This window comes from Lepisosteus platostomus, chromosome 7, assembly GCF_059453375.1.
Source record: "Lepisosteus platostomus isolate fLepPlt1 chromosome 7, fLepPlt1.hap1, whole genome shotgun sequence".
Classification (NCBI taxonomy): Eukaryota; Metazoa; Chordata; class Actinopteri; order Semionotiformes; family Lepisosteidae; genus Lepisosteus; species Lepisosteus platostomus.
The window spans coordinates 36,783,177-36,835,380 of NC_142617.1; the positions used below are offsets into that span (position 1 = coordinate 36,783,177).

General features: G+C 39.5%; 2 protein-coding genes across 10 annotated transcripts; one reads left to right on the forward strand and one right to left on the reverse strand.

Moving 5' to 3' along the window:
- Positions 1-6,349: 6,349 nt before the first annotated feature.
- On the reverse strand, positions 6,350-14,307 carry yod1 (YOD1 deubiquitinase). Of its 4 annotated transcripts, none has more exons than XM_088640102.1 (3): positions 14,210-14,307; positions 12,522-12,746; positions 6,350-10,933 (listed from the first exon to the last, which is right to left on the reverse strand). In XM_088640102.1, exons 2-3 carry the CDS (start codon positions 12,727-12,729, stop codon positions 10,221-10,223), a joined length of 921 nt encoding a protein of 306 aa, XP_088496228.1. In that variant the 5' UTR covers positions 12,730-12,746; positions 14,210-14,307; the 3' UTR covers positions 6,350-10,220. The 4 variants fall into 4 exon arrangements, with proteins under 4 accessions (XP_088496228.1, XP_088496229.1, XP_088496232.1 ...); XM_088640103.1 differs by lacking the exon at positions 14,210-14,307 and adding an exon at positions 14,131-14,207; XM_088640106.1 differs by lacking the exon at positions 14,210-14,307 and adding an exon at positions 14,149-14,184.
- An 892-nt stretch (positions 14,308-15,199) lies between these two features.
- Positions 15,200-51,071, forward strand: pfkfb2b (6-phosphofructo-2-kinase/fructose-2,6-biphosphatase 2b). 6 transcript variants are annotated; one of them, XM_088640108.1, is made up of 18 exons: positions 20,910-21,161; positions 21,399-21,484; positions 22,002-22,204; positions 25,876-26,001; positions 26,181-26,277; positions 27,292-27,358; positions 27,668-27,742; positions 28,156-28,212; positions 28,578-28,702; positions 31,560-31,767; positions 32,560-32,706; positions 33,774-33,878; positions 34,757-34,886; positions 37,597-37,659; positions 40,164-40,228; positions 43,024-43,215; positions 44,190-44,212; positions 45,037-47,971. In XM_088640108.1, the coding sequence occupies exons 3-18, from the start codon at positions 22,117-22,119 to the stop codon at positions 45,092-45,094; spliced, it is 1,626 nt and encodes a 541-aa protein (XP_088496234.1). In that variant the 5' UTR covers positions 20,910-21,161; positions 21,399-21,484; positions 22,002-22,116; the 3' UTR covers positions 45,095-47,971. The 6 variants fall into 6 exon arrangements, with proteins under 6 accessions (XP_088496237.1, XP_088496234.1, XP_088496233.1 ...); XM_088640107.1 differs by lacking the exon at positions 21,399-21,484; XM_088640111.1 differs by lacking the exons at positions 20,910-21,161; positions 21,399-21,484; positions 22,002-22,204 and adding an exon at positions 15,200-15,300.
- The last annotated feature ends 1,133 nt before the right edge of the window (positions 51,072-52,204 follow it).

A 52,204-nucleotide genomic window follows, 5' to 3' on the forward strand; every position in this document is an offset into this window, starting at 1 on the left:
CTATTGTAATTACGAGTATTATTATTATTGTTGTTGTTGTTTTTGATTATGATGTTTGACGTTGTTATTAAACAACTGTACTATTGTAATAGTACAGTTGTAGAAAACTGTTGTACTGTTGTAGAAAAGGTCAAGCACATGACGTAATATTGAGACAGCACTAACTATTTATCAGGCGAAGAAGTTGATGGCACTGCGGTATAGTTCTTGCAGTGCTATAACTGTAAATGAGATTAGTCCCTGGTGAATTAGTTTCGTATCGTTACAGGTTCCACGGCGTCGATTCTAGTGCTTTGTATAAAAGAAGGAGGTGTCTCACAGCAACAAGGTAACGATACTGTACTGCATGTATCCTCTCACATATTACAGCAATCCATACCTGTCAACAGGAAACTGTAGATGCATATGATCAATATGGGAATATTCGACACCTTGCTAAACTGGTCTTATCAAAGTACCAATAAAGCACTTCAACGGCTTCCCTGGAACACATTCTTCCTCAAAAACAGAGAGATTCAGAACGTACACCACGTGTATATAACACTAAAGGTTTGGTGAGATTTGCAATGCAGTGCAAGTTTGACGGAAATTCAAGGCGAGAAACGGCTGTCTGTGCTTGCTGTTTTACAGCCCTATGGCACTACACTTAGACACCGTTAACAAGGGAGCAATGCATCATGTCCTATCTCTGTAGTCTATACAGTGTATATATATAGTATAGTATATAATCTTACTGGGTGTTAAGTGGCAAAATAAAAGCAGAAGTAGTATTCTTGTCTGCTCTGTGATAGAGAGAAAGCACTGGTCTTGCGATTCACTTACTCATGAGGCTTTGTGTTATGTTGTTACTGTCCTTCTTATTAAAAATTGTAATTCAATTATAGGGTTATGGTGCAGTGGTTAGCGTTGCTGCCTCGAAGCACTGTGGCCTTAGGCTCAGTTCCAGGTGTGTATATGTGTGGAGTTTGTATGTTTTCCAACTTCCCATGGGTTTCCCATGGGTGCTCTCTCATTTAGTCCCACAGTCTATAAACATACTAGTAGGTTAACTGGCTTCTGGGAAACTTGCCCCTGGTGTAAGTGTGTGCTTGTCTTTGTCAGTGTGTGCCTTGAGATAGACTGGCATTCCATCCAGGGTGTATCCCACCTTTTTCCCATTGCTTGCCAGGATAAGCCCTGGCTCCCACCCAAATGTACTGGCAAATGGGGGGTTACAAAACTGGTGAAAATCAGGATTTGACTGAGCGGTTTAGTCAATAAGTGAAATAATTATTCATAACCCCCAACATGTAAGTGATTTCTTCAGAATACACCTGGCCAGTTGATATAATTAGAGGCACGTGAATTCTTTATTCATTGGCACCGCTTTGGTGACAGGAGTAATAATCTAGTCATGCTTGGTTAAAAAAAATATTTATGATGATGACAAGACAAACTACACTACCCACAACAAAGCATACAAATCACAAGTTACTCTATGTACATATTTACAAACAAGGCATTTCAGAGCCCTAACATTCTGGTCATCCAGAAAACCCCAAACTGCTACTAAGCATTACAGAAAAGAGAAGGAACAAGAAGCAAGGAACAAGGAGAGGAGAGACAGGAGCCCAGAGGAGTTGGGACTTGAAGCTTGCACCAGGCAAAAGTCCCTACTTCATGATCATCCAAACCAAACCGTACTGGAGCGGAGTATTCCAACCTTGTTACAGAGAGTGTGCTATTCTGTATTTTTAGAGAACTTGGGTTTCCTGGGTAAAAGATATCTCAGTTATAAACTTTCCTGCTTAATATGCATTTTTATGGCTAGGGATATAGGCTCCCATTTATTTTGTGGCATCCGGGGTGAAGAGAGAAAGATTTGACTGCAGGTTGCATTGTATCTAGTTAGATGGCAGTTCATCTCTTGTGTGGCCTCTCTAGGCATTAAAAGTCTAACCTCTTAATGTGATATTATATTGTGTGTTTCTGTACTGCTACTTGACAATCATTAACCCACAACTTACCTAGGTAATGTATGTACCCAAATGTACCTGAATCTACCCTGAATGAACCTGAATATACCCAATTATACCAGAACGTACCCAAATGTACCTGAATGTACCCAATGTATCTATACGAACAGTACTCAACTGAACCCAAATGTAACCAATGTACCCGAATGTACCTGAATGTACTCAAATATACCCATATTTACACCCCAATTAACCCAAATGTATGCAAATGTACCAGAATGTACCCAAATAATTAAAAAATGTGAGGACTGAAGTTTCTGTCTTTGGTTTTGCTTCCTGTGAAAAACGTTGATGTTAAAGCAATCATAGGACTCTTTGATTTTGAAGCAAATTAAACCAATTATCTATGTAAAGTCTGGGTATTGATCAGAGCAGATTGAGCAGACGATACACTCATTAGAAAGAAAGTTTGAAAGCAAATACATTTATTAAATTAATTAAATTAAAAAAATAAATTTAAATAGGGGATACAGTTCAGTTCATATTGTTACCAATTAGGTTTGATAGTTGAGTGTATATAATTAAAACAAAGTAAATGTAAAAGTTAGAAACTGGGTCTAAACACCAGCTAAGCCAGCATAGCAAACACTTATAGAAGTTAATAATGCATAAATAGGTATTTAAATATAAAATTTAAAATAACACTAGTCAGAGAATGTCCAGTGTGGTCACGTCTTTGTTTTTCCATAGTTTAGCTTTAAAGTTAAAGAATAGATAGCAACTTAGAAGACACAAACATCTATTTATGTTCAGGTGGGTAGCTGCGTCAGCATGCGTAGGCTGCAAAGGAACAAGTAATAGGTTTATTCCTTGCTGAAAAGAATAGAAAGAAAACACAACGTTCCGGCTGTGGAGCGTGAAGAAGACTCCATGGCTGAAACATTGCGTTTTCTTTATTCTCTTTTCAGCAAGGAATAAACCTATTACTTGCATCTATTTATGTTGCCCTGCTGGAATGCTGTTATATCAGAATAAGCCTGCAAGTATGGCCACAGGACTTGATCAATGCAGAGCAGTCATGTTACCATTAATCACTACAAGTAGAGATTTGTAGCGACAAGACTCTGATATATCAACCATCATACATGGTACCTACCATACATTGATTGGTCTGTTGTACACAAATTAGAAGACAATATCTGGCCTGCAAACTGACTTTTTAGCAATCCAGAACTGCAACATTGAATTTCCTGAAGAAAAAAATAAGAAAAACCTTGCAATTAAAATATTTCCATTTTGTTTTTGTGTTTAACACCACAGCCCAGATCCAAGTCACCCTTGGAATACCACTGATCCTTTCAGGTCAGGCTAAATGGAGAACACTTCCATCCACCGAGGATGATGGCACTAGTACTTTTTAGGAGGGTTAGGCTGAGCAGTCCGTGACATCTCTGTGTGGAGAATGACTGCAAAGTTTTCATTTATTTCAATTTCATGGATATTGGTACAAAGACAAAAACTTTTGCACAATCAGCACAATGAGCAAGAGCGAAGAAAAAAAAGGCAGACGAGGCTAATCTCCTATGTTTCAGAGGGTGAAGGTTGTGGGAAGAGAGGTCCTTTTCCAAACACACGTAAGGCTTTACTTTAAACCAGAGAATGTGTTTCAACTCCTCATTGTGTGCATCTACATGAAAGCAAAAATTATTCAACATCCACACCTTCTTCAAATCCTGTATAAAGGTAAAAGATTAGTCAAAATAACTTTTAGTCTAATCCAAGTAAATTGGAAATGACATAATCCCATTTAAATCTTTGGAATACATTACACAGGTCATTATTAGCTTCCATAGATCTGTGCTGTGGTGCTGTGGTACAGAAGAATCTGAGGTGTAACATATGCCCTACCCACTGAATATAGACCAGCTTTAGAGACGGAACTATCCACACACTCTACAGTATTTTACTGTATCTTGTAGAATGACGAGTGTCAGACCATATAGTATACATTGGAACTGAAGTGTACTGAACCCTGTTTTGTCTCTGTAGTGCTAATAGGCTTGCATAGAAAATAAAACTTGGCAAATCATTTAAATCAAGACTTTATAAGTGGAAACAAATTTGTACAGTACATTTGTCAGTGTTCTGTCAATTTACAAAGGAAGTTCTGTATTCATTATAGTCAATATCTGTAAATGGCATCTTTATCAGAGCTACAAGGCCATTATGAGATCTATCTCATAATCTCATATTCTATTTCAGAATATTTTTATGAAGATTGTGTGATGTAAGCATTTCAGAATATGTGAACTATCTACATTACTTAATGCTTAAATGCACAACAACTTATTAGGGGGGTTGGGTTGAACAGCCTGTGACATCTCCATGTGGAAAATGCCTGAGAAGCATTCATTTATTTCAATTTCATGGATATTCTCCATATGCCACTGACTTCTCTGTGACACTAATAGGCTTCTGTCATTTTCAGGGTTGTTCAGTATTGAGCATTATTAAACTAGGCACAGATGGTGCTCGTACAAAACCTATATATATACATTTCATTAACAAAGAAACCAAGATGCACATTGACTCAAGATTAGGTCATACCCATTTATACGTCCTGTGTGATCGCATGATGAGGCAGAGCTTTTATAGTTAAATGACCAGCAATTATGGATTTATAAAGACTTTTGGGCATTTAAAGATGCCTAGTGCCCATTAATATTAAAAGTAATGAAAAAGTGTTTTAAAGTGATAATGATTAAAATTCTATAAGACTGTACCTTCAATTATTCAAAAATCAATTACTTTTTTGTTTTGGAAATCCCCTTGTGAACAGCACACAGCCATAACAAACCCATATTATAAATCCTTAGGACACAGTACTTGTTTTTGTCAAAAATGGACATTCAATTATTCACGTGAGTAACCTGTTACCAAAAACCTTCTGCAGAATCAACACACAACCTACTGTAATTACAAAGACAAACTGACCTGCTCAAAAAAAAATATTTTAAATATTTTAAAATGATAAACAATGTTTTATATTTGGGAACATATTTACGTATTTATATGTGCCATATTATTGTTTTTAATACTTAAACATAAGTATTAGGCATTATTAGTCTTGCTCTTACCACCACCTACTTTTAGCTGTATTTTTATTTATTTATTTAGCGGTTACTTCAGTCTGCCTTTGGCTGGAGCTAACTTGAAAAACCTGCATGAATTTGAATTGTGTGATTTGTGGGTGTCCTCTGTTAAAAAGACTCCAGATATCTGCAGTTATGTATGTAGGATGCAGTGAGACATGTGAATGACGGGGCTCGACGTGGGCAGTTTCCACCTGGAAACAAAGGCAGGAAGAGAAAATGTGCATTGCAAACTCTGATTATACACAAAAATACTGTTTCCTCCTCAAAGACCAGCCCAACCTTTGTAACATCCACAAATAAAGGGTCATACCACTTAAAACAGGTTATTTGTTGGACGACTGACCAGGTGTCTCAGAGCAGATGAATTAAAGACATTAACTGTTGATTTTGATATTATTATAACATTGAAAAGGTGGCACAGTTGTACAGTGGTTAGCATTGTTGCCTCGTAGCTCTGGCCTTAACTCCTGTACTTGGGGAGCAATCTGCATGGAGTTTATGTTCTCAGCGCATCTGTGTGAGTTGTCTCAGGGTGCTCCAGTTTCCACCCACAGTCCAAAGTCATACTGGTACTGTAGGTTAATTGGCTTCTGGGAAAACTGGCCCTGGTGTGAATGCCTGTGCGTGCCCTGCGATGTACTGGCATTAGAAAATGGATGGATGAATGGATTACATTGGAAATTCCTCGTGTTCATCTTAGGTGAAAGTCATCATTGGCAGTCCTCAAGAACCTGATGTCTTTGAATTTTCATTCTAGCGCAGATACGTAAATACGTAAATGAAATTATTTGGTAAGATGTTAACCCATGTCAACTAGATTCTGGTTGGAAAGTACCTAAAAACTTGTATGAAGCTTTCCTTCAAGGAATTGAGTTGCCTGTAAACGCTTCATTCATTACACTATACATTCATATACAGTGTCCATTATCCATTGTAAGAAAGCTTCTTATTCCTAGGAAGGGCAGCATCTGCCCAGAGCCTAGCTGTGAAGAATAGGGTGCTAGGCATAACTACACCACATTACTGTATATGCTTGATCCATGTCAGCTATTCCATAGGATCTTACTTCTGTATAGGTGATCCTCATACTTTTTAATCTTTACAATGGTAACGTGCAAAACTGCCCTGCACAATGAATTAGAAATATATTTCTAATGCAAACACAGACCTGAGAATTTGTTCATGCAAGCTAATCACATTACAGAAAGCTAATTTAGAAACAGACAAAAGTAGAAAGACTTTATTTTTTTCTAATTCTTTTTATTTTGCTTCCAAAAGGTACTATGCTTATATCCAGCATTATAAAATAACACTGCAGTGTGTAACCTCACTTTTGTCATAGGTGGTGCAAACATTGTTAAAATAAGAGTCAAAAGATAGTGGCTGACATACCAAGTAACAAAAATCAGCATTTTGACATGAACTCACAAATTACTTCAAATGCATCTGGAATAAATTGCGATGGCAACAAATAAAATTAACGCAATTATAAGACTTATTTTTTGCTCTGGTAAACTGCTTCAACATTTAACATTCAGCTGTATTCTGTATTTTTTTGTGTTGTGAACAATGGCTTTAAGTAGCCTCAACACAAGAAAAAAAAAGGGATGCCCATGTACTTCTTTTAATTACTAATATTTATATTCTATCTTCATGAGTCCAATTTGAGCCTCAAAAAAGGAGATGGGAGTCTGGAACAAGAGAAAACAGGATTGTTTCGGATCAATGCAGAGAGTTGCAGATGGGTTTGTGTGTAATACAGTGCCAGAGATTCTGCTAGATTGAATGAATTCTTACATTTGGTTACCCTAGTACTAGGTTAAAACATAGGCACTTGACACAGCTCAGATGGATCCTACAGTTCTTTCCAGAAATTCAAGGGGGCAGCTTGTTTTCTGTTGGCATACAAGGTGAACAATATCATGCGATCAGAAATAAGAGCTATTTTCACAAGCAATAGCAAGTCAAAATAAATGATTTTTAATTGAGTGCAATGCCAAACATAACTGCTGCATTTACAACGTAATTAAATCCCCTTAGAGCAGGTGTGTTTGGCTCTCCTGCATCACTACCAGACCCCCAAGCCAGATACCTCCAGCAGTGTTTCCAGACTGCAAAGGACTCATTAAACATACAGAATCAATCTCAACATGTTCTATTAAATTCAAAGAAACACAATAATGAAACATCAGGTAAAACCAGTAGTGTTTCTCTATAGTGCTTGATGTGCAACATTCAGAAGCTGTGAGTAAATGTAATGGGTTCATAGGCTTGCGTATCCATGCATGTGGAGTTACTGTGAATAGAGAACAACGTTTTAAAGCCATGTTTCAGTTTTGACAGAGGTTTAGATTACACCAACATATACAGTGGCATTCCTGGTGAAAAGCTCCAAGTACTGCTAACATTAAATTTCTCAACGTACTGCACGATCTTGCTTTATATTCTGCATTGTTGAAGACAAAGAAACAATAATAAAAATACATAATGCAGAAATTAATTTCTTTACATTTTCATTCTCCACATCACTCTTTGCAGATGAAAACCAAAAGCTTGTGCGAGTTAAGTACTTTATAATATTCATACTTAAGAGTAGTAACTATTGTGTTTTAAAATACCCAATGAACACCGTGGTTCATTCACATGCGCCACAAACACATTTGTTTTCATAGCATAGTTAAGAAATTCTAAATCTGGTCAATTAAAGGTAATTAAATGTACTACTTGAAACTTCCAGCCATGAGTGAGAGTATATATAAAAATAGAAAATACTAACTACTCCCATCACATTTTTTTAAATAAATGAGAACACATCCCAAGACATTTTCAGTGAAACCTAGTCATTAGCATTCTTTAGAAATTTAAAAGTAGTGCTACATCTTTTAAAAGTTTTATTTTAGACCTGAAGGAGATCCGTTAGATTAAAATCTGACCACACAGTTCCATAACAATAAAAGTTCAATACAGGTCAGGAGGCCCTGTAACAAAATTAGAGATTTAAAATCATATATAATTTTGGAGATGGTGTATCCCTGAAATATAAGCACAGAAGAATTAAGCCGACTCAGTGCCTTGAATGCAATAGAAAAAGTTATCATCCCGTCAGTCGATCTCATAAAATACCAAATGCAATGTTTCCGGTATTTAACTCCCTTCCCCCAATTATTTTTCTAGGGGAGTCAATGCAACTGGATCTAATCAGATCTCTGGCTACAGTTACTAAGATACACCACAGTAACAATGACAAATGAAAAACCTAACCATACGTTCTCCTGCCCTCTTTTGAACGACATTTGTGCCTTCTGGCAGTCAACACAGATCAGTTTATATTCAAGTGTCTGAATACGGGTAACCTACACATGGCTCACTGGCTCAATGTTCATCGAGAGTCTTTAATTTCTCTCGGTATTTTCAAATTACAGTGCAAAATGTTCAGTGAAAGACTTTGAGAACTCTGCATAAGGAAAAGCTCATATACAGTACCCAACTCTGTTTCAGAGCGTCATCTATGTATGTAAACTTTTAACATGTCAAGAAGCACAGAAACTCTACATCTATCACTCCTCTCAGTTCATAGAAAATCCAACTATTTTAATGCTTTGCTGAAAAAGCCACAACTGTAGATTTCTAAACTAAGATTTTTAATAGCACCAAATCCAAACACAATGCTGTATATTGCATGCTTGTCTACCTAAAATCTGAAACTCTTTCAGTAGCAGATAAGAAAACCCATGCAGCTTTGTCTTCAGAATCGCAATGGTAATGTGATAAGCATTCTTACATTATCTGCCTAAAACTGTACAATTCAATAAAAAGGGAAAAATGGGTTTATATAAGCAACAGGTTATATGTCATAATGTATGCTTATTTTTGAAATTCAGAAATGGTTCGTGGAGTGGCATATGTGCAGGGTTTCAGACACAGCCCTTAATGTAAATAAGTTTGCTATTATATTAGCTTAATTGAACCAACATAACAACTGCTCAGCTCTTTTTATAAGGACATAGAAACCTTGCAAATTCTCCAGACCTCTAGAATTAGGAGTCGACTCTCCTGTCTCCTGAAAGAATAAAGTTGTTGGTAATTTAATGGGCAAAATTAACACTTCAAGGCCACTTTTAATGTAATAAATTGCCTTTCCTGCATGATATCACGACCTATAATAGGATTTAGTTGCAAAAGTAGTTAAATATAGAACTCAGTCTGTAAGAGAAAGAACTCAGTTAAATGCTCTCACCTTAAATAAACCATACATTTCAAGAAGGAAACTCTTACTGCAAAGGAAATCATACTCTGCAGATTTTTTAAGTGTTTTGATAGTTTCAGACACATTCATTTTGGCAGTTTTGATGCATGGCAAATTCTCTATAATTCTAACAATAAAACAGAAAAGTTTAAGCTTCTGAGTGAGCAGATGGAACAATATTTAATACTATGATATTTTTCAGAACTGCAATCTTCCCTATATAAGCTGATGTGTTTCATAAATGTTTGATCTAATACTTAGTTATCATGCCCAGGTACTGAGGCACAAAGTCAAAAAATACAATTCTGACATTGTTTTCAAATACCTGGGGTTAACATCCTTTTTTAAAATAAAAACACGCTGTTCAACTGTTCAGCGCCAAAGCCTCAAGTTTCATAATTTAAACGGCCATACACCAGATAGATAACAAGAGGGTCCTTTAAAACGGAAAACTAAATCTTCATGAAAAATAGGATGAAACCAAAAAGGGTGCTGCAGTGGTGCTATTGCACTTTTTTAGGAATAAGAGACTAGAGGCACATGTCTCACCTCAGGATTTTGGTTTCAATATCAAAGTCTTGTGGGCTTAGCAACAGATGCACCTTGTTACGCAAGCAGGATAATATGATCTGCAGCACATACAATAATAACCGTGACCTGAAAAAAACAAAATCAACTAGATTCAAGCCCTAGCAAAGCAGCCATGTTGGTTTTTAGCTTAGTTCACTTTAGTTGAATGTAACACTGACTACTGGACTAACGGATCTTGGTACAGTATGTCCACAAGGACCCAAGAACTATGCTAGGGTAGTGAGGTAGAAGAATGCACCTCGGGGACAGGGAGAGCGCGCGAGCAAGCGTGACTCACACCTCCCCGAAGTTGGTATGTCCCGTTTCCTTGGCATGCTCCCGAGCCTCTGCCTGTCCCACCAGGCCGGTCTGACACACCATGCACCGCAGCGAGAAGCGGTTGACGTCGGTGAACTGCCGCTTCCTCCTCGCCTCGTCCGCCAGCTCCAGAGCCTGGGCCAGGATGATGTCGTCCGCCGTGGAGAAGATGGTCTGGGGGGGCGTGTCCGAGCCGGGGATTTCCTTCTGGAGGGGGTCGTAGTGGATCCCGTCGTAAATGAGCAAGACCCTCCTGTTGTAGCCGGCGTCCTCCCCAAAACGGTCCACCCGCACTGTCTGCGTGTCCACCACACAGATCTCGCACTGGTAGAACTTGGATAGGATGGACACCTCGATGGCGCCGCCCCAGGTGTCATCCCTCCTGATCCAGCTGCAGTAGTCCTCGTTCGACTTCCCCAAGACCGCCTCCGAGTACGAGGCCGGGTCGCTGGCCACAATTTGCGCTATGAGACCCCGCATCTCTGGAGCGCAGGACGGGTCGTAGACGCCCCCCTCTACGACATAGAAGACGCTGGTGAAGAGGCAGGAGTTGTCTGCAGGAACCACGCGCCTTGCCAGCACAGGGCTCAACTCCTTCTGCAGCCCATCCATCGCGCCGCCTTTCGTCACTGAGGCAGAAGGCTGGGGCTTCGGCTTGCTCTTCTCTTCTTCCACAATCAGGGTGTCTCCTGCAGATTCAGGGGTACAATCACAGAGCAAGACAACAAGGTCATGTAGCAAGGTGTCGTGCTTTTTTGTTTGTACATTTTTCTTCACCATTCGTACTTGTGGTGTGCATCAGTTCTTAGCTAACTGAGCCAATATTCTTACAGTATATTGGCAGCACCAACCTGGGATCCATGGAGGTCTCCCATACCAGTACTAACCAGGCCTAGCTTTGCTTCCGAGATCTGATAAGGCCTCAGAAATAATGTTGCTGACTAAATCAACCTATGACCTCTACAGTAAGGACGTTCTCCTATATTGGTCATTTAGTTTGCAAATCTACTGTGAACTGCACTGTGGAATTCCTGTGCGCAATAATCATACCAAGAGGAGCCTCATTAAAGTGGAACTGTTACTTTTATAATCCGGGGTTAGAAAGAAGCAGTATTGATGAGTGCATTTCAAACCTAATGGAAAGTAAAAAGTACACAGAATTGTTTTAAACCTCCTACTTACATCACAAAATAGACAATTTCCAGGTATGGGCAGTGCCATATTGCCATCATTGTCTGCAATTCAGTATGAGGCAACAAAACAAAAGCAGCCCTATTATGTTGTAAACAACCAGGATTGTGAATATCTCTTGAAATCCAATAGAAATATTGCTCTCAACTTATTTGTTAATTCTGCACAAAGATCATGCTGGAACATTTCTGCAGTTAAATGTCCTCTGTACAACCTGCATTTAGTTCATCCTTCACTCGTACATCACATTCCTTTAATCATTACAGCGACTTGTGAGCAGGAAGGGCTGCTTCATGTTACAATTCTCACGAACTCTTGACAACATGGCAACTATACAGTACATTCACAAAGTGCACGATTGTATGTTTAATTCAACATTTTACCAATTCTGAGATACCACCAATCAATTTATTTTGTTAGCAAGACAACAAAATAGCCTGTCTGAGAAATTGGGACTGCAGTTCCCCTTTAAGATGGTACAGAAAACCACACAACACCAAGCACAAAACAGAGCACACGAAAAGCAGTGTTTGGTTAAGTTAGGTTTTGCGGAATTACGCGGGCCTTGATCTGGGTTCTCATGCAGAAGGCTGAGATTTATACCCCCCATGTACATCAGCCCTGAGGGAAAACAGTTTGGAAAAATAGGATAAGTCCCCATTCTCAGAAAGCAAAGCTCTGTAAACTCCAGGCTTAGAAGGAGCTCAATGAAACAGTATTATTCTCTGTCGGTGACAAAACTATCTATACTACTCACTCTAGTTTTCTCTCTCTCCACTGGTTGGAAAGATCAAGAATGGTGAGTTTACCAAGCTCCAGGATAGATGAATTTTGACTGAAACATAACATCAGACAACAGTGACCTTGACCTGTAATGAGAAGTAAGTCGCACCCCTCCACCAACCAAACATCATCCCCATCCATTAACTGCTCTATCCAACACAGGATCGCGAGGGAAAAGGAGCCTATCCCACAAAGCAATGGGCAAAAGGCAAGGATGCGAATCCATTGCAGACCGTCCCTTTATATATACATTTTTAAAAGCATAATTGCGTTCCACTAAGGGGGACTCTATTTCCCAGGTACCTGACTTGATTGGGTAGTCTTTGAGGTGGGCGTCTCCATTGCTGAGGTCCAGGCTAGACGGAGGGTATCCTACCATGATCTTCTGCACCTCGCAGGGAATGCCTGTCAGCTCGGCCACCCTGTCCTTCAGCTCCTGCACACAGGACAGCTGAGTGAGGCCCTGCATCAGGTGAGTCCCATTCTTAGCCTTGCAACGCAGACGCAACATCCTCAGCTCTCTCAGTTCTGCAAAATCAGGACATAAAAAGAATCTTATAATACAACCCTGTAAGAACGCCACCTGCTGTAGTTCTCGATCTTGTTAAATGTTTTATTAAGGCATTTCTGCTTCAGTTCTAAGAGTGTAGCAGGTATGTTCATTAAAAAGACTTTTGGATTTGCAACTTTATTTAAACTATACAGTTTCAAGTTTGTTCTGGATCAGTTCCCATTACCTGGTGAATTCAAAAACATTGATGTTCCCCAACGTTTCTAGACAGCAACAATGTAGGCCTCTACGATATTTTACAATAATATTCCTGGAGCCTTCAGGACTCGTCCAGAGAAAGTGAAATGCCAAACAGTATAATAATCATACAACCACGGGTGTATAGCACACAGTGAAAACATTTTCAAACCCTTTCCTACACAAAGGGCTACCCCAGTGCCAAAGAGATGAAAATGCTCACGACTGCTGAAAGCGAACAACAGACAAATCCACACACAATCCTACTTCATCTTCGCTTTGTACTGCCCACCCCTCCCTTTTCTCTGCACACGTAATGTCAGTTAACTCATTTTTTTTGCTCAATAAAAAGTTAACTATGGACATTTTTTTTTATTTTGGTATTTAAAATTTTACAACAATCACTGCTTTATGAAGCACCTTTTTGTTGAGCATTTGTAGAATATATATTATGGTCGATTAAATTTTTAAACACTTACATAAACGTTATCCATCTTAAGAAATTATTATAATCTTGTCTTTCAAGGTTGCTACAGACTGTGGTACTTGCAGTTAAGCGGTGTGTTCCAAGGTGTTGATTGAAAGATTAATATTTTGAATCCACTAAGTGATGATAAACTTGTAATACTATAAAAAATGCCGATAACAATCCATGCCTTTCTATGTACAAGTAATGCCTGCGTGTAAGGCTTATGTTTTTTCCTGTGGTTAACATTATACAGTGCAGTAGTTTGTTTCAGCGGAACGGAAGATTTTTCACTGAAGTTAACCAGGGGCTTGATACCTACAGTACTAGCAATTCGTAGGGTTCCACTACAGTTGTTTTCACGTAATGTGCGACAATAGTTGTATTTCTTGTGGCGTCAGTATCTAAAAACCAGAAAATAAATCATTTCTTAAATGTTTTCCACGATATTCAGGGTTACGTATTGTTTCGTAAACGGACTTAAGAATCAAGAACACGAGTGCTAAGCTGTAAATTCCTCTGCACGGTTCAGTGGAAGAATAACTAGATGTATGGGATGCTAATTATTGCACTGTGAGTTTTGAAAATCGGCTTTGTTTTTTGGTGAGTAAGCCATCATGCCTGCTTGCAGCATGGTCTATAAGAAACAAATCATAAAAGTACATTTCCGCTCAAAACTACGTATATCCAAAACCTACCAATTCTGAAACGCTTACATTAAATCCATCGCTACATTTCGGAGTTTTAACTATATTAAAATCACAGTAATTATTTTACCTGCACTCTCCCACCCGGTTTCTCTCCAAGACAATAAATAGTTCAAAGGCACTGCGTGTGTAGTTCGTCACTTGTTTCTGTGAGCACACAAAACTGTGACGTATAGATGGGCGGACCTGTGGGCCGTACGGATTTGCAAAGGTGAATTACTAGCTGGTTAGAAGTCCAGCTGTTGCAAAACTCAGCAATTGTTTATTCAGTTTACTTTCATTTTACAAGAAAGCAAATTTGATCTTAGATAGATATATGATTAGGGGAAAAAACTCCCCTTTTCTGTAACAGTTACAGTTTTTATTTTTGTTAGACTGGATAATTCACGATTGCAAACTGCAAGGCTGTATAATCACCCTTTTGTTTTGCCTTTTTAATGTTTAAAAACGGGGTATGGATAATCATTAGGCTGCTTCTGTGATTAGTCTTTGTCTTCGTCTCTAAAAGCTTGCAAGTGTCTGTCATAAAACATCTTTTTATGTAAAGTCTTCTGTTCAGATTCTCGTTCATTTCTGTTGCATCTCTAATGTCTAATAATAAATGTACCATTTATTATTTTACTTGTTTTAACTACACAAATAATAGTGTCTAATCGCACATCGTGTTGCAGAATAAATAGAAACGGACTCAAAATTATTTGTTATCGTACTTCATTATGTAGTTATAAAAAATCTTCCCAAATACATTTCAACACAAAAACGGTCAATTTAAACCCCTGTTGTGAAGAACAGCTGAAGGTGAGGATTTTTGAGAGGAAATCGGAGTTGGATGCTCGTTTTCAGTGAGTCGTTTCTTTTGGGGATATGGATTTTGGACGCATTTCAGAAAAGAAAAGCTTAGTCCACTTCTGTCAGCTCTGTTTAGCCTAAACGTAAACGGCGTCAAATAATGGACACATTAATCTTAACCGCTACGATTGACCTATCCTTCATTCACTTTATTGTATCACTGTAATATTTGCTCATACGGAGAAATTAGTTTAACTGTGCTAATTACCCAGATCACCAGCTAAATAGGCGTCATTTCTGACGTTTGCGAAGTAAATGGGAGTGGATTTGTCGAGCCTTGGTGCTACAAGATGTCAGTTCCTTCCAGGAAAGGTGAGGTGGCAATTGTTTTTTTTTTAAATGTGTGGACGTTATTCACAGCGTTAATGCTCTCTTTCACCCACCAGTGAACGAAAACGTCGGCCTTTAAAAATGAAGGAATCGGATTTTGAGTTACAGTCTGCATTCCTTGCAATCGGACTTTGCGATTAAGGGTGCAGCCTCACGTTCATGCAAGGCGTATTCACAAAACGAAACCATGCGCTGCACTGTAACTGGTATTCAATGTGTAAGGGCGGTGTCAGATACACACAACTGCTGAAATAGTGCAGTTCATTCTGAAGATCAAAGCGAGCTTGCAATGTTGCATTAAGTGTAAATTAAATATAACGACCTTCTTTGTGGTTGCACGAACTGGTGTTTGTCCTTATTTCGTTATTAAGTATTAACCTACAGTACCTGTTACTACAAACTACGGTTCAATGGCATTTTAGCCTAAGCGAAATAAGATCGTTGTCGATCGTTGCTTTTACATCAGTTGGAAAAGAGGTAGTCAGGACTGGGTAGCAGAGCTAGGGTCAGCATTGAGGTCAGAAAATAGTCTGATGTGTCATCAGAGCTGACCGATATCACTGTACACTCATGAGTTTATTGTTGGATGTAGGATTAGGTTTGGTTAGAGTGTACATTTAAGTTTGGGGTCAGGTGCTATATAGTATGATAAGGTTAGCATTTGCACTATAGGCCTGGGATTGAAGATTGGGCTGGAGGTCACATATAACATTTAGGGCAAGGTTTTAGAATGAAACTATTGCCTTTTTTGCTTAAGCCATTATATCAGTTTATTAATATTAGGTAAGATTGTCTAAGCTTTTGGTCAATATTGTATTTAATATGCCAGTCCAGTGGTGTCTTTCTGTAAATAAAACTGGTCTTTCCAACTATTTTTTCCCTCAGATTTGTTTAACAGGGGTGTCACATGCTGAAAAATACCTTTTTGAAAAATCTGAATGGTCAATTTGTATAAACTTATCAGTTTGCAGCTCAGCCACAGTCGTTCGTATCGTGCTCAAGAAATCTGCATTCTCAATCTGCAAACAGATGGGCTGAATAACATCAACAGTACCTCTTCCTATCCATGTACTGCAAGAGGACAGTTGGCAGGCTCTATGGGCTGATTCAAGCGCATCCTGCTTTTGTGGTCTCTAGAAAGTTCTCTTGCTGTTTGCCACCAATTGGAGTTTCACACTCCAAAGAGCTCTGCAGGACCCAGATTTAAATCTGTTCCAGCTATAGACAACACTCTGGAAGCATTCCAGTTTCTCTTAATAATAATAACTGCTTACACTGTAGTGCTTTTCTGGACACTCCACTCAAAGCGCTTTACAGGTAATGGGGACTCCCCTCCACCACCACCAATGTGCAGCATCCACCTGGATGATGGGACGGCAGCCATAGTGCGCCAGAACGCTCACCACACATCAGCTATCAGTGGTATCAGTAATGAAGCCAATTCATAGATGGGGATTATTAGGTGGCCATGATTGGTAAGGGCAAATGGGAAATTTGGTCAGGACACCAGGGTAACACCCCTACTCTTTTCAAGAAACACCCTGGGATTTTTAATGACTAGAGGGAGTCAGGACCTCGGTGTTATGTCTCATCTGAAGGATGGCGCCTGTATACACTATAGTGTCCCCATCACTATACTGGGGCATTAGGACCCACATGGACCACAGGGTGAGCACCCCCTGCTGGCCCTACTAACACCTCTTCCAGCAGCAACCTTACTTTTTCCCAGGAGGTCTCTCATCCAGGTACTGACCAGGCTCACACCTGCTTAGCTTCAGTGGCTTGCCAGTTGTGAGTTGCAGAGTGATATGGCTGCTGGCTCTTACATTGCTGTTCAGGTTAAGATGTCTAGAACTACCAAACAAATGAATACTCACCCTGTGGCAGAAATGCTTGAAAGGTTTCCAGCCAAAGTCAATCATATTCAGTATCATCATATCAATCAGTTTGATGCCACACCCTCTCATACCTCTTACATCCTCATTGGAAGGCAGTTCTGCTGGCTTCCAGCAGGAGGCTGGACTCACTTCAGAGCCTTTGCCTATTGCTTTAAAGGGGCAGAACACATTAATAATAATAATAATAATAATAATAATTGCTTACACTTATATAGTGCTTTTCTGGACACTCCACTCAAAGCGCTTTAAAGGTAATGGGGACTCCCCTCCACCACCACCAATGTGCAGCATCCACCTGGAGATGCAGGAGTAATGAAGCCAATGCATAGATGGGTATTATCAGGAGGCCATGATTGGTAAGGGTCAATGGGAAATCTGGCCAGGACGCTGGGGTTACACCCCTACTCTTTTCTAGAAACACCTTGGGATTTTTAATGACCACAGAGAGTCAGGACCTCGGTTTTACGTCTCATCCGAAGGACGGCGCCTGTTTACAGTATAGTGTCCCCGTCATAATGCCCTCAAAGTGTCCGTCCAAAGCATTATGCTTTATAATGAACCCTCAAAGTAGTTATTTTTTCACGGCATTGTGCTAAATACTTTTTATTTTGGCAATTTGGACATCTTTTGCTCAGGAGCAGAATTTGTTGAAGACTATTTTGTAGTATTTCCTGCGTTGTATTCCTTTGAATAATGCTTTTTATGAGTTGAAGGGACATGCTGCTTGTGGGGGGAGGCACATAATTCACATATATGCAGTAAGCGATTTCTATTACAAAGGTACACATTCATTTCTGCTTTCTTCTGCCACTTAGTGTTTAACAGATATATGTTCAAGTTGTGCTGAAGTGTCACATCTAGGGGTTTCTTCTTGACAGTTAAGCAAATGCATCAGGTTTACATCAATAATTTTAACTCATGTCCTTCATCTAAATAGTGACTTGCTGGGAACTCAATACATTGCAGTTGTTTTGCTTTTTATTGGTTATATTGATTTACCCCCCAAATGGTTGCAGACAGGACAGTACAGTTTAACATACTTCTGCAAAACTAGAATTTTATTAGTTGTAGTTTTGTCAAACAACTTGCCTGCCAGCTTAAAAAATGAATTAATATCATCACTAAAGCAAGAGAGAGGGAAAGAAATTAGGTTGTTAAATGGGTAAGAAAATAGTAACATTGCACCTTTGATGTGTAATTTAGGGTGAATCTTCTTCTTCAAGTATTCTTATGAATGTATTTCACACTTGGAAAAATATCAAAAAAGTATTGCAATACTGAGAACTCTTTTGCGTTATGTGCAGTACAACATTTGCTCTAGGTACCTCAGTGATATTCCGAGGAAATATTATGCGCTGTGTAGATTAAAGTTTTTTTCAGATTTCAGTATCTGTAAGTAGGAAATTGCATACTTCTTAAAATAAGAAAAAGAGACAAAATAGTGCCTTTGAAATGACGGATTTTATGTAGCATTTCACTAAATGTGAAGCAGACAGTGTTTGGTGATGGTGAACCAGTGGGTGGCGCTCTGGACTCTTGAACCAGAATTTCTGAACTAGGACCCTAATAATAGTGACCAAGTGATACAGTGCTGTAGGCGGAGCCATCCTTTACGTGAGATGATGGACTTAGATCCTGAATTATTTGTTTAATGAAGATGCAATGGAACTGTTCACGAGAGCAGCCCTCCCTAAATCCCCCCCTTAATTCACTTTAATTTCTGTGTCAAGTGGAATCTGCACATTACCCAGCTGGGATCTGCGGAGCACTAGTGGATGGAGTTGGTCCCATCTTATAATACTTTGGGATCCTTCAAGATGAGAAGTGCTATAAATAATATTTATATACATACAAAGAATTTCTTGTTGAATAAGGTAGTGAATAATAACTGTCTGGTTGCATTAAGATGTGAGTGTGTGACACTTCAGACTGCCGTCTTAATTGTGTTAATAGCGTACAAAGGGCATAAAAGCCAGTTGTTTGTATTAGACTGTCAGAAGCATTAGCACACTGAGATATTGCTGCAACAACATTATTTCGCCCCATTTATTGTGTTATTGAGTTTCTCACTCTGATTGAAAGCTTTTTTCTTCATCAGTTCATGAAAAACACGCCTTTCTCGTCTCTAATGATTTCGTGGTCAAAAAGTGTTGCAAAATACAGTCGATACACTGTTAACACTACCCTATAATGTCCAGCAGATGTCACTAGAGACCCAGCCTTGTACGCTTTGCAGACACAGGGCTAATAGTGTTTTTGCAGTTCATTTATGTCACCACATCAATACTTAAAAGTCTTCACAAGAAATCCATTCAATAAGACATCAGATTATGAATCAGATTTTAACGCACATTAATTCAACGTGTCCTATTATTTTAGCAAGTAAGAGTTTCGGTTAACTGCGATTCTAGCGCCTGTGCTGAGTGAAGTTGTAAAGACGGTCTACTCTCCTGGTTTTATTGTCTAGCTAAGCACAAGTATTATTTGGTCGTAGTAAAGTTATCTTTGCATTGCGATAAATTCTAATGTTTTATCGGAACAATGTTAGATAAAAGCAGCACAGGTAAGTCTTCAGTACCAAAGAGGATTTTCCAGTCGATCCGTGAGTCAGGACATGGCACAGGGTTTAAAGAAGAAATTACGAGATGGAGGGATTCCCTGTTGTATGCTCTTTGGGTGCAGCGCTTTCTGTTTGTATTTGGATCTGTTCTTTGAAACTGCACTGGGGACATACTGTATACAGTGGACGCGGAATCTTTCATCAAGGAAAACAGATGAAGATGCACCGTCTATTCATACAGTAGCTGCGAGCACAATCAAATTGGGGGAAATGCGCTTTCAGCATTTTTTATTATTCCAGTTTTAGTAGTCTCAAACGTGCCAAGAGAAATGTTATCGAATACTGTAGTAAGCGGCCGGTTGGGTTTCTGTGGAAGCCGGTAGAGTTGCATCATACTGGCTTTTAAAGGAGCCGCAGTTAGCGAAGATCTTATTGAGACCCAGTCGGCTGGGGAGAGCATCCGATTGGTTCTCACAGTGCAAATTTGGGAGAAATCCAGTTAGCAGCCTGGTTCTCTTTAAAAGCATCAATTGAGAAAGTAGTGTAAGCCTCCACAGGGCAACATGGCTGTTAGTTTCTCATGGGTGCATTACCCCATATCGTGGGTAAGGAATTGCTGATGTGTTGCTTAACCTTTCTTAATCTTTTGATGCCGTAATAACCCGCTAAAATGCAATAGGAACGATAATGTTAAAAACAAAGCATCTGTGTTATTATCTGTCCGTACCGTACTGCCTAAAATAATAGTTTAAAACAATTTAAACAACTTACTTTTTGGTGTTCCCCGCGCATTCACAAAACAATTACCATACTTTCAAGTTATTGAGAACTAGAATTTCCAATATAGAAACCATTCAACTGGTACGCCCATTGACTAAATGTAATTTTTAAAATGTGTAATGCAAAAGCAACATACTTGTAATGATACACTGTAAAATCACAACAATACACAAGACAGTATTAAATTGGATTGGGTTACGTATGATTCCGTTAAATAAAATATGCCAGTACAGAACGAGTGTCATTTCAAATACAGCTCATGCCAAGATTTCTCAGCCAAGCTTACGTAATGCACAGTATTTGGAGTCCCAGTACTCTGAGATTTACGGTAGACAGATTGTGACGTAGGGACACACCTTCATTCATGTACCCGGTGTACATTAGGAAGGTCGTCTGCGGCACTGGCGAAGAATTTGCTTACCTGCTGTAGTAGCCGCATTGCCCGTTCTTTATACCCGGATCTTTCCTCTTGTTCGCTGCCTCACACAGAAGCACCGACAGCAGACTGTACGTCAAAAGTGGAGGTTTGCCTCTGTCTTTCTCACAGGGGGGAGAAGATCCGTAAAAGAACATAACCTCCTGCAACCGAAATAATTGCGTACCAGGTATCCGTTTACATCAGTCTGTTTTTGGGGGGTTACTGAATGGAGGGCAATTATTATCAACATTCCTGTTAATATTCAAAGGAATGATATAAATAGATTTGTAGGCAGTGTATTTAAGTGTTTTGTGTTTCAATATGTAATTGTCAGTATGACATTTGTGCTAAAGCCCGATAGTTATTTATTACCTGATTAATAGGAAATTGTTTATTGCTGTTGCTATGACTGCACTGACTGCAGATGGCTAGATGTAACAGGACCCTTCTCTTTGACGGATTGCTGCCTGAAAGTCTATCAATTTTAAGTGTGGAGTGGAGACTTATTTGGTATGTCTATGAGATGGTCAGAGTACTCATTGTAATACAAAAAGATCATGTCAGTCAAGTCACGTTTTTTTTCCTTCCAGTGTCAAAGCTGTTTTTGGAACTGTTTGCAGTGTTTTGCTTTCACAAAAAAAAAAGAAATTGTTTTAATTATACTGCACTGTAAACCCCCTGTAATGAATATTAATGTCCATCACATTTTATCTGGCTGTGATTTAAACTTTTCATATTATGGTTAGGATCTATTGATGCATTAACAGTTTTTTTTTTCCTCATCTTCCTTTTAACCACATTATACAGTTTAAGACAATGACCTAAAACTGAAAGTCTAGGGGCCTTGTTGTATATTAGTTTTCTGTTTTAACGCCAAGAGTTGTGTTCAAGCTACATAATTGGCTCAGCATCAGTGTACATAATGTTATAACTCGCACTAACTTGGTTATATTGTATTAACGCAGCTTAATTCTAGCGTTTTTTATGACCATAATTAATTCTATAACCCTTTTTGTGGATGCTGCAGAAGCCTGTGCCCAGCTGTCGCTGTTTGTCTTGAGTCATGAAGGCCCAGCAGAGTTAGAACTGTGCCTCTGGATGTCAGGCTTTCTGGTGGTCGGACAGCGCACTTGTGTAGCACCATGGCCACCACTCCACAAAGAGAGGCCGCAGTATCGCACTCCTCTGACACCCGGAAAATGGAGTTAAGAACCAATGACAAAAAGTGCTGTAAGTACGGCCGATTTCTTCCCCGTCAGGGAGGGGGAACACTTACACCTTTGAGGAGAGCCTTTAGGAAAGTCAGGTGTGTGAATCCATGGTAGGAAGTAATGGAAAAATGTAGGAAATCTTAGAAATTGTAATCAAAGTGTAAAGAGGGGAAGGGATGGTGTACATTTACCAAAGTAAATGCATGGCATGAGCACAAGAAAGCTGCAAAAATAAGGTGCAGATTTAAGGGTGATCTCTGATTATGGATACAAACCCAAAGGAGAATGCTGTATGTTCTGGCTGCTTCAGGTTTTGTTCCTCACTGATCGTGGCTCCATTTTTGATGAGTTACCAGTTACTTTTAATATAAAACCACAATTGGCTCAGACCTGTCCAGGGGCATTTTTGTGCTGCTGTGGTGGTTATCATGCCCCTGACAGACATACTGTAGATAGCTGACACATTAAACTCAATAAGCATTGAGTATTTGGGACTCCTAACTGATACTTGGGAGTGTTGTAATCATTATCTTTATAGAAGTGGAGTTTGGGCTTGTATTGCATTCTTTAAATTCTCTTCAGCACTCACTTTTTTTCTAAAGTTCCTAAAGCAATTCAATCAAACCGTCCCTGGAATTTAAGCAAAGATAAGCAGAAGGTAGGTTTGCGCTCAAACAACTTGTCCAGCCTACGGTTTTCCACTCAGGGTTTTTTTTTTTAAGGAAGATAGGAATCCTTCACAATTTTAAACTAAAGATCTGAGCATTGTTCAGTAGAGATTATGTTTGTTGATTATTTGCCCTTTTAAGTGAGTTTTACTTTAACCAGCTGTTTGCAATATCAGTTTGTTTTTGTGGTTTACAGTTGGGTCCAGAATCTGTGTACTGCACTAGGCTAATCTGATTGCAAAACTTGTACTCGGAGAGCGGCTCAAAGCAGTTCTTTGCTACCTCAAGCTCTTTTTAATATTTATTGTCCACCTGTTTCCTGTGACCTCCAGTAATTAGACTGTCCGCTTTGTTATGCTTTACAGTAAATTTGTGTAAATGAACCTGTGTGTTTTTGGATGTGAATTCTGGCCCTTATTTAACCACATGCAAGCAGTTTATCTTGTATCCGTCTTTGGGAGATACACAAGTTGTTTAAGAGACAGAAAGGGGCAAGGTGTGCTTGTAGCCAGTGTTGGCATAATTTTCTGAAAACATTGATTACTTTTTTTTCTTGTTTTTCATTTAGTTGAGAATTGCTCATTTTACAAATCTGAAATTGTAGGCAAATAAGTTTCACGTAGCGGACAGAGTCGGCAAAGAACTAATTAGGGAAAGAGCGTGGACACAGAAGGAAGCCTATAAATATATACAGTACAGTTTGCCTCTTTTGAAACAGCTGTCAGTTGATCATCCCTTATGATATTTACAACCGTGAGAGACAAGAAGAGCACAAGGTCTCATGACGGCACCCTTGGCCCTGTTGACCTCCCCTGGGTGGCCAGCGTACTGCGAAGGTGACCGCGAGGCTGTCCGCTGAGCTGTCACAGAAGTGACGCTGGCACTGTTTGTGGACAGACGGTGTGTTTTTGAGGAGCCAACATATTGTGACCAAAACAAAGACAAGAGTGGTGGAGAGTGAACAGGGGATATTTTCTGCATGGTCACTGACATTTAATTATCCGTATTGACTTGCGTAAACTCTTTTATACGCTTTAGTGTTTTTCCGATCAAAGAAAAGTTCCCAGATGAATGCCAAAATGTTGCACTAGTGTTAGAGTACTAGAAAGATGGAAATTTAACTGTATAAATTAAACTTCAAATCCTACTGTTTAAAATGGTCAATTGTTGAATTGTTTATGTGCCACACATCCTCTTTATCCACTTTCCTGCAATTTACTATGCTGTATAAGAAGTTGTTGGAATGGCTATTTCAAGAGCCTCACCGAAGCTGTTCTGACACCTCAGGATTATTCCTTGTAATGGTGTTACAAGCTCTGGTGTGTTTTACAGAAGTTCATAATGACTACTTCAAAGTGCGGCCTTTCCCCTGACACCTTCTGCGTCTGTTTAACCTATGCGGTCGTGCTTGGTGTGCCTCAGTGGAGCTGGCCGTGCCTGACACAGCGCTGAGTCAGAGCCGTGTGTGGTTTCCAGGATGGAAACTGGCAGGGAGCTGCAGCTGGCTCCTGGGGAACTCGTGAACTGCTCCCGAGCCAGAGCTGGCGTTTGCGCTGGCGTGTCATTCAAGGACAGAGGTGACAGAGAGGTTAGCTGCCTCTGGCCTGTGCTGTCCTGCCTGCGTCTTAATACGTGTAGCGATATTACTCTACTCTGTTTACTCTAGCACTTTCCAGTTAGAAACTTCCTTGTCATTTCCATACTCTCATAGAAGAATATTGAAGAAGAAGATATGCTACATTATTTAACTCCATGAAATCAAGCAAAGAGCATGAAACAAACAGTACCTGGGGTTGCCTTATATACTGTCAGAGACTTTCATGAAGGTGGAATAATTGGTTTTCCTGCTTTTTGAGGTGGTAATGGTGCTCAGTGTCCTGATAATGTCCCAGTTAGATGCATACATTGGAAAGGATCGTGTTAAGAGTTTTTTTTTATTCTTGAACTCCTCCTCGTACAATACCAGAGTTTTGTGGTGCTGTAATACACCATGGGTTTGTAGCTCTGGTTCTGGACCTGAAAATTAAGTGTCTGTAGGTGTTATTCTTTGTCCTTTTCATCTTGGCTCTGAACTATAGAATGCTTCAATTTTGTTCTTAATTGCTTAATTAATTTTATTTTTTATTCATTATTTCTTAATTTATACAGTTTATCAAGTCTTTCCTGGATTGGAAGAGGCTCATTGTAGTATCTTCCAGGATCAGTACTACAGTTTTTCTCTCAAGAACACTTTACTGGACCATATTTGTTCTATGGAAATATAAATGATGTATATTATTAAGAACTATAAGAACTATTCTTGAAAACAACCAACTTGATATATGTCTAGCACCCCCTACTTTAATAAAATAGTTTTATTTGAACTATTAGATTATGTGATATGATGTGAGGTTTGAATCTGGGATCACAAACAGACAGCCCAAGAGAAGTAACTGAAATAATGGACATACAGGTTTACGTTTTTAAATAAACTCTGATTCTTGCTGATAAAGGCAAGAGGCTGAGGTAGAAGTCCTTTCTGCTCTTCATGATGGTTTGTAATCTGTTCCTGTAGGAGCAATATCAGTGAGGACCTGTGGGAAAAGCTTTACTCTGTTTTCATATTAAAGCAGCGTTTGGGGAGATACTGCCATTGCATTGTTTTGCAGCTGTTGAACTGGCAATTGTGTGGATAAGCTGTGTAAATGGTGCACATATTTACTGCGCTAATGACTCATTTTACAGTTTAGGTAACACGTCTGTGGTGTGTCAGCTATTTATATCTCTACGATTGCTGTTTTTGCTTAGTTGCAAACTGGTCCAGGTGGCAGTGCATTCCCCTTGCACTGGGCCACCTCAGTCCACAGGATGACTTTGAACCAATAATTTTGTCTCGTGTTGTATACATCTAACTGAGCAGGGAGCAGATGTTTCTACCCTGCATGGTGTCAGGGCACTCTAAAGGTTACCTCACAAGCACAGCTCAGTTGGAGAATGAAATGGACTCCACTTCTGGCGATTTCACCCATCTGTCTCTGTCCAGCATGGGCCTCCTACATGACCAACTCGCCCATGGTGATTGTGATGATTGGCCTGCCAGCGCGGGGGAAGACCTACATGTCCAAGAAGCTAACGCGCTACCTCAACTGGATCGGCGTACCCACCAAGGGTGAGTGGATAACTGAAACCAAGAGACAATTTCACCATGTCCCTCTGTTGCGGTATGGAATTCACTGGTTATCGACAAGAAACCACTTAACAAAAGCAAGAGTACGTAGCAGTCTGGACATCATGCTTCTTTCATTCACGATCTGAGTACACACTACCATTGCTGTCTTCCCACTGCAGTGTTTAACCTGGGAGTGTATCGGAGAGAGGCTGTCAAGGCCTACAAGTCTTATGATTTCTTCAGACACGACAACCGGGAGGCCATGAAAATTAGAAAGTAGGTTAAAGATCTTTTCACTTTCCTTCAAGTGTGCCTTGTTACATCGTATATTTATATATAAAACTCTCCAAGAAAAAGCATTTAAACACATAGTCCTGCCACTCGAGGACAGTGTTGTTTATCTTCCGGTGATGCAGGATTCAAGACTGCAGTTCAGCTAGGTGCAGATTCACTCATGCAGTTCTGGATTCCTCAGCAGAACACTGACCTATAAAAAAACTGCTCCTGTCACTACAGGGGTGCTAATATAAGGTTACTGGCTCTATAATTCAGATGACCTTCTCACTCTGTGCCTTGACTATATTTCTTCTATCAATTTTCCTTCATGCCCATGACATAATATTGATTTTAATTTTAGGGAAAATGTGTACAATTCGTTTTTTTGAGTGAAGTCATCCAATGCATATTATTGCAAAGCATTGGATTTGTACTGTACAAAAACAAAATGTTAGTTTTTCTCACAGGGTTAGAGTGTGAACTAGAAGTTCAACAGAAACATTTGTATATGTTCTTGCTTATACAGAAAAAACTATTCCTTCTCTTCAAAGAAAAACAATCTTGGAAATGTCCCTGTATGTAGGCAAAGTGATAAGTGATTTTTTACAGAATGCTGAAGGTGGTAGGATGCTAGATTTTAACTACTGTTATAATATAATGACTGGAGATGTCAGGTGGTATTGACTATCGTATAATTCGTTTGCACTCAAGTAAAGGAGTCAAACTGGCTGGTAAAACATTTCATCCATGATGGCCAAAGTGATTTTGTTCAGAAATCAAAGATCATTTCACTATCTGATTTTATTTCTACCCTAATACTTCATGTCTGCTACCCTTAACTTTAGAGGTGAATTGCACAAAGTTGTGACAAATGCTTGAGGGTCAAATTACCTTTAAAAATAATTATTTTCAGACAGCTAGTTGTGTAAAGAGTGACTGCATTGCAGGAAAAGGTTTGACTCTAATAACGGTCACTGGTTGCATCAAATAACAGCTTTTCCTTCTTCATCACAGGCAGTGTGCCTTGGTAGCTCTTCAGGATGTTAAGTCATATTTAAACGAGGAAGGAGGACAGATTGCGGTAAGACATCTCAGCCCACAACAAACGCACCGTTAAGCTCAGAACCATTTATCTGTGGGCACCAGGGATCCAGTACTGTAGGACCGAGAGAATATATCCCACATCACAAAGCCTTAAGCACAGGATTAGGGAATTTAGGAAGAGTGTCATTCTATCCATGACTTTTACATGCTTTAGAGAAGCATCAAGGTCTTTCATTTCTGCTGCTATTGAGTGCTACCCCCAAACTGTAAAATTTACCATAAATACACAACACTGTGCTCTTTATTTACCTGATGTGAAATATAAAGGAAATTTCATTTCCTTTAGGTGTTTGATGCTACAAACACAACCAGGGAAAGAAGAGATCTCATCCTCGGTTTTGTGAAACAAAACGCGTACAAGGTAAACGCTGAGGCGGGAGTTTCCAGTCTTGTCTTGCACAGAAATCCTTCATGATGTGCACATCTGGTGCTGCAGGCTGTGGTTGTGCAAGACTCGGGCAGCTGTAACCAGGGAACAGTTCAAACATAAAATTCCAACTATTTTTGTTTTCCCAGTTTTTTTTTCTTAAGGTTTTACAATATATTTATCAGGTACTTTCCTTTTTCACATTATGTTTTTGCTATATTTTTGCCTTTTTTCTTTATTTTACTGCAGCCTGTGCTTTCAACATGCTATATTTGGAACTTGCACATATCTCTAACAACCGTCTAGCACTTGTACAGTAAAGAGCTGTACTGGATCAGTTAGTAATCTCTAATCCTGTTGGAAGTAATGTACTATAACTAATGCAGAGTGGGCTTTTTTTCTTTCAGGTGTTTTTTGTGGAGTCAGTCTGTGATGATCCAGATGTCATTGCTGCTAACATTTTGGTAGGTTCTCTACAAAGCAATTGTCGTTATACAAAAACTGAGATCAATTGCTTCCCCACTCTTAATCGGAGCAAGCTTGATCATTTGCTGTTTTTTTAATTATTCACCAGCTGGTGAATAAAATAGTCTGTATATGTGTTATATATGTTTTATTCTGGATGTGTGATTTCCTTGTTCTTAAACACAGCCTTTTTGTATCGCTTTCTGTTTTTTGACAACATGTCTACCATGGATGCAATTTATTCTGTGCAATGTGACCCCCTGTGTACTGATACCCAATTATCAGTGGACACCAACCTGGTTGCATCATGTTCTGAAGTTGTTCCTCTTATTCAAATTGTTCTCTTATTCTTTTTCATCAACAGGAGGTGAAGGTGTCCAGTCCAGACTACCCAGAAAGACACAGGGAGTGCGTAATGGATGATTTCCTGAAAAGAATTGAGTGCTATGAAGTTACATACCAGCCTTTGGATCCAGATGAATATGACAAGTAAGTTAATACAGATGAGAAGTTTTTAATGAGTTATTCTTGCTTTATTATTCTTTATTATACAGTAAATAATTCATTTTCCTCAAATTGCACTCTGGTATATTTGTACCTCTCTGCCTACCAGAATAAGGTATTGTATATTAACATGGCACTTGTGTTTACAGTATACAGTGCCTTGCGAAAGTATTCGGCCCCCTTGAACTTTTCAACCTTTTGCCACATTTCAGGCTTCAAACATAAAGATATAAATTTTTTATTTTATGTGAAGAATCACCAACAAGTGGGACACAATTGTGAAGTGGAACGAAATCTATTGGATTTTTGAAACTTTTTTAACTAATAAAAAAATGAAAAGTGGGGCGTGCAAAATTATTCGGCCCCCTTGCGTTAATACTTTGTAGAGCCACCTTTTGCTGCGATTACAGCTGCAAGTCGCTTGGGGTATGTCTCTATCAGTTTTGCACATCGAGAGACTGAAATTCTTGCCCATTCTTATTGCAAAACAGCTCGAGCTCAGTGAGGTTGGATGGAGAGCATTTGTGAACAGCAGTTTTCAGCTCTTTCCACAGATTCTCGATTGGATTCAGGTCTGGACTTTGACTTGGCCATTCAAACACCTGGATACGTTTATTTGTGAACCATTCCTTTGTAGATTTTGCTGTATGTTTGGGATCATTGTCTTGTTGGAAGATAAATCTCCGTCCCAGTTTCAGGTCTTTTGCAGACTCCAACAGGTTTTCATCCAGAATGGTCCTGTATTTGGCTGTATCCATCTTCCCCTCAATTTTAACCATCTTCCCTGTCCCTGCTGAAGAAAAGCAGGCCCAAACCATGATGCTGCCACCACCATGTTTGACAGTGGGGATGGTGTGTTGAGGGTGATGAGCTGTGTTGCTTTTACGCCAAACATATCGTTTTGCATTGTGGCCAAAAAGTTCGATTTTGGTTTCATCTGACCAGAGCACCTTCTTCCACATGTTTGGGGTGTCTCCCAGGTGGCTTGTGGCAAACTTTAGACGAGACTTTTTATGGATATCTTTGAGAAATGGCTTTCTTCTTGCCACTCTTCCATAAAGGCCAGATTTGTGCAGTGTAAGACTGATTGTTGTCCTATGGACAGACTCTCCCACCTCAGCTGTAGTTCTCTGCAGTTCATCCAGAGTGATCATGGGCCTCTTGGCTGCATCTCTGATCAGTCTTCTCCTTGTCTGAGCTGAAAGTTTAGAGGGACGGCCAGGTCTTGGTAGATTTGCAGTGGTCTGATACTCCTTCCATTTCAAGATGATCGCTTGCACAGTGCTCCTTGGGATGTTTGAAGCTTGGGAAATCTTTTTGTATCCAAATCCGGCTTTAAACTTCTCCACAACAGTATTACGGACCTGCCTGGTGTGTTCCTTGGTCTTCATGATGCTCTCTGCGCTTTCAACAGAACCTTGAGACTATCACAGAGCAGGTGCATTTATACAGAGACTTGATTACACACAGGTGGATTCTATTTATCACCATCAGTCATTTAGGACAACATTGGATCATTCAGAGATCCTCGCTGAACTTCTGGAGTGAGTTTGCTGCACTGAAAGTAAAGGGGCCGAATAATTTTGCACGCCCCACTTTTCATTTTTTTATTAGTTAAAAAAGTTTCAAAAATCCAATAGATTTCATTCCACTTCACAATTGTGTCCCACTTGTTGGTGATTCTTCACATAAAATAAAAAATTTATATCTTTATGTTTGAAGCCTGAAATGTGGCAAAAGGTTGAAAAGTTCAAGGGGGCCGAATACTTTCGCAAGGCACTGTATATGATACTTTCTAGAGAACCCACTGTCTTCTGTTTTAATTTAAACTACCCTTAATTATTTTCTCTCATTTAACATGTCATTTAATAATTATTTTATCTTTTATGTTTTCATTTCTTCATGTCGGTAAGAAATTGTGTGCAAAATGTGTTACTGACACATCAGCAAACAGAAATGTTTAGTCTGTCCTTTTAATGGATTAGAATTATCTCTGTACTCCTTTCTAAACAAATCTGTGCCTTGTTATTAGAGTACAAACAGAAGAATGACACTGTTTCAAATACTCCCACAATATCCATACATTTGGTTTGTTTCTACTCAGACATTGAAACGGTAATCCTAAGAACAGTTCTAAGACTCAACATGCAACACAATACAACCCAGCATTTGTGCTAATTTCAAAACTTATTCTTCTGTTTAAGAGCCTAAATGCAATCCTATCCTAGAATTACAGGTTTCATAAGCCTCAGTAATTAAGAGCACTATAGGAATTGAAACCAGACTACATCTTCAGCTCTGGACAACCAGGGGAACTGGAAGGTCTTGATTAATTGCGCAGTGAACTGATTCATACAAATATTTGCCACTAGAGGGAGACATAGTATAAGCGTTCCTGCACTCTCAGTAAGCTCACCGACCACACCAGGGTTTTCCCAAATAGTTCACTAAGATTCAATTGCCCCCTGGTTTTTGTTCCATCGGATATTAATTAAACGCCTAATTTATAAATTAACTAATTATTTTGCGTAGTTTTCTGCTCTGAAACGATTGCGCATTTTGAGTTTGCCTCAAAATAAAAAAGCGTCGAATATTCCATTGTGTAAGGCACTCGAAACAACGATTCAACTGAACAAAATTATGGTTGTGTTTTAATGCTTCAGTTTAGCTCCGTTACAGCCATAAACCACTGGGGAGGAGATGCTTGAAGATTAGAAATCCAAATACACCTTTCTTGTTCCTCAGAGTTGAAATCAACATTTTTCCCTCTGCCCCGTCGTGCATTTTCTTACTTTAATTTTCGTTGCTAATTACTGGTTGGTGTCTGTGTATTTATCATCAGAGACCTGTCCTTCATTAAAGTGATAAATGTCGGACGCCGCTTCTTAGTAAACAGAGTGCAGGACTACATCCAGAGCAAAATCGTCTACTACCTCATGAACATCCACGTGCATCAGCGCACCATCTACCTGTGCCGGCACGGGGAGACGGACCACAACATGCAGGGCCGCATCGGGGGCGACTCCGAGCTGTCGGCCGGGGGCAGGCAGGTGAGACCGCTGGAGAGGCAGCGGCACTACCAGGCAAACGGGACCGTGAGGATTAATCTCCACCGTGAAATTTCACAGCAGCCCAGTAAGCTGCGCACATCTGTTTTAACGGCTTCGAGTCGAACCGTGCAGAAGAATGGAAACTGTGATTAAAATCGCTTCTACAAGTGCCCTGTACTTTTAACATTTGCTACAGCGTAGCTGAGGTCTGTTTACTTCAATTGAATTGGTCATCTTTAAGCCATAAATATAATGTAATAGAAAGTGAAATGGATTTGCATTTTTCAAATGAAGTAAATAGCTCATCTGAATAAAGCATTTTGTTACATTGGTAAATAAGGTGGCGCAGTGTTGTTCAGAGCGTTAATGATTTAAGATAAGATTAAGATAACTTTATTACCCATTTACAATTCCTATTACACATGACCAATTCCTAATGCAAAAAAAGTACGTTTGTTTGCATTCGGAATTGGTCTTTTCGCACACAGACGGGGAGAGAAGCTTGGGGTCAGAGCGCAGACTCTGCCATTGTACAGCGCAGCTGGGGTTAAGGGCCTTCCAGCCACAGGCGCAGATCTTTAGCCACAGTGCCACCGCTCCGCCCATCTATGAATTATACAATAAGCTAAATAATTAAGTTTCCAGTGTTTCAATGTCACTGTTGTATGCAGTTTCCTTCCTGAGCATTCGACTCTGTCATGCCTTGTCTTTTCCTGTAGATTTTGCTCCAGAAACTCGGGTGCTGAAGCTCGGCTCCTCTGTTTTATGTGCTAACCGTTTCCTCTTTCTCAGTTTGCCAAAGCGCTGCGGGAGTTCATCGAGGAGCAGAAGCTGTCGGACCTGAAAGTGTGGACCAGCCAGCTGCGAAGAACTATCCAGACTGCGGAGGAGCTGGGTGTGCCGTACGAGCAGTGGAAGATCCTCAACGAGATTGACGCAGTGAGTGAGCAGCTTGGACATGCTCAGGGGTCTGAACAAGGAATTCGCATTATCTGCTTTAGATAACCCTGCAAGCATAATTAATTAGACGCATGGTGTTTGCCAGTATATACCTGTGCTCCGAAAGACGGCGCTTTTAGAAAGAAGCAATATGAAGCAAAAGTAATAAGAGGGAATGTGTCAATCCCAGCAGTACCACCACAAAACACAAGAGGGTGCCAATGGCTAAAATGGAGGAAGTCTTGGAATTAATTTGGTAGCATAAGGGAAACTAATTTACCTCCAATGTAAAATTAATTCTATGCCATTGATGTCTGCTCACAATATATTTAGATTTTTAAAGAATGGTTAATATTGTTTTCTAGCCTATAATATATGTTAGGCTTGAGTGAGCTTTTAGCTCTAACACTTTGACCTGGAGTAATAATTTGGTTTCTGGTCTGGCTTGAGATGAGGGGCAGTGTTAATCAGAGGGAAGCTGGGGGAGGATTCCTGCTTCTCCCACAATTCTGTGTCCAGTCACAGCAGTTACACCCCGGACCACTCGCCTGTTAACCCCCTCTCAGAGATCGAATTGAGGACGAGTAACGCACAGCTCGCTCCCAACCACCGGTGCTCTCAAGTCGTACTACAAACCTGAAGGGCCAACTGTAGATTCATAGGTGTCAAAGATATAAAAAAGCTTCTGCTTTCACAAGGACAGATTTTGTAGTAAATTAAAGAAGCTGCAAATAGTTTCGAAGACCTTGGAAGGATGCCCCAGGGCGCTCAGTCCTAGCCTGTTGGAAGACGTGAGCGTGACTCTAAAAAAAACAGCATCTGGAATTCATCTGTATGACTTGGAATCTTTGTGATTTTAAGAAACAACAAAGCAGACGTTTTTTTTTATCCTGAAGAGCAGCATAGGCAAATGTTTCGTCTTTTTAGGGGGGTGGAAGGGGGTAATTTGATATCCATGCTTATCGTTAAATGGGGATTTTTTTTGACATATCCGTCACTTGGCATTAAACAATGCACTGCTGTTATGTGGGAGATTGGAAGGGACCCTTTGTGTGTCTCCTACTCAGGGGGTGTGTGAAGAGATGACCTACAAGATGATCCAGGACACGTACCCAGAGGAATTTGCCCTCAGGGACCAGGACAAGTACCACTATCGCTACCCTGGAGGAGAGGTATGGCAAAGAATTGGATACCTTTATGTAACAATACTTCTCCAGCACAATCTCCAGGACCCTGGGAGGTGAAGTGCCTAAAATAAAAAGCCCTTTTAGTAGGTGTTTATCCAAATCTTGTGTTCTTTCAGTTTAAACGAGTCCTTTGCAGAAATCACCAAATAAGAGCAAGATGCCCCATTTACTTGGATCGCTTCATCTATAAAAGCCAAACGTGAATCCAAACTGTAATTAGAAAATTATGGTTATGCATTTTGCATGTTATGCATAATTGTTACAGCTTTTAAAATTTAAAGGTTAAAAATGCAAGAGTCAGAGATGGAGCGACAGTAGGCAGTTGGAAGGCAGTGACCCACTCTGGAAAGCCAAAATGTTGTTTGAGGGACCTCCCTAGAGGGCTTCGTCTTTGGGGAAAACTGTCCACCAGTGCATACATAAAAATAGCTCCTAGATTGGCTTAATATTAGCAGAATACATTTGTACTGAGCCAAGCAAATTTTGCTGACATTCTGCCCCACACATATCCAGTTTGCTATTAGTCATTCCGAATAATAAGCATGATGTGTGGGTGTAACACAGCTCAGTATCTCAGTCCAGAATTCTCCTGCTGCAGAGGTGTAGGGGGGGGGGGAGAGAGACCTAGAAAGGTAGAAGACCGAGTCCTTTGTTGTAGGAGAGTTTGCCACTGTTGAGGGTGTAGTGCAGTGTGGCTCTGCTGATTGAATCCCAGCAGGGGCAGAGCAGAGCTGCACCCCTATAGTATGTAAGCCAGGATCAGAGGCGAGGTAAATTTACACCTGACGTAGTTGACTGAAAAGGCCCTCTGGGCTTCCACAAGATGTGCAGCCAGCGCATAGGTGAGTTTCCTCTTTCCACAGTCGTACCAGGACCTGGTCCAGCGCCTAGAGCCGGTCATCATGGAACTGGAGCGACAGGGAAACGTGATGGTCATCTGCCACCAGGCTGTCATGCGCTGCCTGCTGGCCTACTTCCTGGACAAGAGTGCTGGTACTGTACATCCCCGCCGCAGAAGTCTGCTGACCGTCACTCTCAGTCTAGCCTCAGGCCCTACGAAAAGAATGTCATTTTGTAGCCCCATTACAAATGGTGAGATGGGTGGAAAAGTGAGTGAATAGCTAAGGCAGGTCTTTGTCTCTCCTGTTATTGACTGAGAGAAATGTTCCTATCGTTTTAGAGAAACAGCACTTTAAAGGGGGAACTGCTGTCTCAATTTCTCAGACTGGTTATTAGAGCTCTTCATCGCAAATTCATCACGATTATTACAGATTTTCAAATCGGGTGCAAAATCGTGAACCTTGTGAAAGTACTGTATGGTTTGCCGTGCTGTCGCATGCAGATGAGAAACGGGTGAGAGTGAGAGTTCTTGCAGATTGGGATGTAAATGCCGCTCTTCCTGCTCAGTGGTCACTGTAAACAAACGAGAAACATGGTCTCTCAACACCATTAATCGTTTTTTTATGGTTTTGAACTTGCGTACAGTTGCAAGAAAAAGTTTATGATCCCCTTGGAATTACCTGGATTTCTGCATTACTCATAAAATTGTGGTCTGATCTTCAACAAGTCACAATAATAGACAAACACCATCTGCTTAAAGTAATAACACACAAACAATTGTACTTCCTTTGTCAATACTGAACACATCGCAGACTTTTTCTTCCAACTGTTTATGTTTTAAACGATGCCTCACTGTCTAGCATTTGGCTGTTCAAAACATAGTGGACACGCACAGAACAGAGAATCAGATCAGCAGAAAATAAGACCATTTCCTTTTCTAAGGGATATTCAGTTGACACTGATGTTGATCCCAGGTTCATCATCACGTACAATCGAATAAGTACGACAAACAAGCAGATATTTCACCCCAGAAAGTGATCTGTATGCTGAGTTTACAAGTAAATGGTATTTGTCTGAAAAAACATCCGGAAGTCTATGTTGAATTCAATTCAATTCCACTTATTCAAATCAGCTGTTCAGGCAACGGTACAGGCTATGGCACAGCAAGTACTGCAATAATATACTGTAAGTCCTGCTGGAATTTTTCTTTTAGATGTTTAGATTTTGATTTACCGTAAAATAACCACAAATGTAAATGATAGAGCACTTTTGTAAAACTGAAATGAATATGAGGGTATTTTAGTTGGTTGGCAGGTTGCTATTTTTTTTTGCAATACTTTATCTACAGTATCTAAAAACATGTCATCTTGTAAGTGTCAGTTTCATGAAAACATTTTAAATTAATATGGTAGCAAAATTCACAGTCTAAAGCACTTTTATGCCCCGACTAGCTCAGTTGCTAAAGCATAAGACTCATAATCTCAGGGTAGTGGGTTCATGTCCCACGTCGGGCGCCAGGTTCTCTAATAACCCAGACTGGGCAGCAGCAGTATGGGGCACTGTTGGCGGTGGAGGATCACATTTCTGTGACAACGGGAACAATACTCGCACTGTCTACGCGGAAGAAAGGCCTGGCAATCTACTTCCGTATCTTGCCATGAAAACTCTATGGATAGTTACTGGGGAACTGTCCATGAGTCGATACGTGACTCGACGGCATTCATCACATCGCCATCCCAAAGCACTTTTACAATGTAATAGGGCTACTTTTGTGAAGTTTTGTCGCCTCGTTCTGAATCACAGACAAATAACAGCATTGTGGTGCTACGCAAAAATTGAAACATCATCTCAACTTGGATGTACAGTAAATTGGAGGTTTACACTTTACCGTATAAGTGGTAGTTTCACTGAGGTTTAAAATGCACTAATCATTGCTGATTAACTACTGTATAACCCTGTAATGTAAAAACAGCCTTACAGTTATAAGTGCTTTAGACCAAGTGAACTTTGCTGCTATATTATTTTAAAATTATTTTAAAATATTTTAATTAAACTGACGTATAGAAGGTAACAGTTCCCTTTTAAGGTCAGCTAGTATTTCTTCTTTTCTTTTTTTTTTAGCAAAAGTGGAGCTACTGAGTTGGGCAACAAAACATAATTACTATTATTATTGCTAAATTAATTGGCTGACCCTTTTCTTCAAAATGACTTAACATTTTCAACCATTTATATAGCCGGGTCTAAATGATTCAACAAACCCTGCTTTGTTATATTCATTCTCTTGGTCTCTGTGCACGTTCTCCATATAGCTTTTTTTGTTTTCCTTGAAATTGAGGTTATATACAGTACTTTAGTCCTGTCATTTAGCTATTGTTATAGCTTGTGAGCAAAAGGACTTAACAGGCTGTTGTCCATCAGCAGAGTGTGGGCTGATCCTTGGTTTTCCTTACTTCTTGTAATCTTCAATTTATAGCCCACGTGGTGACTCAGAAATTCCACTATTATAGGTCGTCATTGAACGAGAAACTCCTCCCAGACCCAGAACTCAGTGGTCACACAGACTGTTTCCATATGCACACCATAAATAAGATAATCCTCTTATGAAAGTGGTTGAGCTATAAATGACATATTACAATTATGCACACGCAGTGATTTGTTTCCCTGGCCAAACAAAAAAAACAAACAATAAAATAATTTAACTATTAGTACTGTAGATTGAAAAACGAAACAGTGCTCTCATCTTGCAGGAACTAGCGAAGCAATCCTGGTACAGAGATAACATCAGTTACTACAGTGTTTTTATGTGCGATAGTGTCTATTGATGGCCAGTCTTTTTATTAACACTTTGTCAAACGGTTTTCAGATGACCTGCCTTACCTCAGGTGTCCTCTTCACACCGTTCTCAAATTGTCACCTGTTGCCTATGGTAAGATGTCCCAGCTGGACTCTGTGTGAACCATCGTACCCTCTTGTCCTAGAAGAACGGACATGCTTTCGCATTACTGTGCCCTTCTGACAGTTTATCACCCTCTTTTGCCAGCATGCTCTTAGATCAGGCTGCCCTTTTTCTCTGGTTCGCCATCCCTTTCTAATGAATGAGCTTGCTTGGTGTCATGGTCTGCTAGCTTGCCCTGCTTACTTCCTGTATTGTCCCAGATGGGAAATGTGCTTTGCAGGCAAGTAACAGCCAAAACGCAATACACAAAATTGTCACAACATGAATCAATTAACAAATAAGAGATAGATATGCATTAGATGAGAAAAAAAAAACAAGTGGGCAACTTTAAGTAATCCTGTTAAGAGGAGTTTAGAAAGATCAAGATGTTGGGTTATCAGTGTGCGAGCTGCAGTACATCCATAAAAATCATGCCTGTGGGGGGGGGGGGACAAAAGTAAAATAAAACAGTTGTCCAAATTAAGCTGGTTAATATCTGTGGAAATTTCTTAGTACTATTGCAGATACAGTGCCTTGCGAAAGTATTCGGCCCCCTTGAACTTTTCAACCTTTTGCCACATTTCAGGCTTCAAACATAAAGATATAAATTTTTTATTTTATGTGAAGAATCACCAACAAGTGGGACACAATTGTGAAGTGGAACGAAATCTATTGGATTTTTGAAACTTTTTTAACTAATAAAAAAATGAAAAGTGGGGCGTGCAAAATTATTCGGCCCCTTTACTTTCAGTGCAGCAAACTCACTCCAGAAGTTCAGCGAGGATCTCTGAATGATCCAATGTTGTCCTAAATGACTGATGGTGATAAATAGAATCCACCTGTGTGTAATCAAGTCTCTGTATAAATGCACCTGCTCTGTGATAGTCTCAAGGTTCTGTTGAAAGCGCAGAGAGCATCATGAAGACCAAGGAACACACCAGGCAGGTCCGTAATACTGTTGTGGAGAAGTTTAAAGCCGGATTTGGATACAAAAAGATTTCCCAAGCTTCAAACATCCCAAGGAGCACTGTGCAAGCGATCATCTTGAAATGGAAGGAGTATCAGACCACTGCAAATCTACCAAGACCTGGCCGTCCCTCTAAACTTTCAGCTCAGACAAGGAGAAGACTGATCAGAGATGCAGCCAAGAGGCCCATGATCACTCTGGATGAACTGCAGAGAACTACAGCTGAGGTGGGAGAGTCTGTCCATAGGACAACAATCAGTCTTACACTGCACAAATCTGGCCTTTATGGAAGAGTGGCAAGAAGAAAGCCATTTCTCAAAGATATCCATAAAAAGTCTCGTCTAAAGTTTGCCACAAGCCACCTGGGAGACACCCCAAACATGTGGAAGAAGGTGCTCTGGTCAGATGAAACCAAAATCGAACTTTTTGGCCACAATGCAAAACGATATGTTTGGCGTAAAAGCAACACAGCTCATCACCCTCAACACACCATCCCCACTGTCAAACATGGTGGTGGCAGCATCATGGTTTGGGCCTGCTTTTCTTCAGCAGGGACAGGGAAGATGGTTAAAATTGAGGGGAAGATGGATGCAGCCAAATACAGGACCATTCTGGATGAAAACCTGTTGGAGTCTGCAAAAGACCTGAAACTGGGACGGAGATTTATCTTCCAACAAGACAATGATCCCAAACATACAGCAAAATCTACAAAGGAATGGTTCACAAATAAACGTATCCAGGTGTTTGAATGGCCAAGTCAAAGTCCAGACCTGAATCCAATCGAGAATCTGTGGAAAGAGCTGAAAACTGCTGTTCACAAACGCTCTCCATCCAACCTCACTGAGCTCGAGCTGTTTTGCAAGGAAGAATGGGCAAGAATTTCAGTCTCTCGATGTGCAAAACTGATAGAGACATACCCCAAGCGACTTGCAGCTGTAATCGCAGCAAAAGGTGGCTCTACAAAGTATTAACGCAAGGGGGCCGAATAATTTTGCACGCCCCACTTTTCATTTTTTTATTAGTTAAAAAAGTTTCAAAAATCCAATAGATTTCGTTCCACTTCACAATTGTGTCCCACTTGTTGGTGATTCTTCACATAAAATAAAAAATTTATATCTTTATGTTTGAAGCCTGAAATGTGGCAAACGGTTGAAAAGTTCAAGGGGGCCGAATACTTTCGCAAGGCACTGTACCTTGGCTCTGTTGTGCTATTGTACAATAGACGGTAGTTCCGTCTGCTTTTCTTTGCTAGCTTATCATGCTTTTCTGTTGAATTGTCGTTCTATTCTGGATGAACTAAAGTACTGTGATAAGAGCATAAGGTTATGAACAAGACCAGACTACCTGAGCCACAGTGTTAAAGCCTCACCCAGCTGGCTCTGCTGTAGGCTGCCTCTCCTCAGCTGGTAGCTTGCCACACTATTCTGCGCAGAAAAGTAAGGATTCTCTTTCAGTTGTTTGGTGAAAATGTGTTTTTTTCGTAAGTACTGATTTTTTTAAATGTTTTTTGTTGTTGTTGTCGTCTCAGGCTGTAAAGTTGAAATGTTTTACTTGAATGTGGAAGCCGTGAACACTCACCGTGAGAAGCCTCTGGTAAGTCCAGATTCTTGAACATCTTTGTTGATATATTATTTATCCACTAAGCAAATGGTGTCTGGCCCTGGGCATTTAAATCTGAATTTGACGCCTCTGTAATATCCAGGAGTTATGATGGTGGTAACCTACAGCTGGGATTGGTGATTTTCCTTAACAATGTGTCCAAAAGCACTGCAAGGCTACATCAAAACATGACATTCCAGGCGAAATGGGCATCATAAAAAGATAACATCCAAAGTAAAAGCTTAGATTTTAAAAAACAAAACCTAACTGCCAAATGATGATAAAACTTTACATTCTAACTATAAAAAGAGATGCACAGATGCAGTGACTGAACTACAGATTTTTACAGCCATAAAACTACAACATTGGTAATTTAAATCAAATACTGAAAACCATTTTAGTGTCTAAAAACAAAACACTCTACTTGGGCCTCCACTCATCTGCTAAGAAATTTAAAAGCACAGTAATCAAACAAATAAGCATTAGAACTGTATCAAATACTAGAACTTTGTACAGGACCAAAGTACTTTCTTGGTGACTAGAATAGTTTTATTTTATTCCTGTCCATAATTACTGTAAATACACAGGCCTCTAAACCACAGAAATAGGTTTTGTGATCTCAACCCTAACATTTCCTGAATTTCAGATCAAATATTACAGAATCTTGCACAGTGACACCTGGACTTTTATTCATGAAATACTTTTATTACCATTTTTGTTTTTTTTGTTATATCCACTTGATTTACAATCTCTAACATGTTGGCTCATGGTTACAAACCCTGCAACCGCACACGGGGAAGAATGAGGAAGTGTAGGCAGACCCACCCTCATCTCTAATTTTTTAACACCAAACAGACAACACAGCCCCATACCAGAGGTTCAAAGCTAATTGGAGGAGAGAAGTGTCCCTCACTAGCAGTACATTGAACACACAAGCACTGGGAGACCACAGGGGTTACTGTGTTGCTAATAGAGGAGGCCAAATAATCCCTCCATATCCACAGTAGCCAATTGTGTGCCACCATTTGGGGAAACCCTGGCCAAAGTCTATTAGGTCCACAACTCAGGCTCAGATCGTCACTTTAGAGCGCCTTCATTGGTTCAGCCATTTCTTAGATTAATGAGATACATTTGAAGTTGCACATTGGGGCTTGGGGTGGCACAGTGGTTCAATGGTTAGCGTTTCCAGCCTCACAATGCTGGAGCTCTGGGTTGCATGCAAGCCCCGAAGATATCTCTTCACTTACCTGTGGTGTTCATACTGTGGGAGAACCAGCTCCTTATATACAGAGCTCATTAATTAGCAAAATCAATCAATGGGTCTGGAAACATGGAAAACTCAGGAAATGCAAATATTTTATGAGGAGGCAATGAGGAGGTCACTAACATTTGAATATTAATCATTGTATCAGCCAGCACTCTGTAACTCATTCTGCACTATGTAACCAAAGTCTTATATGTTTTTTGGTTATTAGTCTTTGTATATTTTTTCAATGTTTCTTTTGATTTGTACAACAGGAGCCGTCTTTTCATTTTCAGGAAAAAAAGAAAACGACAGTTACGATGGTAAAGAGTGTCAGATTTGTGTATGCTCCCTAGTTTCTCTGTGTAGGAGCAGAAACATTCCTTTAAAAAGTTTACAAGAGTGTCCCACGGTTATAGCACTGCTAAATCTTTATAAAAGTCGGTCATTACTTTACCAAACCCCTGCTTTGGAAAAAAAAACAGAAAAGAAATGGTCCAATCTTGGTTTAATTTCTTGGGGTTGGCCTTTGGTTCATTTGTTCATTATTTGTAGACATTTTGTATTCAAATACTGTACTTTATAATTATTTTGTAGAAGCTAGTACTGAATTCAAGTTTAAATAGTGCCTTTTGATTTACAGGTACAGGTTGTGTTTTTAAGTACACAACCTAAAACTCCATGTCTTGTTGTTGAGACATTGTGTACCTGTCTTTACATCTTGCTTTCTGTATTCCTCAGAGACCTGACTAAAGCAGGCACCCACTTTCATTTCGCAATGCTACCAGGTTTCTGTGAAGGGAACGCTGACTTGTTTTTGTAGTGATGATTTATTATTTCCATGTCCTTCAAATGCTTTTTTTTCCTTCTCTAACATACCTTAATATACAATATATTACAGTGAATAGAATAAATGAAAGGTGATCATTGTTTTATCAGTTTTTCTTCTCTGGGTAATTGAGGAACATGTACAACTCTTCTTTAAACAGCAATTAAAATCAGTGGACATCTCAATTGCTTTGCTGTGAAATTTGACACAGCATGTTTTGTTCAGGGGACTGGCCTATTTGAATGACAGCATTCTTCCTTTCAGAAGGCTTTTGACTGGTTTTTCATTTAAAGTGGAAATCCCCAGTTTAGCCATTCCAGCCATTCTGTTTGTACCGTTACATCCGTCTCTCCATTTCCTGTAGTGTAGCTGTTAGCACGAGTTCAGATCTGCTCAGTGTGTCACCTGACGCACGAGAGAGTCTGCAGCCTGGCTGTTCAACTCAGTCATATTGGGGAAACATCCCAGATCTCTCCTGGGGTTATAGCAGAAGCTGGAATGGTTTAAACTGCTCTGCGCTGACAATCTCATTGCTATCCCTGCTGTTCCATTGGCACTGCCAGGCTTGTAGTAGCTGGAAGGTACAGGAAAAGCCGTATCCTGTTCCGCCGAGAACACTCGGTGTTCAATAGCAGTGTACCTGGGTCCCCGTGCAGTGCTGTTGTGCCTGTTTTGTGTGCATTTTAATGCTCCTGGTTTCTCCCCATCTCCGATCAGGACAAAATCCAGAAGAATCCTGCTGCCGTCCTGCTTCGACGGAATAGCTATACCCCCCTGGCCAGTCCCGACCAGGTCAAGCGCCCTCGTCTCTACAGTGCCGGCAACAGGCCCTGGCTACCCCTCGCCCCCTCCCCGAAGGCCTTGCAATTCCACGAGGCGCCAGAGGGGGCAGTGCTGGAGCAAAGCCAAGTTAGTGTCAGCACTGTGTTAAATGGCAATCACCTTGATTAAGCCTCGATAATCACCCCTAAGCCCCTGCGTTCTCTACCTTGCAGTGCCCATCCAATTGAATCAATCCTCCATCAGCTTCTGCAAAAAAACTGTTTTGCGTTTTGTGTGTGGATTTGTACCATTGCTGGTTTTTACAGCAATGTGTTCTGCTCTCCTGACTTTTTTTCCCCCCAGTCATGTGACCCCTTTTTGCTTTTCTTGCTATTCTTTTGGTTAATTAGCTCTTACGCTCTGCTGCAATACACTGAGTTGTTCCCTGACTATTCTTCACTAGCCTGAATGACTCAGAAGCCTGTTTAGAATGAGTTAGAGCAGGCCATTCTTCCCGTTTTTTACGCATATTTAGACATGTCAAGTTGAATATTTTTATTGCATTTTTATTTTATTTACTGCAATGTGTGCAAAAACAATCTGGAGGGAAAATATCTAAATGTAAATGGAGAAATCTGTTAAAGTACAGTAATACATGTGGACTGAACTGTTTCATGAATCTTAGTCTTAGCCTTGTATTTCAGTTGAAAAGCTCTTTCCCAAATATACTGATAATAATAATGTGGAGCTAGATGATATCATAATCTGTGAAGGGGAAAAAAAAGCAAATGTTCTACATGTTCAGAGAACATATCACAACTGATACAGCTCTTTACATCCCAAAGGATCCCATCTTGTTTTTCATACACTGTAGGAAGGGATCCACTCTATCCACTACTGAAGTGCAGCACCTAATATGCATCAGAATTTGAATAACTAAAGAGCCTGATATTGCAGAGGATTTAGGTCTTTAACTATTTTGTCATATTCTACAACTTCTCTTTCTCTGTCACCCTGTGTGTGCTTGGCTCTGCTGATGAAAGTAAATGGGCTTCATCTTTCCTCTCCATCTCTCTCTGTCTTTCTCTCTCTTTTCTCCTTTTCTCCCTCTCTCTCCACAGCCCCGTGCAGGAAGCGCCTGCATGTGAGTATCTTTCCAGCTCTCTCTGGCTTATGCTGCTAAGCAACCAGATGCAATTGAAACATTTCAGTGTCATGGAAGGTTTATTCCTGGGCAGTCAAAAAAACTTAGTTTTAGTAAGGAGAATTTAATATTTTTAAGTCCCCATTTCGTAACGGAGGAGCACATTAGTTATTAATTTTGTTTCTCTTCACACCTGTGCCCTATTATGGTGGCTATATCTTGCCAGAATCTTATATAGTGTATTTATTTCCCGTTAAAATCAAAGACTCCATTCACTGTCACGTGTACCAATAATCGTACCAGTACTTTTAAGTCCAGTACGAATTATTGATTTTGCACTATTTGTGCAGTAAGAATTTAAATTGTACATCCATTTGTACAGCTTTAGAATTTACTGTATACCCTTTACTCAGTGGGAATAATATTAGTGTAAATATAGCACATCTTCTATAGTACTTAAAATACCTTACATTTAAATAAGAGTCAGCACAATACAATGTGAGATATGTATAGTAAATCAAGTGATTTGTTTTACAAAATCATAGGTATGTTAATTAACATTCCATAGCAGTTTAACAAAGCGGTTTTCCAAAATGATTTGAAAGCTAGTTGACATGTAACCATATAAATCTGTGTATGCACAGAGCCCAAGAAATAACTGGAAACAAGTTACACACTTATCTTCTCCCAGTACACCATCTCCGAGAACATTTAGGAGTAATGGTTAACTAGGTCTGATCATCCTCTTAAGCATGGATTGGTAAATGAAAGGTTTTCCTTGCCGCAGACAATGGAAGGAAGCTGTTTGTGTTTTTGTCTTGAAGGCCTCGCTCCAGTATGACAGCTCCAGAGATGCTGGTGACTGTGTCGGGCTCTGAATAGGGAGATGCTCTCTTGTCGCCCTGGAATCTCCTGCTTTTCTGCCTAGCTTCATCTCACTCCTCCTCTCTGTGCTGGTGTAGAAGGACATGACACAATTCGTATCATCCCCGTAGAGACCGACACCGCATTCTCCTCAGAAATGCTTAGAGACAAATTGGTAGCGAAGTTTGACCCTGCCGTTACTTCAAAGTGAAATGGGCATGCCGTCAAATGTTGCTTGTCACGTTCTTTATTTTTATTTTGTCAACCGTTGACCTTTTAAAAAGTGATGATGGAAAATTCATGCAAATGTAATATTAAGGAAGGAAGCACAGAATGTGTGTGTTTTTTTTATTTTGTATCTGTAGCTTCATGAAGTGATTTTAGATTTGTCAGGTGTTTCCTGTCAGTGGTTTCTCTTTTATCCAATTATATCCCTGGTTAACTGACTAATCTTGTTTGTTCTTGAAGAAGAATATGACAGTTAAGATAGACCATAATTTGGTTTGGGATTGGGCTTTAATACAATCAAAGTGGGGAAAAAAGGCCTATTGTTCTATAAATATTATTCAAGCAACAATTTAAACTAAACTATTCACCAAAAAATTCAATTCAAAGTTTTTATTCTATTTTATGTTGTTTTTGATTATAAACATAAGGCTTAAACTTGTTGCTTTCTTAGACAAACTGTGATGCAGTGTCGCACAAAATGGATTTATGACCCATTTGCATGAGTTTGTGACAATTCGCTATTCCTTAGTAATCTATAAAAGAGTAATCTATGCCTTATCAATTTGAATGTTGGTACTGTATGTTCATACAAACTGCTTTTAAAAGATTTTGTTGAATGTGAAGTTTTGATAATTAGGCCAAAATCAACCTTTACTTACTGTATGTTTCAATAAGGAACATATCTTGACTTAAATAATGTATTAAAGCTTCAGACAAAAGTGTTATTTCCACTGGTTTTGTGCTTTACCATTTCTTGGAATTTGGGGGTTGTGTTTAGTTTTAAATGAATGTTATTTTAAGTCACTCGAATGTTACCATTGACACTGTCTGTGAATGAATGTACAGTAATACGGGCAAATGTGTCCTACACACAACACATGCTCATGTGCTGGCAGGGAAAAAAACCTTGACAATTTAATGCAGATTGTCCTGCAAAGGGATGTGCAATCAGATTTAATATATTTAGATGATTTATTCAGAGAAAATTAAGGTTTTATTGCTCACAAGTATAAGTGCTTGACTGTTCTCAGTGGTATCTCACTTTTCTGTAGCATGCACTGCTGTGTCCTGTAAAAACAGTTGGTGCTCACCCTACAGAGTGACCACACTGGTACCCATCTTGACCAGCCAGTGGCCTCCATTCAAGCTCTTTTGCTAAACAATGTAGTCTTCATAAACTGCTTAAATCTTACGGAGCAGTGCTAAAATACAACAAATGCATACATGAGTGTTGGATACAATAGCAACGAGGATTTTAAAGACTTCTTAGCATATTAACAAGACCATGATTATATTTTTAACACCCGATTTTGGCTTCAGAACCACTCTCCTAAAACTTCAGAAGATCCCTTGCTCATCAGCAACAGGGTACTTGAGTAGTACTGTTTGAGAATCGGGTGTCGCTGGATTTCCCCTCTGTCTAGAAAGCATCTGGGAATGAGAAGTCCTTGGTTTTACATATTGATGTTTAAATCCTGCCACAGACTGGTGGTTATAGAATTGTATTGTCTTTTTCTTTTGATTTTAAATGACTGATTAAACACTGGACCCATAATGTGAATGATGCCAGGAGTCCCATACATTATGATTTGTTTTTTATGCTACTTCATCATATTTTTTTTTGAGGGGGGGGGTTAGCCTAAAACGAATCACTAGACAGAGTTTGTACTTCAGAAATTTAGATATTTTAAGTGAAATATCCAAATATCCTTGAAACTGTGGAATGCACGAATATAATTGTTGGCAAGTCTATTCTGGCATTTACAGTACTTGCTAAAATACTCTGAATATTGCTGTTTTTTTAGTATTTATCCTAAGGTTTTTATGGCTATTTTGACATTTAATCTCTCTTGTCAAATGCTGGGAAAACGCACATTAAGGGTCCTATTTTTGTGATTCTAAACGGTGCTTGAACACAAATTTTACAAAATGAAATCATTTGTTATTCTAAAGCTGATGTGTCTAAGTATCTGTGCCTTCGAAGCAGATGAAAAGATCCTCCTAACGGTCGCATCTAGAAGGATGCCTGTATAGATGATATTCCACTTGTACAGTATGCCTTTTTAGTATATCATCCTGCGGACAGCATTGGATGTATTTTTTGCCACTTGCTGAAGTAAAAAAGTGATTTTTTTTCACTTTGCAAGCAATTGTGTTCCCATAGCATTAAACTTCCAGGAGGCTTTTTTTCTGCTTCCCAGGATGAAAAGGAGTTATTTCTGTTGCCATATAGTTGGACATAATCAGTAATCTTGTTAGCGGATTGTGCAGTGTATCTACTACTGAAGATTGCACGTGTTTGTACGGTTCAGACTTCTTTTTACAAATTCACATTAAACAAATTACAAACTGCACATGTTGTGAAAATTACAGAAAGGACAAGGAAATACATTTTGTTCTTGATGACCTATTGTAAACCAAGCAATCACGGGAGTGCCCTAATGAATATGCAGTCATGCTAGGACAATTTAGATGTGTTAAGGGAGGAATCACCTGGTTCAGCATCTAACATTCTAACGGCCAGTCTTAACCTCCAAGTTTGCTCTGGTTCTGATTGTTCTCCATATTCAGCAATGGGATCATTTCAGATGTTGCCTTGTAGTACGTTCACATTATTGCTACAATGTGCTCTGATGTAACACATAATCCAATAAAGTGTTAAATGTTGAGTGTGTAGCCATTTATTCTAGCTTTGTTTTGATCTTCCTTCATCCACATTGAAATATGGAATCTACCATGCCTTACCATTTTAGTGCTGTTTAGATTCTTGTTTGTGTTTACAATCCCGAATTTACCACCCTTTAATTCCAGACAAGTGAAAAGTTCTTCAGAACAGAAGTGACCTGCCCCGTCACTCCACAACTTCTTACCATAACAGCAAAACCTATGTCCTTGGTTATAGAAATGTGCAGGGCCTGCTGTGCATCTAGATTTTTTTTCTTCCTTTTTCGATTCTTTAAATGGGAATCTGGTTACACAATGCATGTTCAGACAACCTGGCCTCTTGGCAATGGATCTGACATTTAGTGTGTTATTGTCTAGTTTTTTTCCTGATGTGCATAAGTTGTTCTGTAATTTTGTTTGGTGGATTCAGGCTGGACCTATACTAATGTGAGGCAGTCCTTAAGCAACATTCATTATAGTTTGTTTAAAAAGATCTCCCAAGATTTCCAAGCTGGTCTCTTTTGTGATGGGATTTTTATCTTCAAAGTTATATTTTGGTGTGCTGTTGTATTTCTTTGTAGAATTGCTTCCTGTAAGCGCTATTGGTCCGTGTCCCAGCTCCATTGTAACTTGAAAAGCAATATGGCTATGTGAAACATTTTAGAAAATGGATTGCTGTGTTATGAATGTGTTAATGAACTGGAAATCCTATATTTGTTTCCATATTTCCAAAATCCCCTGTAAAGTAGTACTGTCAGATTTAAATACATTTCCACCCGTTTTTCCACTTATCTCTAGTTTACATTCTGCTGTTGATACTCAAGGAGTCCACTTGGTTGACTAATCAGTGTTATTGAGGATTTAGCATATTTCAATCTAGTCCCCTCATAGTTTGCTTTTTTGGTTTCTTTAGCTTAAGGATGCAGCTGGGTGCTCTTTTCTAAACTCATTCCAGAGCACAGTATATTGATAAGCAACAAGGTGACCAAAGTTATGCCTAGTATTCCAAATGACGACTTACTTCATGCATAACTTAACATCCCTTGACTTAAATGCTATACTTTTAACTGTATAACCTAGCATATTTGTTGTAACGCATACGGCCTCCATTGCTTGCGAGAGCTGGCTTATCAGAGCGGTGATGTCACCGCTCTTCCCTCTGAATAGGTGACGGGAGATTTCCCTTGGCTCAAGAGCCTGGGTCCCTGTTGAGTGACGCTGGAGGCCCGGGTTCGAGTCCCCGATGGTGGGGCGCCGACCTGATGCGGCAGCGGCGAGGGCGCCCACAAGAACCCCGAAGCGTTACAATATATATATATGTATAACTTTTTGATTGCCTTTTTATTGCATGCACACACTCTCTACAGGTTATAAATATGAGCATAAACATCTAATGTCACGTCTCTTCAAGCTCAGAGTTTTCCCATTTTGTACCTCAACAGTGTCTTATTAATCCTTCTATTTTGGTGTTGTGTACAAATCTAACTACTAAATTAATTCTATCAATCTCTAATCATTGAAACCATTTAAAACAATCTAAAAATCATTGGAATAAACTAAGAACAACAGTGGTCCAAGTACACATCACAGAAGTACTCCACTAATTGCAACACCCTACTGTGAGCAGTCACCCTTTGTCTGTATTCTTATTTCAATCTATAAACCAATTCTCAATCCAAAATGCTTGTTTTTCCCAAATGCCTGCTGCCTGTGTTTTGAGCATGAATCATTTATCAACAGCCTTCTGAAAATCCAAATACACCATATTGTTCTGTGTGTCCATCACTCTTGTAGTGTGTTCAAAGAGCTCTCATAGTTTGTAAGCGAAGTTGAAAGTTTGAAGTAACTGAATGGGTCTTGTGGTGGGTCAGATGAAAGATTATCGGTACCTGCCAGGTCGGGTAATTGGGCGGCTATACTGATGTGTGTTGTGTACAGAAAAGAATAAAAAAGGTTTCAATATGTGTTTTACTGCATATGAAATAATACTTATTTTCTAGCTTGACATTTCGCATTTGTTTATTTCAGAACACAAACGTCACCCGGACTCAAGAAGAAGCACTACAGACTGTGCCCGAGTTCACAAAGATAATGGAAGAGAGATAAATGGTTTCCTAGACTGGCACATCTTGGGCATATTTCTTCAGTACAAGTGTGTGCAAGGGCATGGTGCAGAGGAGCAGGTGGTGGCAGGCTCTATAAAAGACAAGTGTCATATGTGTAATGTCCCAAAGACACGTTAACAAGCCAGCAGAAACTTTATTCTTATGTGGAAAGAAGGGATGACCTTGATTGAGGTTTATGTTCTTAATGAACTGCAGTTTAGTAACATTCCTGTGGAAAAAATATCTTTGAATGTGAATGCCATTACTAGAAAATCCTGTGATTATTTCAAACCAACCAAAATTTTGGAAAATATCCCTAATAGTGGTGGCTAACAGTGGTTTATTTGACCTACAGAACTACATTTTCACAATTCCCTAGTCTTCTCTGGACATGTAAAATCTGTCATCTGTCCACTTTATTGAGTAGCTCCTTGTAGCCTGCATCACACTTCCTGTTGTATTTTTTAACCATCAGCAGTTTAGTAAGATTGTCTGAAATAATTTATCCAGGTCCGCTTTTGTCTTCAGCAGATCACCAGTGTTGTCTTTTCCATAGCACTGCACGCTGGGGGAAAGGCCGAGTCTGCTGCTGTTTAACAGTACTCAGGGAATATATATAACATTCTTGCCTGCTTTTTCTAGCTTGGACAGCATGAGTAGCTCCAGTGAAACATTCAATACTTTGGTACAAGAGCACAAGGTTCCGTTGTGACACAGTTCTTCACGCAGTGAATGACAGTGCAGGAAACAGAACAGTACATTTCCTCTCAGGCATGACATATTGTAACTATGCCAAGTGAATCTGTGACATGATTTTACAATATAAATATTATGAGCCATATATTGAAAGAACACTATTTTCCATACAGTACATATCTGCTTTACACAACTGTAGCTCTGGTGTAATTCTGTTTATGAAGCACTTACGTCAAATAGTTGTCATGAGTGGATCTGTCATCTTTTCTTATTAAAAGATTTTTTAAAAGATGTTAATAAAAGTGTTTTGTGTCATTTTAAAGAATTCAACTTTCAGAAGGCTTTTCAGCAGGATTGTGGAAGATAATATATCCACATCACAACAGCATATGTGCACACTTCTATGTACTGTAGATAATTTTTCATGAAGTTTGGCACTTTTAAATTTGAAATAGGTTTTGTGTTTAGGCTTGTTGATTCAGGTCAACGAATATATTAAAACTTTTTTAAATATAATTTTAGTGGTAAATTAACTCAGTCAAGTAGTCAAAACATCCTTGTACAAAAAATGGAAGACATAACTGTATTGGAGGCGCCATCTCAGAACTCATTGTTTCATTTTCCAGATATTATGACCTTTCTTTGTGTTTGTTACATTTGAATTTGAAGGCTTTGTTCCTCAAAACAATTTTAATTAGAAGAAAACAAAACCACTTATCAGCTTTTCATGGGAAAGTTCAGCCTACATTCCTTTACTGTGACCGTGTTTTTAGGTGTACACTAGACTGTCGTTTATTAAGCCACTAATTAGTGTGTTGCTATTAAACGTGTTTTCTGCTAAGTATTTTTGGGCAGTTGCAGTGTGCTGCAGTATGTAATTGCAAAACAATATTTCTCATTGCCGTTTTGTACTTTTTATGCCTTTCAAATCTTCAGCGTTCTGTTTCATACATAAATGTTGTTGATTCTTGGCAAGAAAGCCTTAAGAAATGGGAAGCCAGTTGATAAATGGAAGTGTTTGTGCAGCTGTGTTTTGAATATTATATTTTGCATTGTGCACTCTAAAATTCGAACAGACGGAACCATCTAATGACTGTGACTGTGCTTTTCACATCTCTATCACAGAGTATATAGCAAAGGCTATTATTGATTGAGAAATGCATGGAGAAACATTCTCACTGTGTATACACAGACAGAAAGTCTTTATTTCCTGTGAGGGAGTTGTCTTATTATACCCCCAGACTACTTCACAGAAGGCTGGTTGTTTTTTCTATGTGATCCCTATTTCTAAGTTTGTTTTTAATAGACTTGTTTTGACTTGACCACACTACTAAAGTAAGGCCAATTTTACTCCTCCAGTTTAAAATACCGTATTGAAGTCCAGAACTCAGTATCTCTTCATTGTTTCTGGTAAATATGAGCTCTTGGTGTTAAT

Coding starts and splice junctions, on each gene's coding strand:
- yod1 (XM_088640102.1), bottom strand. CDS start 12,729: ATGTTGCGTCTGCGTTGCAAGGCTAAGAATGGGACTCACCTGATGCAG. Junction 10,934..12,521: donor AGACTACCCAATCAAGTCAG/GTACCTGGGAAA, acceptor CTGAATCTGCAG/GAGACACCCTGATTGTGGAA.
- pfkfb2b (XM_088640108.1), top strand. CDS start 22,117: ATGGCCACCACTCCACAAAGAGAGGCCGCAGTATCGCACTCCTCTGAC. Junction 34,887..37,596: donor CTTCCTGGACAAGAGTGCTG/GTACTGTACATC, acceptor AACGGTTTTCAG/ATGACCTGCCTTACCTCAGG. Junction 40,229..43,023: donor CTCACCGTGAGAAGCCTCTG/GTAAGTCCAGAT, acceptor ATCTCCGATCAG/GACAAAATCCAGAAGAATCC.